This window comes from Fukomys damarensis, unplaced genomic scaffold, assembly GCF_012274545.1.
Source record: "Fukomys damarensis isolate Sample0158 unplaced genomic scaffold, DMR_v1.0_HiC HiC_scaffold_4, whole genome shotgun sequence".
Classification (NCBI taxonomy): Eukaryota; Metazoa; Chordata; class Mammalia; order Rodentia; family Bathyergidae; genus Fukomys; species Fukomys damarensis.
This window is the reverse complement of record NW_022900916.1, coordinates 11057295-11129383: the sequence shown is the minus strand read 5'-3', so window position 1 is coordinate 11129383 and position 72089 is coordinate 11057295. Positions and strand designations below refer to the sequence as shown.

Below are 72089 nucleotides of genomic sequence, written 5' to 3'. Positions count from 1 at the left end.
GCCTTTCTGTGAGCGTCCGTGGGGCAAAGTGACATTAACCAGGCTGCAAGAAACTCTGGGATAATCCTCCCAGAGTATTAAAAGAGTGTTAAACTGAAATTTAAAATCCCTAAACATTTTAAACAGTAAGAAATTCTCTTTCTCTTTTTTGGCCTCAGCTATAATCTGGAGCTGAGGTCAGATAGAAATGTATTTCTGTGAAAATGATTTTTCTGAAGAGTTTTTGTCAATTACAATTTTTAAAAATACATATATTGTAATAATTTACTTCTAAAAAAACCACATTATGTCAGTGTGAAAATGGAACCTATTTGGTCTAAGTTGGAAAATCAGCAAAGAACATACTTTTTTGCTAAAAGATTAGGAAAGACTAAAATAGTTATCTAAATAGTCAAGTCAGAAACATTTTTGTGCAATCCACAGAAGACTCATTAGCCACTAACGATGATTTTGACATTGTCTTCTCTTGGTCATCCAGATGTACTCCTATATCACCAGATGAAGAAAAGTGAAAAAATCCTTTGAAGAGAAAACCAATTTTCTTGTAAAAGGTGAGAGGTTACTTTCCAGAGCTGCAGGTTCTTGAGTTGAAGACTAAAACTCTAGAGGCCACTTCTAGTTTGTTAATTCTGACCTCTATGGGTGGAATTCTGCAAATGCATCTACTTTAACATGCAAAGGCAGGCCATGCATGATTATAAACTTGGGCTGCCACTACCACGAAGAACTTCACCGAATAGAAGCAAGAATGTGGAACCATTTATTTCCAAACTGAAGAGAAAATGCATTATTAAAAGGCAACTAAATGCAAAGGAAAGTCCATTAAAAATAATAAAATGAAAGGACTTTGTAATTTACTGGCAAATGTTTTACCCAGAAAAGAATGCATTACTGACAAAATCATAAAAGTGATATTGTTTGTTAATGTTTTTCATAAAATAAACAATTGACTGGTAAATAGCAGTACTTCCTTCATTAAATTCTTAGTAAGCATCAACTATGTGCCAGGTATGCGCAAAGGTGTTGTCCCATTGGCCCAATCAACCCAGGAAAGAATTGAGCCATTAACTCTGGAGAAACTTATACTGGCATTGGATGGAATCAGTAGAAGTAAAAATCTTGGCTTATAATTTTATTCTGAAAAGGAAAACTAAGTATGGGAATGGAAAAGTTTCAGAATATGTGACTAGTGGTGACTATTTCTTCAGGGAGCTACATTTTTAGGTTTGTGAAAATGATAGTTCAATTGCTACTGATGCTGTATTCCCCAATTTGTACCAATATCAATACCAAATGCAGACCATGTGAACCATTGCTTGGGAACATCTTCTAAAAATCCTCAAAGGATATTTTTCCCCAAAGTTCAAACATTCAGCCATTGGTGGACAGAACAGTCACAGCTGAAATACAAAATGACCCCTGATGTGATGGACACGTCTCATTTGTGCTGAGGGTAGGGACAAGGAAACTTTCTAGTCTGAATGCAACTGTGCAAACTATAAGCCTGTGAGCATTTCTGGTGAGGAATTTTCCATTTTCTGGTTTGACCCAGGAATTCAGTGGACCTCAATCAAAACTGAAGCAAAAAGTATCCTTCAGCAATGTTCTCTCAATCTTTTTTTTTTTTTTTCCAACTGAATACCTATTAAGTGTCAGGCATAGGTGGAAAGGTTGCATGGGCCCAAATCTAATGAAATGAATATTCTAGTGAAGGAATAAAATAAATGACTGTGAATTTTGGTGACCATTATGGAAGAAACAAACAAGGGAGAGAGAAAAATGGGAAATGTTTCAACTGAACTATAAAGATTAAAAGAAGCTTGAGTTGGGAAAGATCTTAGTGGGCCCAAGAATCTGAGAAAGGTGACAAGGAGAGAAAAGAAGGTGAGTTGGAAAGAGGTGGAATTGGTATCCTCCTATCTCTGGTTTCACAACCATGGCCCACGGCCCACAGCACCGTTATTCACCTCCGGATCCCGTCTGTACGCAGGCACCTGTCGAGGTGCCCAGAGTCGGGCAGGGAAGCCAGACGAACGTTCTGCTCACGTGGCCTATACTAGCACACACTAGGCCTTGGACTGGGTTGTCCCTCACAGTGCTGGACACAAAAGCTGTGTAAGTGGAGAGATGGGTGGGAGCTGGGGAAAGGAGGAAAACTAACGAGACAGGGCGATCAGGGGAGGCTCTAAGATAGGTGTTTCCTTTTTGCCTTTTTGAAGTCAAAAAGCAAAGCAAAGCAAAGCTAACCTCACAGTCTCTAAGGTGTTAGTTGCTTGGCCTAATCCCTAGGGTGCTGCTTGTCCCAGGAGCGTTTTACTGACTGCTCCATACAGCGTGCAGGGACGGTCCCCGTGACCTGCAGGTGTGGCTGGAGGGTGGACTGGGTGCATTTGTTGGAAATGAGAGGGGTGTTCATGGAGAGGCAGGCCTTGTGCTGAGCCCTGGGACAGAGAAAAGCATGACATCGTCCCAGGCTGAGGGGACTGTGTGAACAACCCCAGAGATGCTGAGGTGTGCTGTGTGCTTACCACAGACAGGTGGAGCAGACGGTCAGGCTTTTGTCACTGTAGGAAGAGAGAGCGGCACATCATTCTCAGCTTAGCCAGGAAACACACAGAACTCTAGGTATTTAGAAAAAAAATTAAAAGTTAAAAAGACAATGTGCATTGCTACTTGAAAATATATTATCAAGTTGCCTTTCAAAACCTGTGCAACCAGTCTACACTCCTACAGACACTGGATTGAACCTACAGCCTCAACAACACTGATTGTTAGCACTTAGGTGTGGTTAAATTAGTAGTGGCAGAGTAGTATTTAATTCTTACTTCAAGTATACATTTATAGCCAGGCATGGTGGTGCACATCTGTAATTGCAGCACTCTGGGAGGCTGAGGCAGCAGGAGCTCAAGTCCAAGTTCAGCTTGCACAACTGAATGCCTTAGACTCCGTCTCAAAATAAAAAAATAAAAAAGGCTGGTGATGTAGCTCAATGTGAAGGTCCTCTATTTGATCTCCAGTAAAATTTTAAAAATAATAATAAAATAAAGAGACGAAAATATATTTAGTTGGTTATAAAGAGATTATTTTTCATATATGTTACTGATTTGTGTGACCTTTGTCCATTTTTCTATTGAAAGACCAGCTCTTTCAATACTGATTTTAAAGAGCTCTCAGTGTTTTGTAAAAAATTAGTCCTTAAACTTTCGTTTGTATTGCTAACATTTCTCTAAATTTTTTAGTTGCTCCTTAATTTCATGAATCTTCTGAAATATTGGCTATGATTCTTTTTTTTTTTTTGAGACAGGGTCTCACTACATAGTTGAGACTGACCTGGAACTCACAATGTAGCCCAGGCTGGTCTCGAACTCACAGCAATCCTCCTGCCTCAGCCTCCAGAGTGCTGGGATTACAGGTGTGGGCCACCACACCTGGCAGGCTATGAATCTTTAGGTAAATAAAACTAGCATTTTTTAGTGCTAGTGTTTTTTCTTCTAAGCAAAACATCTCACAATATTTCAAAACTATTCATGCATGTTTTTCTTCTATTTCTCTCATGCTTTAGATTTAACTCTTTGACTCACCAGGATTTTATTTGATGTAAGAGATGAGTTAAAGATTCGACTTTATTTTTCCAAATGTCTCACAAGTTGCTTTTATAAGTTGTTAGTAATATTACATCTTTTCTTCATTAATCTGTAATACCACCTTTATTCATCATGTGCTGAAATCCCACATACTTGTGTCAGTTGCAGGACTGACTGTGCCTACTTCTTTCTATATGAATTCCACTTTTTTTTCTTGAATTCCACTTTTTGTTAAAGTGGACTTAACTTTTCCTTTTATATCTGATAGGGCTAGTTATTCTTTGTTCCTTTCAGTTTTTAGCTTATTGCACATATGTTATGGTACATGTATTCTCAGAGAAGTTTTTTGAAGAAGAGACAAGTACTCAAAATGATGATAGCAATGTTTTGCGGTTGTTGTTGTTGTTGCTTTGTTTTTTTTTTTTTTTTGGTACCAGGGATCGAACATGGGTCCTTGCACTTACAAGGCAGGCGGTGGAACCACTGAGCTAAATCCCCGGCCCAGCAATGTGTTTATTGTATGCTTATAAGAGCCAGTCTCTTAAGTCCTTTGCCGCTGTTACTGATTCATTTAGTCTCTGCTATATTATAAATGCTTCCATTTCTAGAACAGACATAAGAAACTGTGAGGAGCTTATTCTCTTATCTCTGCACTATTTTTCAGTTTAAATTTCCAGGACAAGGGCTCATTAAGTATCTGCATGTCAAAGGCCAATGGTTATGTCAGAACACGTCATAGGTCACCAGCTAAGCTGTGGCTTCGCCCAAATCCTGCTGTAGTCAGGTGAACAGAACACAGCTCCCTAGCCCGGACTCTGATGGTCCTGTGCCTTGGTACGTCCCTGAGATTACATCACGTAAGCGGGGCTTTCTGATTTCCTTTAATGGTTGCTCTTGGAAAAGAATCCCATATTTACTTTGGGGTTCTGAATATGAACTTCAATAAGATTTTTTTGGGCAGAATCAACCTGCCATGAGATACAGGTGAATTCATACCAGATCAGATATTTTTTAATACATATTAATACAACTAAAAATATTTAAAAAGTTGGCTAGGTTTTCTGGACAGTCAAATTTAACCTGTGAGCTTCACCTAGTTGGCCTATTAAAGACTGAACGTTCAGGTTCAGGAACTAACCAGGTCTAATACTAGGGTAAGTAGTTGAAGTAATACAGGGGAATGAGAACATATAATTGATATAAGATATGCTGAAAAGAGATGATGTTCACAGGCAAAATATTAAGAGTCTTTGCAATCATCTTCTGTCATGGCTTGTATCTAGATGTTCCCCCCAAAGTCTCATGTGGCCATAGATGAGGTGTTGTTTGAAGACGGCTGGATTAGGTTGTGTGAATGAGGATTAGGGTTGTGATACTTGAATTATGTGTAATAATGGAAGCCCCACTCCAGGTATGGGGACACTAATCAATAGGTTATAGCCTGGGTGGAATATTAAGGGATAGAAAGAAGGTAGACTTGCTGCTGCTGCTTGCTGCTTTGCTGCCTTCTACCTGCCTTGCCTGGGCAATTTCTCCCCAGTGATGTCCCTGAGCCATGACACCTTGCCTTGGAGCCAGGTGACTATGGACTGAAATCTCTACAAAGTGTGAACTGAAATAAACCTTTCCTCCTTTAACTTTGGGTTTTGGGTATTTTGTTTCAGCAGTGAGAAAAGTAACTAAGACATCTAAAAGAAAATATTTTCTGCATGCCTTGACAAAGGAACATCATTGTTTGATCTGAGAATGTTCCATTTATCTGTGGTATATGCAGAAATGGAGTTGGAGTTTTGCATTTATCTGCGAGAGTCTCCAATATTTGTGTGTGTAATGCTGGCAAATTTTAAAGTGTTGGTATTACATATGTTTTTGGAAGTGCTATATAAAGAAAAACTCCAAATGTTGAGGAACTCTAACAACATCTGGATCTTTAAGACCATAAAGAATTGTTTTCATCAGTCTTTGACTTCCTTGTTAAAGGTTCCTCTGCTTTTTTTGGCTTTCAGTGTTCTTTTAGAGGACATGATATATTGAGGAGATTCAAATGCTAAAACATTGGAGTGTTTGAATGTGGTTTTAACTGGGTGAGGTAACGGGGGGAAATGATAAAGTGAGTAGATCTCATGTGGCTGTCTTTCATTTTGCATTTTATTCAAAATCTTAGGGACTATGAAGAGTATTAAAAATGGAAGGAAAGCTTTGGGAAATCATCAAGGAAATACCAATGCTGACAGATAGTTATTGTGCCCTTTATCCCCTTCTTGGATGCTAAAATCATTGAGTATTGTATTTGAGTCATTTTCTTAATACCCACAGTACTTTATACAGTACCCAATAATCACTGTACTGAAATGGAATTTCATTTAAAGCCAAACCTTCACTATGTTAAGGAAACCATCAGCCCCAAAATACAAAAGAAGCACAGTTAAAATAGTCTGGGTGAAAGCCTATCTTATAGTGTGACAAGCTCTTATTGCATTAAAGTAGTGTATAATTATTCCATTACTCATAGTGAATCTTTCTACATCAAGGGATATCTCAGCCAGAACTTTGTAGAAGAGTTTTTTGAGACAATCTACTACTAACCTACATAACCTGAGTGCAGGCCACCTTCTAAATATGCCGGGTAGAAGAGAAAGAAACCGACACATCCCAGTTAAAAAATCACGTACCCATTCCTATCTTCCCTCTCTTCTCCCTTTCATAGTCTCTGGGAGCTGCTTTCCCCAGGAAAAGAAGTCATCTCTGTAGCCTCTTTCCTCATGTCCTCCAGTTATTTGTTTCAGACAGCTGCGGTATTTTAAAATCTTCTGATAATAGAGCAAGGAATCAGGCAGAGAACAGTTAGTAACTTCAAATTAAGGCACTTAAAAGCACTAATGGAAAGAAGGAAAGGACCTTTCTGATTTGTCAAGGCTGAAAGTAGTAATCAATATTACAACACTTTTTAAAAAAATATAATGCTATTATTGCTCTTTTCCTTCTGTGTATGATCTCATTTATCAGTTTCTCATGAAGTTGATAGGATCAGGTGATCTTGATTTAGAAATAGCAAGAGGAGAAATGAAAGCAGAGAGAAATTAACTCATTTTGTACAGTGTCACTCTTGTCTTACATTAAAATGTCAGACTTCTATTCTGTGCAATAAAGGACTAAGTTTGAGATGGAACCAGTGGAACAGAGGCACAGTATATTAATCACAGAGTCAGAGTTTATAATAGAAAGAAAGATACTCAGAAAAATAAGAAACACAGTAATTACTACATTCATCTGCTTTCCTCAAGGGCAATTAATTAATCATTAGCCTAAAATCTGACATGAGGTTGGGCAAGACTGTTGATTCTGGGAGTTGTTTTGAGTGGAAGGTTTTCCTGAAGTTCTTTTTTTTCTTTTTTTGGTACTGGGGATCAAACTCAGGTCCTTGCGCTTGCAAGGCAGGCAGCAGAACCGCTGAGCTAAATCCCCAGCTTTACTGAAGTTATTGATAGGTGTTCCTTAAACTAAAGGCCGAAAGAGTAGATTTTCATCTAGTGTTATTACCCAAAGACTATACCTAAAAGTGAGATGGGTAAATCAACTTGCAGATTAAGCATACATGATAAAAGCACTGATATTTCCTGGTATTGTCTTTTATTACTTTTTTAGAATAAAAGTTTTAAGATATAATTCACACACCATACAACTCACCCATTTAAAATGTATGGTTTTAGTATATTAACAAGGTTGGGCAACCATCACAATTTTAGTACATTTACAACAGCCCCGACCCCACATAAAACCCCACGGTTGTTAACAGTCACTCTCATTTCCTCCCAGCCACCCTTAACCTCAAGCTCATGCAACCACTAATCTCTATGGATTTTCCAGTCCTAGACATTTACCATGAATACAATCAGACAATGTGTGGTCTTTTGTGACTGTCTTCTTTTTCTAGCATATGTTTTTAAGGTTCATCCACATGGTAGCGTATATGAGTACTTCATCCTCTTTATTGTTGAGTAATACCCATTGTGTGGCTGTTCTACATATTATATGTCCATTCATCAACCGATAGCCATTTGGAATGTTTCCAGTTCTTGTCTATGTGAATAATGCTGCTGGTGGTGCAGTTGAGTTTGTGTGAACATAGGTTTTCAATTCTCTTGGTATATATATCGGAGAGTAGAATTGTGGGTCATAAGATAACTTGATGTTTAAACTTTTGAGGAATAGTTAGTTTTCCAAAACAGCTGTGCTACTTTACACTCCACCAGCAGCATGTAAGTTTTTAAATCTCTCATCAACACCTATTCTCATTTTAAGTATAGCCATATTGGTAGGTATGAAGGGTTATGTCATTGTGGATTTGAGTTACATTTTGCTGATGGCTAATTATAATGAGCAACTTTTCATGTACTTATTGATCTTTTAATACTCTCTTTGGAGAAATGCTTACTTAAATCCTTTACCCATTTAAAAATCGAATGATTTTCCTTTCTATTGTTGAATTATAAAAGATCTTTTATATTCTAGATACAAGTCCTTTATCAGATATATGCCTTGAAAAATACTTTCATTCTGTGTGTTGCCTGTGTGACAACACTGAAGCACAAAATTCTTAATTTTGAGGAAGTCCAGTTTATCTATTTTTTCTTTTGTTGCTATTTCTTTTTGTGTTATAGCTAAAAACATACAGCTTGAGTTAATGTCATGAGATTATACTTATTTTCTTCTAAGAGTTTTATGATGTTACTTCTTAGATTTCTATCTTAGTCCATCCTGATAATTTTTGTACATGGCATAATTTTGTATTTGGCATTTATATGGTATATGGTATAAGTTTTGTATATGGGAGAGGTTCAACCTAATTATTTTACATACATATATTTAGTAGTCCCAGCACAATTTATTGAAATATTCTTCTTTCTCCATGGAGTTTATCTTAACAATCTATTGAAGGTAATTTAATAATGAAGATAAGTATTTCTAAAGTCTTGAGTTCTGTCCATTGACCTATATGGCCAGATTTATTTAGCTATCACATGGTCTTGATGACTGTTAGCTATGTAGTAAATTTTGAAAGCAGGAAGTATGACTCCTCCAACTTTGTTCCTCTTTCATTGAAATTGTTTCAGTTGTTCTTGGTCCCTTGGATTTCCATATTAAGATCAGTCTGTAGATTTCTGCAACAAAGCCATTTGGGATTTTTTTGAGATTTGTATTGAATTTGTACATCAATCCAGGGACTATTGGTATGGTGCCAATAAGTCTTTGATCAGTGACTGTGGATGTCTTTTAATTTATCTGGGTCTTTTAAAATTTCCTTCAAAATATATATATTTGGTTGAAGAGTACAGTTTGGCACTTCTTTTGTTACATTTATTCCTAAGTATTTTATTCTTTTGGATGTTATAAATGGAGTTGTTTTCTTAATATTATTTTCAGATCATTTATTGCACCAAGTATATTAAAATACAATTGCTCTTTGTTACTTGATGTACTTCTGTTCTAAAGTCAGTCTTAAGCTGGTAACAGAAAACAGCTAGCCACAAGAAATACTGTTTGTTTTAAATAGATTGTGCTAATGAAATAATACATTATGTCCCAAACAGTCATTTAAGTTCATTCTCATTAAAAAGCAGATGTATAATGCAAAGATATTTAAATATACCATCTCCATCTGTAGATGGCTTTTGATGTACAGTATCCTCAGAATATTGAATAACATCATCTATTTCCATATGTACTTAATTTTCTCCAGCAATGACAAATAACTAGTGGCATACTAATTCTTTTCTTTCAGTTCTCAACTCAGAACCGAATTCCTCGGAAGGCTTTTTCTGACTCATTCACCAAAAGTTGTCCTATTCTTAATTCACACTTTCCTAGTTTATTTTCTCACACTTTTTACAATCCATAATTTTTGTTTGTCTGCTGTTTTCTCCCTCAGAGTAAAAGTTCATTGGAACAGAGACTTTCCCTACTCAGTATCATTCACTATAGAATCCCCAGTGCTGGACACATAGTGGCTACTTATAAAAACTTTTGGTGTACAAGTGAATAAATGGACTTTTCCAACTACAGAAAACATATAGAAAAATACTCAAAATGGCAAAGCAATAAGCAAATGACAATGACATCACCCTTCTGTCTGCTTTTCAACTAGCAATAATCACTCTTCGGGTAAACCTCATTGCCTATGATACTGCTACTGCATAAAGCTTGTGTCTTCTTTTGATGGGGAAACTTACATCAAGATTTATGGGTTTTCCAGAAGATGTTTTGTAATTGTGTCTGGAGAAGCCAATTGTGTTTAAAAAGAAATCGAAACTATCTGGTTATCACATTCTAAATCTTCATATTACTTGAGTCATTCAGCATTGTATGAAGCAATCTGTCAGCATTTCACAGAGTAATAATGAGAGGCTTCTAAAAGGAACTTCAAGTTTCTGAATTCAAGGAGTAGAGAGATCCGTGGTAAGTGTGGATATAAATAGTAGAAATTGACTAGGGCCATGGACTTGCCCACATCACATAACTGAGCCAGTGCTAAATTTAATTTAACATCTGTATGTATAATTTTACCCAAGAATCATCACTACCTAAGTCTTCTTAATTTTGAGCTCCCTCACTTTAAACGGCTACAGTATTTGTTATTATTTAGATGGCCATTTTTTAATTAAACAAATCTTTATTTTTAGAAATTCACTTCGTGTGCAGTGATGCAAACCCAAAAGAATAGTAGAAATAAGAATATTGTGGGTCAGAAAGATTCCTTTATTAGCTAAATGCCTCAACCCTCACATCAGCCTCCAAGTCTGGATTCAAAGTTGGCTTCCTACAAAAAGTGATGAGTTAATACTCATCACAGAGCCGTTGCTCTTCTATAATTGGACTCTTGGACATGAGACTGGTGAGGTGTCCATGGTGTAATTTGTGCCTGTCTTGGGAGGTTAAAGGAAGGATTTTTAAAATTTGCATATATTTAAGCCCCAGTAATTCTAGGTGTCAGAATAATGCTCTACATTTGATTATTTTGCCTAATTAATTAGACATTTCCAAATCTTTCATTCTATTCTGTGGTTTTTACATCCAGATTTAGGTAGCTTTAAAATATCCTCTAGTCAATTACATACTTAGTGAAGATAAAATAGTCCAACTATTCGAAATATGTCCTACTTAGAGTGCAAGCTAAATGTAAGATTTTAAGAGAGTTCCGGGAATTTTGTGAAAAAGAATACAATTTTTTTGCTGTGAACTAGGGCATATTTTATTTATGATTTGTAGAAACAGAGGATTGAATTTGGAGGACAGGGCCACCGACAGGATGATGAACCTTTCCTGGGCTGTGCAGGAGGCTGAGGACAGTTCTTGTTCAAACAAATGCTACGTTTGGATAGCTGGCTCCATTTCAGTGCCATGAAGGGCAAAGGCAAGAAGACTAAGAATCACTATTCAGTGATAAACAGTTGAGGAACTTGAGATTGTTGTGTTTTAGAAAAATCTGGTAAGCCAAAGTGGATTTGAGAGTTATTTCTATTAATATTTATCCAGGTTAATTAGGGACTACTGTTGACTTTTCCTTACAAGTGAACCTGGAAAAGATACAGGCAGGAGACCTTAAATTATCCTTCTCTGAAAAAATTGTGTTAATTCTGAATTCTGGAAAATATTTCACACAGTTCCTGGCACAGAAACATTTGCTAATCATATTTAGAGATGGGAGCTTATTTGGACAGCATTGGAAATTTTCAGGGGCGGCTTTCTGGACTTTTCAGAGTTGAGGGTGGTTTTAGCTGAAAAGGAAGGCACTAGTTTGGAGGTCTTGATTAGTGAGGGAATCTGGGCTATGAGCTCCTTGGATAACACTTCTTTTCCCTGCCTATCCTAGACTTGCCAGTGTTACAGCTGCACTGCCTGACCTGATTTATTTAGTAGCATCGTGCATTTTCTTTCGCATCTCAGATGATGCTCCCTTTCCTACATGATTTACTTGATTTTCATGTGCTCTACCCATGTTGGCAGGGCAGAGATCTTGGTGCCAAGGTATCAAACGGATGCCAGGGTTTCCAAGGAAGAACATGTTCTTCCCAAAATAAGGACAGTTAGAGGCAAAAACACAGAGGCTATCTGACTTCTTCCTGATAAAACCCTGGTTGTTATGCAGTCGGGAGGGGGAAGGTATTGGGAAGAGAATCGTGAAATGTTTTAGTGAAAGAAAGGGTTACTGATTGCTGTTGTCTGAATGTTTATCACCTCCCCAAATTCACATGTGGAAACCCTAATCCCTGGTGGTATTTGGAGCTGAGGCCTTGGAGGATGATTAGGCCATATGGGTAGAGCCCTCACGAATGGGATTAATGCCTTTATAAAAAAGGGCCTGACAAGACTCTTCATTTTCCCTGATATGTGAGGGACAGTGAGAAGGCATCATCTATGAATCAGGAAGTGAGCCCTCACTAGGTACCTTAATGGTGGACTTCACAGTCTCCAAAACTATAAGAAATAAATTTGTGTTGTTTATAAGCTACCTGGGCTATGATATTTTATTGTAGCAGCCTGAATGGACTGAGGCACTTACGTAATACACCTCTCTAAGCCGGGTAAGAATGATTCTCCCCTTGATAGAGTCCTCTTGGCACTTTGGGAATCAAGGAATCAATAAATAATCTCCTAAATACTACAAGCCCCTTTGTTCTTTGTCCCTGTCTTGTCTCTTTCCAGCCTTACCCAGGAATCCTGTAAGATCATAGACATTGAAAAAGGTCCTGTGACTGATATTATACGCATGGAGTGACCTTTCCAGGTCATTTTTATTCTAATCTGCAAGGTAGTCTGAACATGACTGCATTGAGATTCAAATAATTTATAATAATCAGTGAGCTATCTCTTCTTTTTCCCCTGAGAAATCCCCATCACCCCTTCTGATATTCATAATAGGGCTTCCTCCACTTTTCTTTGATTATGTCAGAACTTGCAAATGATTCCAAAGATGCCAGAAGGAACCTGAGCACAATTTTCTCATCAACCCAGCTGATAGATATTAAATAACCTTAAGCAAACAAAACATACCCAATCACTGCTTCCGGAGCTACTGCGGAGGAGCCTTGGCCTTGACCCTTTAATGAATGGCCTAGGACAGGGAACAGTCCCCAGGCGGTGGCACCTGCTTCTTGAGAAGATGCATGTGCAAGCCCTTCTGAAAAGGTTTCCAGGGAAACCATGAAACTTTTATTCCTTTTTTCTGAAATTTATTAAGCACTAAACGTGCTTGCTAGTGCCTGCGGTTCTCATTTGAAATCAGAAGCTGCTGAAGAAAAGTGTTTGCTTCAAACACACCCACATACCCAGAAATCATTTTTATGCTTCCCTCGCTGAATGTCAGCTGCATACACTCAGCTGGGGAGAACTAAATGACCTGGGTTCATTTGTGGGGTGACAGAGAGGATTAACTCCTGGTGGGTGAAATGCTTTTCTTCCTGTCTTTGTGATGGCTACTAATGAATGATAGTCATGTTCAGACTGGGCAATTGTGTCTTCTCAGTTAGATCCTAGGTACATGAAACCAGGTGGCAAGGCAAATGCCAGAATGTCTTTATGGACATTTGTTAATATGCACAGAAGTACTTGAGCAAGAAAAATCACAGAAAATTGTCCAAGATATTCCCATTTGTCTCCACTGACGGTGAAAGATTTTTTGAGAGTCTTGGTCTTTTCCCTGCCCTTGTTTCCTTTGTGGTTGGGGTAGAACCTGGAAGCCATGTAAGCCCACATCAGCAATCAAAATAGATTGGCCTGGAGGCAGACTCCTGACCGAGCTGAACTAGTGCAATTTAATTGGAATGCAAAGGTGATGGAAGTTTAAAGTAGACAAGGAAACCAGAGGAGAGGCTCCCTGCTCCACCCAAAGGAAAAGAGCTAGTGTTAAGGAAGACCCCGAAGAACAAGTAGAGAAAAATAAGGTAGAGAGGGAAGGAAGAAAAGACAGAGAGGGGAAAGACTTTTTTTTTTTATCCTGGGGATCAAACATGGAACCTAGAGGTTGCAAGGCAGGCAGCGAAACCACTGAGCTAAATCACCAAACCTAGGGGAAAGACTTTTGATGGCTGTGGGGAGAGCTGGGTACAGTTTTTAATCCAAGTTTTGTGAGACAGATTTATATCTTCAAAACAAATCCCACTTTGTATTTCAGTGAGAGTGATTTTGTGTTATTCCAATCAAGAGGTCCTCATAAATCACTTCTAGAATCAGCTTTTAATCCATTTCTTTCCAAATGGCTGGCCCTGTGGGTTGTTGTGCTTTCCATTTCTGGTGTAAGCTGGTGCTCTGGTAGATGTTTACTCTTATGGCACTGCAAAGATGCTGTCTTCCTGCATTGGCTGTGGTCACACTCTTCACACTGGGTGTGAACTACACACTAGGTGACCTACACAGGAATGCTACTCCCTAGGCATGGGGTGGTTTCTGATGGGCCTGTTGAAAGAAAATGAGCCAAAACAGGAGCACCCAAGGCAAGACTTTACTGTGGGGGAGGAGCTGCTGGGGCTGCTTCAAACAATGGCAAGAGAAGGCAAAACTAACTGGGGTGAGGTTTATATGGGGTGGTGTAGTGGAGAGAATATCCTGAGAGTTGAGAATTGGTTGGGTTGTTGGGCAGGCAATGGGACACTGGGTGATTGGAAGGGGAGGATAACTTGCAGATAGCAGAGAGGAGCAACAAGCTAGGTTTTGCTTCTCCAGAAGGGATAGGTTTGACTTTTCCCAAGTGGCTCATTTCCATAAGAGGAAATCATTTTAGAAATGGGAGCCATTTTACAATGTAGGACTGTTGGAGCCATTTTGTCTGGTAGAGAACTCTTATCATTTGTCAATGGGACTTTTCATAGAATTGACACAGAGCAGGATACAGACAGGGAAACAAACAAAGAGATTCAAAGTTTTTTCAGGAAGGGAGACTCTCAGGTACTGGGAACTAGGTTACCATCTCCAGGTCAGTGTTATCTGGCTATGGGTGGAATGCTGACAACCCAGCCCTCCTGAGGCAAGATAGCATCTGCTGAGAGCAGTTGTCAATATACAGCTGTGCCATGAAACACATTCTACTCTTCCCCCTGTGCTCACTGGCTAAAAAGTGGGTCAACTGTGGAGTCTTATTCAAGTCTGTCCACTAGAGGTAGGTCTCCTCTTGGTCCTCTCTTTGTATCTTGAAAATTGTCATCTCTTTCTTTTATTCCTCATCATTTTCCCAAAAAGATAGCTGAGGGTCTGATCATCCCTCAGTACCCAGGCTTGGGGAGACTTTGGGGTAGATATGGAAAGAAACTTACACGGAGATCAGCTCCATCACTTCTTTATTCAAATAAAAGTCATGAAGCCCAGGGAGGCAGACATAGCTTGCCTTCAGATGAAGCCTGACTCCTTTCTTCCTGAGTACTTTCCCCAACCCTGTTCTGCTTTTAGTGCTTTTTTAATGAAAACAGAGTTTAGGTTCCTGAGTTCTTTCCTTCTGGGCTATGTTTGTAGTAGATAAAATATTCATTGGCTATGGTTGTGAAAAATCAGTATATGTATTCATAAAATTGAATCATTTATTTTTAAAGCAAATTGAAGAAAACATGAATGTACAGGTAATATGAATGAGTTTTTTTCTTTCTAAGCCTGTATGTGTGGTTTAGATAAACCTGTATGTATCTATTTGTCTAATTTCAACCCAAGCTATCTTAGGCTGTGCTGGTTCTGATATTGTGTAAGACATCACATACCAAGGTCACTTGAACTTAGTTAACATGGATAAGAGCACGATATACAAGATTAATCTAAGTTTTGTCTCTGTACCACATACCCTCTAATTCATATTCATTACCCAGATGATTCCCAGTGTTTCTTAGAATTTCTCTCTTGACCCCTGGAATATTGTGTGACTCTGCACACCGACTTTATCTAAGCTGTACCCTTGATACTGTCCTGGTCCACTGCATTTTCTCTCTTGCCCAGTCTATTGTAGAGTCTTTCCTTGTCTTGCCTCTGGTCCTCTTCCCTTCATATTCTCCATGAAACCATCCCTACAATTATTTTTTTGTGTTGTAATAGAGAGGGGTTTTTGGCAGATATATTAGTCACCTTCCTATCACAGGGACAAAATATCTGACACCTTCAACATAAAAGAGTATAAGGTTACTCTTGTCACAGATTTCAGTTGGTTCACTCCATGGTCAATTGGCTCCAAGGCAGAAATGGCATAGCAGGAGGGATAACAGGAAAGCTGCTCACCTCATGGCAGAGAGAAAAGAGAGGAGTCAAGGATAAGAACACACCCTTCTAGTCATGTCCCCAGTGACGCCCTCCATCTAGGCCCTACCTCCTGATAGCAGCCAACTATTGAACTTATCTATGTAATCCACTGATGAGTATGGTGCCCTGTGATCCAGTCACTTCCCAAATACATGAAACACTGTAGGGGACATTTTAGATCTAAACCAGAATAGGAGGGGTCGATTTTGCACCCACTTCTCCTTTTTTGAAAATAGCACTTGGATTTTCATCTGAGTACCTCTCAAAGGAAAAGACATTTGGGTGGTGCCAACTCTCCCTTCTGTGTCCAAGGGTGGGGATTGTCTTCCTCTGGCCAGTGTATTTGCCTCCACGACGGGTGACCAGAGCTTTCATTGAGAATCAACCCTGGACTCTTGAAGGAATTACTGGGGAGCAAGTAATCTCTTCTCTCTGTGGAGTCCAAGCTACTGGGATTCATCTTCGCCCCATCTCTGGGAAGAACAACCTTGAGAAAGAAAGGGAAAGCAGAGCTGAGAGATGACTTCATTTATTCCTTGGCATCAGCTGGGCCAGTTGCCAGTTTCATTTCTGAACTTCCCAGTGAAATGAACCAACACATTCTGTTTTTTGCTAGGTCATTTTGAATTGGGTTTTTGTCACTATCAATCTGAAGTGTATTGATACATGACCATATCACGGTTGGCCTTAAAAGTTACATATCCCTTTCTACTTCATGCAGAATAAATCCAACCCCTGTTGCTCAGCTTCAGGGCCCTTTAGATTTTGCCCATTTTATCCTTTGCTTCCACTCTTTTGCCACTCAGCAGATATTCCTGCCATTGTATTTCCTGACTCACTTTGTATTTTTACTCAGTGTTGCCTTTGTCTTAACCATGTCCACCCTCACCCCATCTGGAATGCTCAGACTACGTGTTGAAATCTTATTCATACATCAAGAACTAACTCAAATGTTACCTTCTCTAGGTGCTTTTCATGGTTCATTAGAACAAACTCTTGCTGCCTTATATTTTCTTGGCTCTTTGTGTAAATTCCTATTATAATGCATACCATCCTGTCTTGTCTTCTTAGTCACCAGCTGGTCTATATCTCTGGTCCCACCTCCCATGCAGGCATCAGTAGGTGATGATTTGGCCGGCTTTTCCTTCAGTAGAGTCAGGTGTGAGTGTACCTGATCCCTCCACCAGACTGTGCTTGACTAGTGTGGATATTTCCATGGTCACTGGCACAGCCGAGTGTCTTACACATAGTAACACTGAACAAAGGGTTGCTGAATAGAGAGGGTTTGGTCTCAGGGGTTTCCATGCTTATTTTCATATGGGTTTCGATTACCAATTTCAATGCTCACATCTGTGACTTTTCACCCTTCACTACCACCTCTTAGCTCCCATCCAGTTCCAGATGCCTTTGAGTGACCTGTGGGGCATTGGCTGAAATCTAAATGCAGGCTAGAGTGAAAGCACGGCCTGTAGCTCTGCAGGCAGGAGAGGAGTTTGAATGTTGCTCATCGTCTTTTTCTCGTTAAGAGTGGCAGCTCCGAGTTGGGGACTGGTTTCTGGTTCCTGATGGCTTCCATTAGATTTGACACCTGCCACTGAACTTGCACCTTTGGAAAAACTAGAAAGAAGAAGAGGGGAGTAAGAAAAAGTGGGGTCACCATTTTATAAAACAGGGCTCAGTGGGAGCTCCTTTTCTCCCATCATCACCACCACCACCACCACCATCATCATCCAAGTGCCTGCTGGGTACACGGTCCAGCTCTAAAATCTAGGAAAAACAATCTTACAAAAGTGAGGTTGTATGGAATATAGTTAGACAAAAGTGAGATTGTCTACATGTCTACAAATAGACTTTTAATTGTCTTTGTGCTTCTGTGTATAAGTCAGGCCTTTTGACCTGAAGATTTTTCAACAAGCCGAAACTAGCAGAGTTTATGTACATGGATTATTCCTAGGTTACTGTTTATAAATCCTGATGATGGTTGTGACTGTGGTGTTTTTAGAGTGACTGATATTTCCAAGCAACTACTCTCTTCTGGGCACTGTGCTAAGTTCTTTTGCATACATCAATTACTCTGTCTTCTTTAATTTTCAAAACAACTCTTGCTACCTAACAAATTACCTCCAAACTTAGTGGTGCCAAACTACCGTATTTATTATCCCATCATTTCCAGGGATCAGGAATACAGGCATGGCTTGCTTGGGTCCTCTGGTTCAGGATCTTTCACAAGGCTCCTCCTGAAAGACACAGGTCCCCGTGCACTGATATGTTGCTGGCTTTTGTGTAGATGCCAGAAGACTTCTCTGGCCCACAGGTTCCTCCATAGATGTTGCAGTTAATAACAGTGGCACAGTGCAGCAGATGAAAGAATACTTGGAGTCAGGGTCCAATCCAAGTTCCAAGGGGACCCAGAGGGGCTGCCTTTAATGGAGATGCCTCAGTGTGCTCAAGTCTCATAAAGACAGCAGCACACTGAAGACTCTAAGAATTTTTACTGATAGAACCAGGAAGCCGTGGTAAAAGAAAACGGGAGGGCATCTGGGCAATAACTTACTAGGGGAAAGGGAAGGACAAGGGATGGTCAGGGTCTGCTAAGTGACGGACCTTGGGACCAATCAATTGTTACATTGGACTACGGGGGGGACAAAGGTCAGCGCACTCAGTCTTGAAGGCAGTGATCATGGGGGACCGTAGGAGAGATCTACCTGCTACAGAGATGGATACTGTAATTCTCACTTGGCGTATAAAACCAGAGATGATAGATGAAGCAGGTGTATATGTACCTCATCACAGAAGATGAAAATTCACGTGCCTAGCAGCGTTTCTCAAGCACAGGCCGGGGTGTTCTGAGCCTCCTTGTTTGTATGACCTTCCTCACTCACGATAACATCTGCTCTCTGTCCCATGGAGCCTGGAACCGGTAGCCTTGGCTTCACCTAGGAGGTTGTTGGAAATCAGACTTTCCGGCCTCATCCCAGACCCACAGAGCCGAGTCTGCATCCCTGGGGGTCACGTGCACATTAACATTTGAGAAACATTGCTCCAGACGATCTCTTTAGGGCTCTCTGCTGATGTCAACTGTCCCCGAGCCCTTGCCTCTGCTGGCCCTGCACTATTTCAAAACCAGAGGAAAGGAAAGTTCTTATCACCTTGTATAAACAGCAACGAAATAAGAGTAATAAAGGCGTCACTACTGATAAGATAAAGCAGGAGCCATTGCATAGATTGCCACAGAGAGCAGACAGTAAGACCTAAAGTCTCACTTCCACTCCGAGGAGCGTGAACAGCCGAAAGGACCTTCACAATGCTGAGTCCTTTAGCCATCGCATGCAAGACCCAGGGCCTTACTTCCGGGAGCCTTGAACAGCCCAGAGGGCCCCAAGATGCTGGGATCTATAGCTCAGCGAGGCTCCGGGAGCTCGATGGAGGAACGAGAGTCATCCAGGAAGGAACACGCCAGGCTTGTTGGTAAACAGACCTTTATTAGTCTGGCCAGACGGCACTCCCGGAGCCAAGTAGCTCAGAGAGGTGCCAGCTCAGGGGTTTGCGCACCTTTTAAGGGCAAGGGGGAGAGGATGGCGCGCACAGCCAGTGGGCCAGGGGTCAGTTTTCTGCTATCTATCTCAGGGGGTCGGGTGTAGGGCACAACTGGTCTCTTACGTTGATCATCTCTAGACCTCGGGGTGTTCTGTTCTGGCGAGGCCTTGAGTCACTGTCTTGTTTACCTGTACCAGGCTCCCACACACTGTTTTGCATTGCTATATGCTGACTAACTAGGGGCTACACAGAGGTCAGGGTCCCACAAGACAATTAAGAATAAAAGTTGGTATTTGATTCTAGAGTGAACAGCAGCTAAGCTGTCTTCCTAAATTATATTTTATTTAGGCAACATGGATGAGTTGCAAAAGCATTATGCTATGTGAAAGAAGCCAAGCCTAAAGGGTAATGTGCTGCATGAGTCCACTGAAATGAAATTCTACAAAAAGGTAAAACTCTACTGATAGCATTTCAGTGGTTTATATAGGGGTTAAGAGAGGTGGGAGAGAATTTACCACAAATAGGCATAGGAGAACCTTCTGAGTGATGGAATTGTTATCATGATTATAGTAATAAATACATGGGCATATGCATCTATTAAAACTCAAAATTGCACATACATTTACAAATTGGCAAAGTTTATAGAAATTGACCTTCAATAAAGGTGCTTTGAAAAAAAAAGCAGCTGGGCATGGTGGCTCTCACCTGTAATCCTAGCACTCAGGAGGCTGAGGCAGGAGGATTGCCATGAGTTCAAGGCCATCCTGGGCTACATATTGAGTTTGAGGCCAGCCTGAACTACATAGTGAGACCTGGTCTCAGAAAACAAAACAAAAGAAACAAACAAAAGATTTTAAAAAGCAAACCAGAGGGCTGGGAATTTAGCTCAGTGGTGCTGTGCCTGCCTTGTAAGCGCAAGGTTCTGAGTTCGATCCCAGGTACTGCCCCAGCAAAAAAAGCACAAATCAGAGTTAGTATTATCAATTCATTCTAGATTTTCTGATTTTCTTCAGTCCCAGAACCTAGGAGCTAATTTATATTGATTATAATAGCTCATCAAAGAAGAGTACTATTTAGAAGATTTCTCTTATCAGATGTTGACAGAAAATGGAAATTGTTTTTCCTTTGAAATCCTACTGGGATGATGATACCATACTAGGAAATCATTAAGATTTCCTTACTTTAAAGTGCTCCTAAAAGTCACACTCCAGTGAGGCAGCCATTGAACTTTTGATTTCCTTGCAAAGGAAAAAAATAATTGAGCACTAACTTTAGGCCAGACACTGGGCCTACTTAATGTTTCACTTTTATTATTTCATTTAATCTGCACAGCAATTCTATAAAGTAGGTACTGCTGTCCTCTCTAGTTTACAGAGGAAAGAACTGAAGCACAGCAAAATTAAACAACTTATTTAGGTGATTATTAGCACTTGGATTTGGGGTGTCATTTAACCGCCCTTGATTCTAAACTGCTCTGATGTCATCTTTCTCAGATTCTAAAATGCATTGTCTCCCAGTTGCTGGCTGAAGGTCCATCCGTGTGCACAGCCATATGTGTTTACTCTGCATTTCTTCCAAGATTTTGTAAGTCTCTGAGGTAGGAGTCAAGACAACCAACCCACGTTCTGAATACAGATGTCCTTTGAGCAATTAAAATCCGAGCAAGGAGTTGCTTCAGAGCAGAGGAATTGTCTTCTCTGCTTTCTTAAAGCAAGGACTGAACCGAGTAGAGGCAGGGAGAAGTCAGGGGTTTGGCAGTGGTCTGTGGCCAGGGGATTTTCTCAGGAGAAACCCTCAGGAGTCACAGGGTGGTGGTTTTGTAAAACGGAGACTTAGTGATTATGTAAAGGAAAGGTGCAGTGTGTGTGTGTGTGTGTGTGTGTGTGTGTGTGTGTGTGTGTGTGTGTGCTGGGAGAAGGGGTACTGGGGCTCAGTACAGCTTTGGCCACCATACACATTTGTATATGGTGATAGAAGGCACTGTTCAGCCATAACTGTAAATAGTGGGGGTAACGGTGGATGGAACTCTTCAGACAGTAGGAACCTATTTGAACCTTTAAGTATAATGGAAAGACTCTGTTGAAGTCTCGGAAGACTGCTCATCTGCTGGGAGAGGCACAGACTTGCAGCGGTGGTGCTGCAAATGGACTCTGCATTCTTTTGGATGTCCCTGTCAGTACTACATCTTCCAAGCCAGAGGGCCAAGGGCAAGTGGAAAGCTCAGGACTCACTCCTAGAAGGGGCATTCTCATCAAAGCAGCAGAGAGGCTCACTTGCTCCAGCTAATGAGTGAACGCTTAGAAAAGGCTGACATTCCCGAGAGAGACAGGCTTTTTTGCACTTCCCAGGGGGGACCTCAAATGTGAGCTGAGAGCTCATTATGGCCACAGGGCTGCAGGAAGTTTGCAGAGCCCAGGAAAACAGGTAGCAGCCCCAGAGCCCCGTCTCGTGAAGGAGTCGAGGCTTCCCACTGAGGGAGATCACAGTGTGGTGGGGTCTGGTGCTGAAGGAAATTTCAACACAGTTATTTTTATGCCCCGAAGTTCCCACAATAGCTTTGATACCACTGTCTGATCATTATTGAGTTCACAGTCTTTTTATTTTCCTTTTGAGAAACAAATATCTCTGAGCTTTTAATGAGGAATGATGATGTAAACTAAAGGATATGACTAACAGGAAGACTACATTTCCCCCCCCAAATAAAAATACTTACATTTTACCTCATTAAAAAATTCAAATCATGAAAATCAAGTTCCCTCAAACCCAAGACAAAGATAAAAACATATCACTATTAATAGGATGACGTGAATACATCCTCGAAGCCATTTTTTTGGATGATGCCGGGGTTTGACCCCAGCGGTGCCTAACCACTGAGCTCCATCCTCAGGCCTTTTTCATTTTTCATTTTGAGACAAGGTCTTTCTAAGCTGCCCAGATTGGCCTCAGCCTCCCAGCTTTTTAGGGTATATACAAGCCTACCTTTTAACTCGAATATGATTGTACTGCAACACTGTGCTGTGACCACCTTGTTCGTCCCTCAGTGGATTACAGATCTACGTTTTGTTCGGGTTTGTCTTTTCAGGGCCTTCATTACAGTCCACTGCATGAATGTGATTTAACTGACAACGCCCCTTTGAAGGTCTTTTAGGCTGTTTCTGACTATTATCACCTGGAATGCTGGTAACTAGTTCTCACCATAAGTGATTGCACATTTGTGCAATAATTTCTGAAGGATAAGTTCTTCAGAATGGATGTGGATTTTATATAGATGTGGACTTGTTTGGTTAAAGTGGAGGCCTTCCAAATTTGATAAATGTTGTCCAACTGCCATGCATTGATTTATCAATTTTCGCCAAAGCTTTCAGTGTGCGACACAGTGCCCTTTCTTTCACATTAGTGCCAGGGCTGGGTAGTACAGGTCTTTGCTAATATGGCAGGAGAATGAACTTAAGTTATTTTAATTTGCACTTGTTTTGTTAATAGTAACTTGGGGTGCAGAATTATGGATTGGATGAAACTGAAAAATAAATCAAAAGAACGCTAACAGAACCTGTAAGAAATCCCAACTTATTTTGTTTTCTCTGTATTGTTAAATATAAGTACTAATTTATTACATGATCATGAAAAGCAAACCCAGCACACCAAAGATAAGAATTTGCTCCAGAAACTTTTCTAAAATTTTTGAGTTTATTTCGAAAAATAATTCATTTTCATTATTACAGAACCAACAGCTTCCAAATCAGGTTATACAGTTCCTGTATCTAATGTTATTTTTAAAAATCATCTGAAAAAGATGTATTTATCACAGTTAATCTTTGTAGAAATCAAAAGTTTTCTTTGGTTGACATATTTTATCTACAGCAGGCTCTTCCTTTTCCCCCAAGTATCATTAAAGCCAGACAAATGAAGTTCTACGGGACTAGGTCTAGAACATCTACTTTCCCCCCTTTCATTGCCTGTAGTTCCACTCCAAGAGCAGTGTTGTAGGCCCCAGCGTCCAGTCACACAGATGAGGTATTTCAGTTCCACCTGAAGCAACATTCTGAACCGGGGACTTTATCCATTCTCATGCAGACACGCTTCTGGGTGCAAAACTTGGCACCAAAGCCATTTTCCAGACACACATAGAACTGGTTGCACAAACCTGTGTGCAGCTGCATAGTCACTCACACTGTGGGCCCCAACCGAGATGGGCACTGGACCCAGTTTAACGCCCTGCTGTCACCAGATCAAGTTTCTCAGTCATTTTTGAACAATGGGCTCCCATTTTCATCTTTCACTGAACACCGTATAATGTGGCCAGTCCTGGATACACATAAAAGTTGCTTCACCCTGATTTATTTGACTTGTGATCTGTGTTTTCATTTGGCATTGAAAAAAGAGTTGTGGGCAGTTCCCCAGCAGCAGACTAACCCTAGTTCTAAAACACTTCCAGAATATATAAAGTGTAGATCATAAAATTCATTGGGAATAGTAAAGGGGGGGAAGACACAAAGGTGATTTTTTTGTTTATCTGTAAGTGTGTAAATTGAAATTGCATTCTCATTGGAATATAGAAGAATAAAGCTCAATGCAAGATTGTATATCTCTACCTCTCTGCATATTTCAGCTTCATGAAAGAATTGGTTCATTTGAAGAACAAATATGAATGCATATACACCAATAAGATAAATATAAATACAGTCCTGTGTGATTCTTTTATCATCAAGATGATCACTTCAGCAATTCAAATGAAAAGCAGAATCTGTGAAAGATCTGAGTTTAGCTATTCTTTTGGGGAGCCCTTTTTTGGGGGGACTGGGGATTGAACTCAGGGCCTTCACATTGAGCTACATCCTCAACCTTTTAAATTAAAAAAAAAATTATTTTGAGACAGGGTCTTGCTAAGTTGCCCAGGTTGGGTTGGAATCTGCAATCCTCCTGCCTCAGCCTCCCAGAGTGCTGGAATTACAGGCATACACCTCAGTGCTTGGCTTGGCTATTCTTTAAAGCATCCCCTTTGAATTAAAGTCATCCTACAACAGTGACACATGCATACCTGTGTGTTAGCCACACAACTCACAATAGTTAAATCATGGTAGGGGCTTGTATGCCCAAAACAGATGTGTGGATAAAGAATATATAGCATAGGTACACAATGGAGTACTATTCAGTCACAAAGAAGGATAAATTTGAGCCATTTATAAGAAAATAGATGGATCTTGAGACTGTAATGCTAAGTAAAATAAGTCAGAAAAGGTTAAATATCATACTGTATCTCTAATATGAGAGACCCAAAATATAAACAGTTTAAAGAGCAAAATAAAGTCATCTTAAGAAATAGAGGGTTGTCCCAGTAGAGGAGAGGAGAGGGGAGCAGAGGGGTAAAAAAAATGCAATATGTATCAAACCCTCAAGTTGAACCTACTAAACAAGTCACACAGTTAAAAAAAAAGTATCCTCTTCTGAATTAGCATAATTCTTTCTGTTTTTCTTTAAAAGAATGGTAGGAAATTATAGACTAGAAATGTCATAAAATGTCTAAGCTCTATTTATGGAAAGAAAGAAAATTTTACTACATGGCGTAGTCAGTCCCCTGTACAGGAGGCAGAGTTGCCCAGGAAGAGTAATTCTCTGCGGAGGGAGAGCTGCCTGCCACACAGGGCTTCTTCCCTGGCCGTGTTAGAGTCCCTCAGAGTCCTTAGAGAAGTACTGGTGTCTAAGCCTCTTCTCCCAAGAGGTACAATCTCTGCTCGGAGCTCAGGCAAGGGTATTTTTAAGAGGTGTCCCTGGTAATTGTTTCGAGCCAGGGTTAAATGCACTTGACTTTGGCGTACCCCAAAAGAAAGGCTTGGGCTACATTAGCAGACCAACAGGTATCTCAGCCAAATATTTTACATCAGATTATACTTAAACACAGACACCGTGAAGACAGTCACTTCTATGTAACTTCTTACCAGTAGGTAGAGATAGCAGATAGTTTAATGATCTCCCTAAGGTAGCTCAACACTTCCAATAAGAGACAGGATATTTACTCGATGAAGATATTTTCGAAAGAAAGATCTACAACAGTTTTTAGGAAATCTGGAAAGTGTCAAAGTTTAAAAGTCCCTTTAACTGAGACATGGATTGGGCATGTAGTATTCTTCCGAACTGGGGACAGATTTTAGGCAACAGCATTTTTCATTAAAAAGGAGAGAAAGACCTGTTCAGATTAAAAATTTCTAATTAAGGCATTTGGAAGCTAATTCATTTTTTCTAGACTGTCCCCTTTAATAATAGACTTAAGAAAATCCATTAAATGTCTTTATAACTATGTACCTACGATTCTATTCATCCTAGAGTAGAGACTTTCAACTAAGTTTTTGAGTTCTAGGATAAAGATGTCCTTGAAGAGTCCCCAAGTCCATACAGGGTTGTGGGAGAGTGGCAACTGAGGAAGAAGGAAGGAGGGAGAAGGAGAGAAAATACACAGGCATGGAAGAGACCCTTTATTACTTCCTGTTCCTGTTGGGGGTGGGGATGGAGGAGGAGAGGGTTACAGGAATTACACTGGATAATTCACTCTCTGGGCAGAGCTGAGATAAAAGGCCTCATCTCTGTGTTGTATATTTGTTGTAGTCATTTATTTGTTTGTTTGGTACCAGGGTTCGAATTTGGAACCTTGCTCTTATGAGGCAGGCGGCGGAACCACTGAGCTACAACCCCGGCCCTGTGTTGTATATTTGTAACGCTATGCAAAATCCCAAGTATCCTGTGTGTGTATGTAAAGGTCAACTCCAATATACACTGAAAAGACTAACTTGGTAACCTGCAGGCACAGGGTAGGAGTAGGGAATTTGGAAGCATCATTTAAGGAATAAGACAGAAGTTACAGTGATTGCATCTTTTTCTGCAAAGATTGTATATTTGTAACGCTATGCAAAATCCCAAGTATCCTGTGTGTGTATGTAAAGGTCAACTCCAGTATACACTGAAAAGACTAACTTGGTAACCTGCAGGCATAGGGTAGGAGTAGGGAATTTGGAAGCATCATTTAAGGAATAAGACAGAAGTTACAGTGATTACATCTTTTTTTCTGCAAAGAGTTTTGTTATGGCTGTGTCTAGATGGTCCCCAAAGCCTCATGCAGTCATGGTGCGGCTTTTTCAAAGGTGGCTGGATTTAGAGTGTGTGATCCTAGAATTGATTCACGGCACAATGCTAGGATGAAGGACACTAGGACTAAGGGTGTGAGTGCTGCCTGCCCTAAGTAGTCTGGATGAGAAATAAGAGAAAGAGCTGTGTTCATCCCCTGTTGCTTTGTTACCTTCTGACTGCCATGAACCGTTTCTTTTCTGTGACGCCACCCTGTCATGGAGCCAGCTGATTATGAACTGAAACCTCTGCAAACAGTGACTTAAACAGACCTTTTGCCTTTAACTTTGGGTGTCAGGTATTCTGTCTGAGCAACGAGAGAAAAGTAAGACAAGTTTAAAGAACACAAAGATAATCAAAATTGAGAGTGAACCCAGAAGAAAACAAGCGTCATCAATTATTCTAAAGAACATCTGAATTTCAGCACTCAATAATAAGACAGTCAAAGGGTCAGGTGCTAAAAGAAGTTATCGGTGCATTTAAACTTAGAATATTCTCCAACATCACTGAAGTAAATGGAAAGAAACAGACTTGCAAGTAGACCCAGTCCTGATATTCACCAAACAACCAGCAATGCCGGCTTCTTTTCTTCACTGAAGAGCTCACCGAGGGAAAGAGCTATATTTCCCAAGTGCCAGCTTCCACTTTTTCCTGTTGCATTTTAATTCTAACTTTGGTGCCTGGCATGCTGATTGAAAAGCCGTTTTCATTCTAGTCCAAAGTTATTAGGCTGAGTGTTTCTCTCCTTGTTTGATGCCAAGAACAAGATGCAGGAACCAATTAAACTGCACAGTCCATCCTTTGTCTCTACAAACTTCAATCTGATCCAGAAAATACTTTTTAGCCTCCTCCTCACTTTTCCCAACTGTTAGGGCATCCCGGATATATTCGATATCTTCTTTACTTGTTAACTGGGGCATCCCTGTCATCAGCATCATGGAGAACAGGATGATCAGGAGATTTGTGTGATGGCGGAGGGCCAGATAAGCCTTCACACAGACATCCTAGACAGAAGAGAGGAAAACACCATCACTGTTGTTGCAGGCTGAAAGAACTGGTTCATCTGAAGAGCAAACAGGTATACAATACACCAATAAGCTGAAGATCAGTACATTCCTTCGTAACTTTTATCAACAAGATGCTTATTTCATCTTACTGTACTGGAACGTACATGACGTTACTGCTCACAAGAAGAAACCATCACAAGCCAGGCAGATCTTTACCACAGATGAAAAACTTGATGACAACAAACCCTATTTTTATAATCTCTTAAACACATCAGTGTAGTTGTATAGATCCAGGCTGGGCTCCAGCCCAAGTGGATGATTCACTTAAGTTTCATCTTATTTCTTAGCCTACCTTTTGCATTTATTTCTTAGGAAACAGGGTAGAACTATCTGTAGGCTCTGGAGAGGAATAAGTCACTTTTGAACACCATCCTAGAATTAATACATTTGATGTAAGCAAAAATGATTGCCAAGAGCTAACGAAGTCCAAAGTGAGGATGGAAATATAGCATCTGAGATTTAAGTTTTCATCTTTATTTTACACTTAGTTCTCATCTAAGAAAACAGCTGAATTAGGGTTTCTCTGAGTCTCAAAATTATTGATCTTTGACATCTCAATACAAATTCTGAACACTGCATGAAAGAGAGAGAGCTTTAAAAAAATACCATAGCTGATGCTTCCTTAAAAGGCTCTGGAGCAGTTATTGTATTAACATTCATGTCTGATTTTTTAAAAAAGTAACATGTAAATTAATATGAAACTGAAATGTAACAATGTGAAGAATTATATTATCAAAATAATTCTGAATAATGAAATACCAGAAAAGACATGAAATATAAAAATCAGAAATGTGAAGATAAAATTACTATTTACAAATGACATATGTGATTTTTTTTTAGGGCCCCGAGGGAAAGAAAATTTAAATAGTGTAACTGGTTTTGAATAAACTACCTTTTAATAAAAATTAGTAAATAAAATGAAGTAAATAGGAGCCATCAATTGGAGAGTATAATGTGAAAACAGGAGCTGTGATAATGGTGACAAGAACATAATACCTAGAATTAACACAAACAAAAAATACACAGAACCTATTTTATAACGAACTGTAAGACTTCACAAAATCACATATAAGAAAACTTCACTGCAGGGAGTGACATGGCATGTTATTCGGAGATAACTGCTTGTTTTCAAAATACGAATTATTTTTGGATTATTATTATAAACAAAAATTCAATAAAATTCTTACTGGCTATTTAAACTCAGAACTCAGATGTGGTTATTAGTTTATCCAGAATAATTAAGGCCTGAGAGGATATTTTGAGAAAGAATGATAGTGAAAAGCAGTATCTGCCACAGCAAGCATGGAAAGATTTTACAGAACTGCAATACTAAAGAACAGTATAAAGTAGTATTTATTCTTTTCCAAAAGGACAAGAAAATTTGTGGAACAGAACAAAAAGTACAAGAGCACATGGAAATCTGATATAAAGATGGTTTCTCAAATTGGTGGGGAAAGATTTATTATTTGTTAAGTGAAGCCAAACTGGCTCATCGTTTGGGAGAGGAATAAAAGTTAAAGTTTTACTCTATGTGAAATACCAAAATAAATTTCAGATGAATCAAAGACTTACGTGTAAAAAGGGAAAATATTTAAATATCTGGGTTAGGAAAGCAATCCAAGGTGGATTTCTTTGTACAAAGAATTTCAAGGTGGAAAACATGTAGAGGTTACAAAAACTTCAACATTTTTGGGGGAAAAAAAAGCTATAAACAATTATTAAAGTGACAAAATATATATTGTGACATGATATAATACTCTCCCACTCCCAACCCCTCAAATAGTTCTTATAAATCTGTAAGAGGGAGACAAATAGTCAGTCAAAACTAAAGGCCAAGGACATGTATGAGAATTCACACAGTAAAACATAAAAACAGATAGCAAACCTGTGAAAAACACCCAACATCATTAGTAATCAAATAAACAAAACAATGGGTCCAGGGATTTAGCTCAGTGGTGCTCTTGTCAGCCTTGCAAGCGTAAGGTCCTGAGTTCAATTCCCAGTACCAAAAAAAAAAAAGACAAATAAATGAAACAAGCTACGGTGTAAATATTCACCTACAAATTGGATTTTTTTGGGGGGACTTTGGGGGGTTCTTTTTAAAGGTAATGCCCAATGTCCACCTTTAATAGGTTCATGGTAGATAGGGACAGATCTAACTTTGGCAGATCATCTGCTAATAATCTTTCCAACGATAATAAATATTATTGAACTGAACTGTGGTGGTGGAGACAGAACTGATGGCATTTGTTAACATTCACAGAACCGAACACTTGAGACAGTTGAGTTCAGCCTCAAAAAATGTGACTTTAAAACTATCTAAGTCTGGTGTGGTGGTGCACACCTGCCATCCCAGCACCCCGGAATGCTGAGTCCAGTGGACTGCAAGTCTGAGGCTAGTGCAGGAGTCTCAGTGACTCAGCGAGTGCCTGCCTCAGGGTTTCAAAGAAAGGCTGGAGGCGGGGCTCAGTGTGAAGGTCCAGGTTCAATGCCCAGTACTGCAGGAACACAGACACAAACACATCAATGTCCTTTAACCCAGCAAATTCCATGCTAGGAATTTATGTTTTTGAAAGACTGGATAACTTTTCAGCAGTCTATCTATAAGAAAGTTTACCAGAACATCTTTTATAAATGCGGAAACTGGAAGACAACCTAAAGGCCCACAACAGGAGACAGATAAGAAAAAGATTTATGAATTGCACGTATGCCTGCATACTCTGCAGCTGTAAGAATGATACTATAGAAGAATATTTTCAAAGCATGTAAATGTGTTTATGTTAAAAAATAAGAATAAAACAACACACGTTATCATTCCACGTTGGTCAATTAGTCCAAAATATTTAAATGGAAAAAAAGAACAAAAGTTGGCAGGTCAAAATGTTCATAGTGATTTTTCCTTTTGCTTTTAGTTCATCTTTAATCTGTTTTACTTGTGTGTGGCAAAGCAACTACAGTAGTGACAGAGGTCAGTCCTGTGTCATTCTGTGTGTCAGGGCTGGCCTCTGGACGCAACGCCCTGTCCAAAAAAAAGCCAAAAACAAACCAAACAAACCATGGGCTAGATAGATAGGTAGATCGGTAGAGAGACAGATAGGTAGATAGGTGGATAGATTGATAGTGCCTGGCACAGAAGCCAGCCTGTAGCAAGAGCTCAGGACTTGTCAGTCCCCTTCTTACCTCCAACTCATCTCTTTTCTGCTTACCATGAAGCAGGAGACCATTTGAGCTGTTCCTGCTGCAGCTCAGACCTCAACTGTCCCCGGCTGCTGCCCCAGTGCATTAGTGCTCTTGCATTCTTAACGACTCCACAGATGTCCGGGAATCATTTTCTTTTGCTTATGTCTAGGACCCACTGAGGTCTCTCATTTCTTGGTAATCACAGAGCATAAGTGCACCCTGCACCTCAGGCTACAATCTCATTAATTCACACAGGCTTCAGGGGAAAGGGGCACCTTTGGATTTTGAATTCAAGTGCATTTTGATTTTTAATTATTTTCTAACCTTCTGCACACTGGGGGCAGCCTGCTGGGGGAGCTCACTGTGTGGTCAATCTCTTTTTAACAGAACGTTTTCAAGGAGGGAAATTAACCTGAGGCCATTATTGCTACACCAATCCATAGGTGCTCAGTAAATACCTTTTAGGAGGTGATATGCAGATTCAACCACCCTGGTACCCAAACAAATGCATTAAGGGAGCGGAGTTGTCCTGCTTCTCTTGAAGTTCATCTCAGTATAATTTTTTTCCTGGTGCTGTGGATTGAACTCAGAGCCTCACACATGCCAGGCAGGTACTCTAACACAGAAGCCACACCTCAGTCCGGATGAATGATTTTTTTCATTGGTGCTAATTTATTCAGCGAGTTCTGATGTTCATACACCAGGATCTCTTCCAGGAGAAATGTCTTCCCTGAATTTAACTGCATGCCTCATAGTTTCAGACACAATGTTCAAATCCTACCTGGCCGCACAGAATTACAGACTTGGTGTTGATGAACAGTACTTTGCATTAAGTGTTGTGTATGCATTCAACTTTGGGATAACTGAAAAACTGTCACCAAAGGAGTCACCTATTTCTCTGGACCTCAGATTCCTCATGTGTAGAACAAGAATAGTAATATTAACACCCATTTCAGATGGTAGTGGTGAGATTATGTGTTTTGTAACTGGTTGGCTATTGTTAATCTTACACAGCATTGTACTGTATTGTTGAACATACACACTTCGCAGTGCTAGAGGTCATTTTCTCATCTGGACCATCTGTCCAAGATGTCTCCTCACCTAGTAAAGATCTAGGGGTGGTGGGATGGATTGGGGGACAGCGTGGCTCTGCTTGTGTTGAGGGGGAGTGCTGTCTTCACCCTGGGGCCCCTTGGGGGCAGGAACACAGGCAGCTCTCTTGCTTTGAGGGGTGGAGTTGTCCACTTGCTCCGCCCACTCAAGCCCCAGAAGTTTTGTTTCTGTCCTGTCCACTCAGATACAAAGAAGTGTTCTGACTGTGGTGCTGGGCTCAGGGTGGTTTGAGGGACCATGAGGATGTGGCTTGGGAGCTCAGGGGAAAACCCAGAACACAGAAGTCACTGACTCTAGAACAGAATTTCCCCTTTGGTCAGGACTGCCTGTTGTTGACCTCAAACATTTTTCTCAACTGCCTGTTGGAAGTTTTGCATTGTTGAACAGAGCAGTTTCAGATGTAAGAGAAGAATGTGATTTTGGGGCTTGGTCTAATGTACATGTTAATGAGTTAGATGTGGAAAACATTCCGTTCCGTTAATGTCATTAGCTGATGCACTCTCCATTAGTAGCTAATAAATAGGTTGAGCCTACATAGCACAGCTGCTCTTGATTTCATTGTTGTTTTAAATGCCTTAATTATAGCATGGAGATACTAAAAGAAAGGATTGCTTTTATAAAGCTACCACCTCCATGAGTCTTGGAAACAAAAGAATTCATTACAATTTCAGGGCCCAAACTTTGGCTTGATTTGCAAACTGTCCCAAGGATCAGTTCACTAAACAGAAAACAACATCTATACATAATTGTCTGATTTCTCACTGATGAGCTGTGACTTTAGACTGTCAAGGACACTGGAAATACTTTTTCTTATGTCAACATCCTCCATTCTTATCTAGAAATGAGTGGAAGTGAAGTATTACCATACATATTCACAAAGCAGAAGTAACATTAGGACCATAGAACAGAAACTCCAGGGAAAGAGTCTGAGGCAGAGGGGGAGAGAGAAGAAAAACTCATAAATATTCATCAGTGAAAAAATATGTTTCCACCCACTTACTTTTCCCAAACAATAATGTTACCTCTGTCTGCTAAAGGAAGGATATAGTAGAGAAAAAACATTTCCAGACCAAGACAAAGGATTATATTTTGCTTTTTAAAAAAAACTAAATGCATTGGTTAGCCAGTGTCCTTAGGAGTTATTTTGGAAAACCAAGGAAGGTCATTAATAGTAGACTGAGTAACATGGGAAGAAGCACTCTGGTAAATTTCAGAAGGGGGGTAGATCCAATACTGGCTATGCACTTGTGAAATGTGTGTTAGGAGTCTTATTTCATTAACTCAGAAATTACTCTTAGACTCGTCGTTTGCCAGGGAAACGGCTTTCTTCTCAAACATTTAAGAAACTCACTAGAAGCTGAAGGTCACAGATTAAACTGTTTTACGTTAGTCAATATTCTGAATATCCTACAGGAAGGGTCTCTATAAATTTATCTCGCAGCCTTGCTCTAAAAGAGATCTAAAGTGATCTTGGATAAATAAAAGTCAAAATAACACTAGAGGTGGATGGAGAAAGGAAAGAGAATAACAGTGGAATGATTCACAGTGGGCTGGAGAAAGAAACTATTTTAAACTGTACATCACAAATCCTTGTAGCTGCTATGAATGTCCTTCAAATGTATCTCTAGCCAAAAGGAAACTCTAATATATTTCTCCCTCCAGTGCTTAGATTTCTAAAAACCTATTTGTCAAGGAGAAGCACTGCCTTCTTAGAAACAAAGACCAACAGAAAATTCACAACATAATCTTTATAAAGAGCACATTTTGTAACATGGTGAACATTGACTTAGGGAGTATTTTTACGGTGGGCAAAATAAATTCTCTGAAAGAAACTAACCATTGAGAGGATGACCCTGGCGGAAAGGTTATTCTGGCTTAGTGTTGACAGTGGCAGGGTCTAATATCTAAGGCACTGAAGGGTGTTGCACACTCGCTGGCGGATTGACCCCCAAACCCCACGCAAAGCCATCCCTCCAGTCTGGGATTCATCTATTATCCACAAGGATGAGTCCTGAAAACAAGCTCAGCCGAGTCCTAGCAACGTGGCAGCCCCACATGAGCCTGCAGCTGAGGGAGACACAGCACTAGCACACTCCCGCTCCTGCCACGGCTGATGCCACACCTCCTCCGAGGGCATCTGGTGATGGATGGCACGGAGAGTGGCGAGGTCCAGACAGTGCTCACACTGGGGTGGCTGGAGACCGAGCCTGCCCGACCCACTTAATGGGCCAGGGTGCAAAGCCCACGAGGGAATCCTTTGTTGGCTCACACGTGGTGTGTAACGAGACACATGAGCTTGGTCCATAATAGACCTTAATGAGATTCATTCCTGGTTAAACTAAGCTCCACACGACTTCCTTGATTTGCTCTGCTCCTCCTCCCGGTCCAAGGTGCGCACTATTTCCAGTTGGACCCTGATTTCCTTCCTTGACTCCCATTCTACTACATACTCCATAGACAACGATGTTCCATCCTTAATTAGCAATTGTACATTCTGTTCCCAAACAGTCGTGTGTACTTTTCTAACTTCAGCTGTGTGCTCACGCTGTTCTTTCTACCTGGCCATTCCTTCCTCACCCTGTATCTGCCTGGCAAAATAAAACGGAATGTAGCCCTAAAGGTCTAATAAAAACACTTCTTTTTCTGAATGGCCCTGTTCTCTTCTCCATGGTGGGATTAATTGCTGCCTCTGCAAAGCGCGCTCAGCACAAAGTATTCCTTGGCACAAACCTGCGCCTGTCTCTCACGTCACGTCTGCTCTGTATGGCCTGCGCCTAGCGTGCCATAAATAATCTGGGGATGGATGCTTCGTGTGCGGAAGCCAAGTTCAGTCTTGGGCGAGATTCACCACTTTAAAATCAGGAGGATTTGGAGAACAATTATATTTGAAGGAGATTAAACTGGAAAGTTCTCTCACTTTCTCAAGGGTGATACTTGATGCTTATTAAGCAATAGGCATTTAATATGTTCATATTCAGCGCATGTCCTATTTTGGATGTGGTGAACAGGGCTTGGGGACTCCCAACAAAATGGAGCAGGAAGCTGAGAAAGTCTAAGCACACAGATGCCGGGATGGGGAAACAGAATTGTCACAGGGGTCAATGGAGCGTTGGCCGCAATCCTCAGGGTTGGGGGTGAGGTCCGAGGTCCCTGAGGCTGGACTAAGGAGAGGATCCCTAGGGCCGGGACAGGGAGGGGTGGGCCCAGCACAAAGAAAAGGCAGATCACAGGAAACAGGGAGCTAGAGCTTTTGCAGCTGGAAAAGGGACCAAGAAGGAGGAAGAGAGGAGAGGAAGGGGAAAAATGAGAAGAGCTGAGATGTGTTAGTACCTGTACCGACTCCTCACGAGAAATGTCATCACTACATGCTGCAAACGTGCACTGATAAAAGTAAAGAGAAAAACAGAAGGGGACCTCTGAAGACCACTTTGGGGAATGACACCGAAGCCGACCTAAGGGACAGCCGTGGCCTTCTGGTCCCCGGAGTGGAAGGGCTTCGTGGAGACAGCAGGGGCGATGGGAAGCACCGAACCTTCCACGGGCTCAGTGCTGAGTAGCTAGGCGGCTGCGGCACGGGGCCGACTCACTCAGAGTTTGTGCAAAGTGATGAAGTCATCATTGCACGGAACTCAGTGAGCTTTACCCTGTTTGAAGCAAGGGACCAACAACATACTATCTATTTCTTAAGTTTGGTTGTTAAACAAATTCTGATTAATCTATAACCTTTTAAAAAGCTGAGTACTACTTAACGGAATGGAGGTAGACGCTGATAGGTTGATAGCATTACCTTTGGAGGGCAGGGCAGTACGTTTCTGATATCTTACTGATGTCTCAGAATATTTTACTCTCTTTTGTTTCTCATAAAAAGCATTTACTACTTTGAAACTGAGAAAGCCAATATATTTGTACATAAAACTAAAAGGAGAGGCCAAATTTCATTTGCCGTTGATACAAATGTAGTTGTGTTATGTCTGATCTATAACTGTTCTTTGAAATTTACAATAAAGTGGTCTAAAACAAATTGCCAGTGGGTTAAACACTATTTTTAAAATATCTTCAGTAAGGGGGAGATTTTCCCTGAGAATTCAGGTATCAAAATTGTGATCATTAAAATACGTAAAATTAAGATTAACTGTGATAAATATATCTTTTTCAGATGATTTTTAAAAAATAACATTAGATACGGGAACTGTAACATACTGTATGTTAAATACTGCTCCTCCACATGACAATATTCATCAGTTCAAATCATAGCCTCGGTTTTGTGTTTGCTGAATTATAGTTCATTCCTGAACTCTCCCCTCTTCTAGGCCTTATTTGAGGATATGGCCAGGCTGACGTAGCTACCCTGAGAAGGACAGAGCCTGATGAAGCACAGTGTTCCTCTCTGTTTCCTGACTTCCATCCCTGCACAACTAGGCAATGTGCATTTCAATTCTTCATGGGGAGTGTTCACCTCGCCTTAGCAGAAGTCAACTTTTCTCCACCTTTCCTCCCAAACATATGTTCAAATACATGGCACGTATTAATTACTCTTATCAGGTCAAAATTAGCAATTCATTAGAAAGGAGGACATCTTTCATTCAAAATGTAAATATATACATTTCCCAGCTTGCCTGGGCATGGAAGCTTGATTGTGCAAGATTCTGAGACACTGTTCAGAGAAGTTAGAGATGTGCTCCCTGTGCTTGAAGAACTTTAGGAAGGAAACAGAATTTACACACAAAAAAATCTTCGGCTAGCAGAATGTAAAGAAATATAGTTCATTCCTGAACTCTCCCCTCTTCTAGGCCTTATTTGAGGATATGGCCAGGCTGACGTAGCTACCCTGAGAAGGACAGAGCCTGATGAAGCACAGTGTTCCTCTCTGTTTCCTGACTTCCATCCCTGCACAACTAGGCAATGTGCATTTCAATTCTTCATGGGGAGTGTTCACCTCGCCTTAGCAGAAGTCAACTTTTCTCCACCTTTCCTCCCAAACATATGTTCAAATACATGGCACGTATTAATTACTCTTATCAGGTCAAAATTAGCAATTCATTAGAAAGGAGGACATCTTTCATTCAAAATGTAAATATATACATTTCCCAGCTTGCCTGGGCATGGAAGCTTGATTGTGCAAGATTCTGAGACACTGTTCAGAGAAGTTAGAGATGTGCTCCCTGTGCTTGAAGAACTTTAGGAACGAAACAGAATTTACACACAAAAAAATCTTCGGCTAGCAGAATGTAAAGAAACAAAAAAAGGAAAAAAGAAAAAAACTTGTCTAAGGTCAAAGTCAAATCATGAAGAAACTCTGGAAATTCTGCGTGTGCAGAAATTAACACCGTGGCATTCAGCTTTTCCTCATGAGGGAGGCGGGTGGGGGAGAAGGGATGCGAGGGCTGGAGGGCAGAGACAGGGAAGGTGGCAGAAGCCCACAGCCAGAGCTGAGGTCCCACCCGCCCTCTAACTGGAACATGCTGCTTTGGCCTGTTTAGCGGATCTCCTGAGACCTTGCTCCCAAAGTGGTTTCTCAAAAGTTTTCATACTTTGGAGCTCGGCTGCTCTGCTGTGGCCTAGGCACTGGGCTAAGCATTCTGCATATTTCACATAAACAGTCCCCAGCACTGGCTCCTCACTGAGATGAAGCAGGCTGTGCTGCGACAGGTGCTTCCTGCCAGTGCCCTGGGTGCCCTCACTAGAGGCCCAGAGCCATGGGGCTGCCTGACCTTGGATGAATATAAATATGAATAAGCAATAAATGAGTGATACCTAGAAAGACCACACAAGGTGGGTCTAATTCCCTCTGTACGGATGAAGGAAGAGAGGTTATAAAGGGATAAGAAGTTCTCATTATGTGCACAGCTTTTAAGCAGCAGGGCCAGGATTCAAAGATAAGTATGTGTGTTCCAAAGGCTGTCTTTTCAACGACCATGCCATGCTCTGTCTGTGCTTAAGGCTCCGTGCAGGCAAATTCACAGGCACTGAAAATGCAGGCAGGTCCTCCAAGATGCAGATACATGTGTTGTGATCTAACATATGGTGAATGCTTAAAAAACTATTACAGTTAGAATTTGTTACTGTGAAAGACATATTGCCACTATCACCTTTAACATATTTAAGTTACTCACCCTCGCTTAAAAAACGCACAACCCTTTGTTCTTGGCGGTGTGTCTTTTACTATAGGAGTTGTTTTAATCGTCTTTGTAATTTTTGATAACCGACTGTATGCAAGTATGACAGGCTGCGCGAAGGTGTACGTTTCGGGTGGTACACAACGCCTGGGAGTTGCGCTAGTGAAAGAGGTTTCAGAGGCCAGAGAGAAAAGCTTTGCTCCCAAATGATGGAGAAATGTTGCTGTCAGAGTGAGAGGACAGAATTGCAAAAGGCTCCCTGAAGACGGGTTGTTTTGGGTGGGCACTATCAGGAGGACAGCGAACCTCTCCTGGGCCTCCCCAAACCGAAGACCTTTGCGTTAATGAATGTTTGAAGCTGAAAAAATAATAATACTGCAGCAGAAGCACAGACAGTGGAAATAAAGTGGTGTTAGGGTCTTACAGGGTGATGTGAGCAGTGCCGGGGTCTCTGAGGACATCCACAGCGACAGAACAGACAGGCAGTGTCCTCCGGAACAACACAGGCAAAGGGGAGAGAGCGCATCCACAGGAGGAAAGCACCAGGCAGGGAGGCCAATCCCTGCCTTTCCGTCTTTGAATCTTAGCATATTGCTGCCGTTTGTCTGAGCTTGTCAGATGAACCCCACTTCCAGGCGAGTAGAACTGAGTGTTTCCCCTCTTTGAATGGCAAAATCCTTCCAAGTTCTTTTTTTAGACTGCTTTTCTCTTCCAGGAAGTTGTCAAAATTTTTAACTTTTAAGAAAAACAGGACTGAAATGTGTCAAGTCCCTGGAAATAGTCTGAAACCCAAGTGAGTTGATGCAGAAACACACACACACACACACACTAAAAACCCTAAGACCATCTGGCCGCAGAGCTTTCAGTTTCTCTGACAACACCACTGGGACTGTAGGAGGATGAGTCTCGTAATTGCCAAGTCCAAAACCAGCCAGGGGAACAAATGACACACTGGTTACAAAACGGTCAGTCTGAGTGCTTGTTCTACTGAAGTTAAAGACCCAGGCCATCTCCCAAGGGTCATACTGGACTCAAGAGGAGACTTAGGAAAAAGACTTGTCCCTGAGATATGGATGCAAACCAAGCCATGTTTAAGACACACTAAGGCAGGTGGTTATATAAAGGGAACCCCAGGCAAATGGGCATGTAAGTAATTACTATTCCTATCTGTCTTGTGTTTATATTGCTACAAAATAGGCGTAGTTACAACTTTTCTGAATTGTGTTCATTAACAGTTATTAAATTTGCAGGTGTAAAATGTTCTCATCTTTTTGAGACATTTGATAGTCAAAATTGAATATAGACCAGGCAGGAATGAAAATGTAAGTCAAATCTGAACATCAAGGGAAATGGTAGACTCACATGGGATCATATTTATAGGTAAGAAAGATAGAGGGCTGCCCTCTTTTGGTGTGTAGTAGTGGAGATTGAACCCAGGGCCTTCACACTGAGCTACATCCCCATCCCTTTTTATTTTTTTGAGACAGGGTCTCACTAAGTCACAAAGTCACTGAGGCTGGGCTTGAAGTTGGGGATCCTCCTGCCTCAGCCTCCCAGAGTGCTGAGATTACTGGCATGCACCACTATGCCCAGCTCAAACCAGAGTTCTTTGTAAAATCTGTGGTCAAGCTGAGAAGATTGCCTGCGAGAGGGACTATCCTTTACCAAAACAAGCCAATCCCATGATGGTGTAGCAAAGATTCCCGCTGTTAACAAAACAATAAACACATGCAAATAGCAAAAGCCACGTGAGGCTCAAAATTGTGTGAGAGCCCTGAAAAATACGTGTGACATTTGGGTCTTCTAGTCAACATATTGCACAGATGACTGTGCACCAGTGGCCACGTTCTCACCAGGTGCCCTTCCTCAGAGACCTCTCTTCGGTACCAGAATTGTCCTGGTCTGCGTACGCCAGCCCCTTGGCTTGCGGAGTGCGTTCTTGCTGTTTGGTCTTAGGTGGGAGGACTTCCGAGAAGCGTCATTTACATTTGGGGCATGAACAGAGGCAACAGGGACCAGGTGAGGCTGGTCATGCCAGGAAGGGTCAGGGCGGAGGCTGGACCCGCCACCAAGTGGAGGAGAGATGGTGATACCCACACCACAGGCGGCGCGGGTATTCTCGGGGGCCAGGAAGAGGAGGGGACGTACCTGAAATTTCTGGAAGTGCGGACTTGTCTTCTTCCCAGAAGTTCCCATCACAAACAAGAAGTCTGGTGTCAGCACAAACGGCACTCTCTCTTTATTAATGCCCAGGAAGCTTTTGTAGTTCCCAAGAATGTGCCCGAAGTCAATGTGGAACAGGTTACCTGCAGAGAAGAAAACACCTCACGCGATCACACCAGGCACGTGCGCTCGTCATAACACTTTATTTCTTGAAGGAACTCCTAAGTTGCCTGAAGATGAGCTACCTTGGGTAAGAGCATTTTTTACGCTGTTGGTTAACTTGCAGTATTTTCCATCTCAGCAGGTATGGGAAAGCAGTAGCCACAAAGCATTGAAGTAAGTATGTTTTTGGTAGCCTTCCGGTGTTCTTTAGGTGACAGCCAAAACTTTTAAAGAATTCTGACCTTAAAATTACTCTCAGAAGCATAAATGAAAACTCTCTGGCCAATATGTCAGCCTTATGCCTCAGACTCTCTTATGGCCTCGGAGAAATCCAGATCAGACTCATGTTGCCTTCTGCCTGGGCCTTTTACTCTCAAGTTGTGCAAAAAAAATAAATAAATCATTCTGACTTCTCCTTTGGGTCAATTTCTGCCGCCACCACCACCACCACATCATTTCTTCTCTCTTCTTAGCTATTTATCACCTCAACACCATGCTCCATACACGCATTGTCTCTTTTATACTATTCCTGTTCTTGAAGGGACTAAGCAGTTTGCCTCACTCTGCAGTGTTTTTCAGCCTCTACTCTAAAACTGGTCCAAATTTCATGTAGAAAATTCTCATGGTGTGGTGGCCACCACTGGCCATGTGAAGCCAGGAGATGAGGGGGGCAAAACATTGCAGATTTAAGGGGATCTCTGGGCTTTTCCACATCATCTGACATTATTAATCACTCCTACCTTCACCAGCTTCTGGGATATGCCCAGCCCTAGTTTTCTAGCTCTCTCTGACTTTCCTTTCTTAAAAATCATTTTCTATCTCTTCTTCCCTTACACACCTCTCATCTCTCAAGGCACTTTCTAGAGTGATCACAGCATTAGTGTCCTTAGATAATAATGGCTTCTAAATTTGTGCTCAGGACCTTGCAGTCCTCTTGGAAGTCACTGTGTGCTGGGAGGATGGGGGATGATGGGAAATGCTTAATGTTGTGGATGCAGACCGAGTGTTTCAGAGGGGGAAGATGGATGCGTAGTTGCATGGATGGTGGTGATGCTGCCCAAGGCGAATGCACCGAATGTGAAAGAACTGCATACTTCAAGATGGTTAAGCTAGAAAATTTTTGTTTTATGTGTATTTTACCACAATAAACACCTTACCAGCTGCAGATAAACTCACCTGTCTCTGAGATCATAATATTGTCGTTGTGCCTGTCACCAATTCCAAGAACAAAGGTTGCCACACAGTAGCCTGCACAGGAATAAACAAATCTCTCCACTGCTGCCTGAAACTAATTAAAATGCATCTGAATATTAATTGTTTTCTAACTACACAGAGCAGCATGAATTTATTACAAATGACTTCCAGAAAGAAAGAAACAAACAAACAAACAAAAAACAACTGTTTTCAGACAGCAAGTGAGTTGTGCTTGATTTCACAAGTGTTGAACCTTTAAGTGCCAGCTTTCACTTTGCTGTGGTTATATTTAGGTGAAGAGTCAATGCATCATAATAGCATAGACGTAAAAGTCAAAGGGCAGCGGTAAATTAATCCCAGGCTTCAATTCCTCTCCATGCATCCTTGCCCACCACTATACGGAACCCACAACAATTTCTCCTTCATTGCTGAACATGTTTTGCTTGTGACCAGTTAGGAGTATGCCTGGGTTTACAAGTGCACGTATTTAACTGAGCAATAACTGCTGTTAATTATATTTCCCGTTCGAAAGGCTGCTGACCTCGCAAATGCGAAGTGCTAATCCTGTGCACTGGAAATGTAAACGACAGCCAGACAGCCTAACCTCACAGCTGCTGAGGGATTCGGCGTATGCACTTCGGAGGCGGACATTTTCAGCATCCATAATTTACCATCCAGATTAGAGCACGGTGGTAAATTAGAAATTACTCTGTTGAGTTTGTGGTATTTCCCAAGTAGGGAAGAATTTATACACAGTGACTAAAATCTTTGTGCTGAGCAACAAAAATAGATGGCCATAAAAAGTGCTAAGAGAGGATTTTACAGAGCCAAATTCTATGCAAAGCATGCCTGCTAATCAAAGGAGAAGCAAATCCTAGTGGAGGCTGGCATGGGGCCCCTGTGGTACACACAGACGCTGTGTCACTGTGGGAAAGCCCAAAAAGTCCCCACTCCCTCCCGAGTAAAGGGCTTCACTGCACTATGGGGAGGCAAGATGTTGGAGGTCCAATGAAAACCCCGGTGCTACTGCTATGTGCAGGGTGACTTGCAGGGGACTCTGGGCGTGTGGGAAAGTGCAAGCTCACCTTTTCTTCAATAGGGCATTTTTCTTTGAGCCAGTGATTCAGGACTTCGTCTTTGAATGCACCAGTGTTACCCACCGTGCTTTGCTGAATTTTGGCAATAGTGGTGGCGTCTTTCACGATCTCTATCATTCCTACATGAGGATGCCAAGAATTTCAAGGGGACTTTAGATGGGGCAGACACAGAGGGGAATCGCTATGCCTTTGAGTGGAATGCAGATTTTTAAAAAGTTTTTGTTTTAAACCAGAGGTTGTTTTTCCAGATCTGCACTGCTATTGTGTTGTGTTTGTTTGTTTGTTTTGGTGGAAGAGAAAGAACAGGAGGGTCTTAAGAATGTTGTAAGGGACATTCTCCCAATAACCCTGAATAAGAAGAAAGGTTGCTTTGAGTAGTGACAAGTGAAAGTATGTGCTGCTCACAGCCTTGCTTACTTGGTGATTTATCCCTTTCCTTTTATAAACTATAGGGTCAAAGAAAATGCTTTTGTACAGTTCTCACATCAGAAACCTGAACAAAAATATGTTTGATTGAAACTGAAATGTTAAATGTCTATAAAAGTACCTAGGAGTATAATGTGTAATAGCTTTGATAATGTGACTTCTGGAATTTAAAAAGAAGTGACAGATCTGTCTAATTTTAAATGTTATTTGTAAGAGAAAAGTTTAACGTATAATGAAATGGGTTTAGAAGTGGATAAAGAAGAAGAATAACTTCTTACTAAAATTATTTCCGTGCCCAGTCATAAGGATTTGAATCATGTATGCATGTATTTTCTATGCATCCATATTAAATCGAGAGTTGCATTCACCAGTCTGGGAACATTTTCTTCATTTTGATATGGATTACAGTTGTAAGTTTTCAGTTATTAAATGCCCACACCAAAGGAATTATGATCTTTGAAAACTAGCTGAGTGGTACATTATCTCTTGAGGTAACCACATACCTATTTTGTCCCCAGTTGAAATGCAACCATACGGCAAGAGGCACAAATCCAAAGATTCAGTCTCCCAAATGGACTCCATGATTCGTAGAATCTGAGCATCACAACACAGAAACAATTCTATTATGAATATATATTTATTTAATGTATTTTTCTTCAATCTTAAAAATAAGATTCTTATGTGGTAACACAAAATACATGAATAATTGTAAAACACGATGACAACAACTAAACTTTTATTAATCATTTTGGTATTCTAAAGTTTCTCATCATTGCAAACCTGTTAATTTCAGTCCCTGAAATGGACTTTGGGGAAGAGGATAAATGGGTTTCTTTTGAGGTAGATTTTAAACATGTTTAATTACCTATTTGTTCAAAATATTCCATACCATTATGTGTATTTTCCCACAATAACTCTAACATCTTTTCACGTTACTACTCTAGAGTCTATAAGACACTTTCAGGCTACAACAAAAGCAGCAATAACTACAGTGATGATAATAATAGCTTACATTTAGTGAGTGTTCTTTTATATGTGATCTTTGCATTTGATTTATACCAGGAATATGATTACTATTCATGTTCTTCAGATAAAGGAATAAAAGCTTAGAGAGTTTATATAACTCACCCTTAGTTTCAAACTAAGAGTCTGAACAATAAAGCAAATTACATAAAGGAAAGTGCAAACTTTCCCTCAAATCAAGAGGAATAACAGAATGACTTCTGTGTTTTTGAAGTCCTCATCTTTGAACAATTCAAAGATTTTACAGATTTGTTTGAAATTGAATAAAACTAACAAAAGATTGAAGATTTTCTTTTCTTTTGAAAAATAATTCTTGGACAATACACATACTATTCTTGAAAAGAAAGCTGCACAAGGGTATCATTGTTTCCATATTAGAAGTAAGTAAAGACAGAATCTTAGAGAGAATTGAAAACACAACCAGTTTTTAAATAGCCTTTTAGGTCACTATAGTTTGTCGTTTAAATTAACCACATTAAGGTTAAAGAACTGTTACCTCCACGATGTTGAGAAATCAGAATCTGGAGAATAATGCTTTACATATTTGTGAATTTAAAGTTTATACACATTAAATTTTTTAAAATCTATTTATTTTTCTTCCTTTTTTCTCTCATTTTTTTTCTTTCCCTTCTTTACACGAAAGAGAAAAGCAGAAACAAAGTCTTTCGTAAATTGGGAGGGGTGGAAGGGTGGGAAGGGGTGCAGGGGAATGGGGAAAAAAAAGAACCGAGATATACCATGCACAGGCACAAATTCCCAGTGATGAAGGCGATCATAATGTGTACTTAAAATGTACCAATGAACTTAATAAGTAAAAAAGTTTATGTACAGATGTTAGAAACTATGAAAATGATTAGCACTGGTACCTTTGTTGTCCATCTTCTACCCTAGTAACACATTCACACTCATCAATTAGCTACACAATTGCTCCAGTGATCTTCATGCCCGGCTTTTCTCTCCTTTGCATCTAATCATGGGCTTGAGTTTGCACGCGAGCGTGTGTGTGTGTGTGTGTGTGTGTGTGTGTGTGTATCAGAGGACGTGTCTAGGGAAAATAGCTGTGGGTGAGTAGATGTCTACTAACAGGAATAAATAGGATTGCAGATGTAAATATAGCTGCAGTCTATGTTACCAAGCTCAGAATGAGGTGTATAAAAAGACATTAGGCTAGGGAATGGATTCGATTACTTGGAAATGCTGGATGTGCATCTTTGATGGATGAACAGAACTGTGATGTGGGTTAGACTGCACATCTATAATCCACAGCCATAAATGAAAACTCGGTATTAGGTAATGTATGATTACTTTATTATGTTTTATCAGACAAAAGAAGAAAACAGGAATACAATTGGTGGGAAACATGTTTTAGATCTAATATAGAATTCTTTTTTCAGAAAATCCCCACAGCACATCTCACAGAATTAGAACAAAAAAAACCCCTGAAATTCATTTAGAACCAAAGGAGACCTAGAATAGCAAAGGCAATTCTGGGCAACAGAGGCAAAAGCAGGGGTATCAAAATCCCTGACTTTAAATTATACTACAAAGCTGCAGTGATTAAAAATAGCATGGTACTGGCAAAAGAACAGATCTGAGGATCAATGGAACAGACTAGATGATGCAGAAACAACTCCAGGCATACACAACCACCTCGTCTTTGACAAAGGAGTCAGAACCATCACTGGAAGAAAGACAGCCTCTTTAACAAATGGTGCTGGAAAAACTGGCTTTCTACATGCTGGAGATTGAAACCAGACCCATATCTTTCACCAGGCACTAACCTAAAATCAAAATGGATCAAAGATCTAAATATTAAAACAGAAACACTAAATCTGCTGGAAGAGAGAATAGGTAGAATGTATGAGGACAGAGGAAGGAGTAGGCAAAGATTTCATGAACATAACCCAGACTGCATGAGAAATACTGCAAAGACGCAACAGCTGGGACCTCATCTTATTAAAAAGATTGTGCATAGTAAGAGAAATCACCAACAGAGCAAAGAGACAACACACAGAATGGGAATAAAATTTTACCAACTATTCAGTAAAATGACTATTATCTAGAATATATAAAGAACTCCAAAAGTTTAAACCCCTCAGATTTAAAGAACCAACGCAAAAAATGGGCATCTGAAATAAAAAGACACTTCTCAGATAAAGAATTAGAAATGGCAGGGCTGGGGATTTAGCTCAGTGGTGCTGCTGCCTGCTTCGCAAATGTAAGGTCCTAAGTTTGATTCTCAGTACTTAAAGAAAAGAAAAGAAATGGCAAATAAATATATGAAAAATGTCAACATCACCAGTCATTTGAGAGCTGCAAATTAAAACAACACTGAGAAAGAATGGCTGCTAACAAGAAATCAACCAATAACAAATGCTGGAGGGAGTGTAGACTGGTGCAACCACTGTGGAAATCAGTGTGGAGATTCCTAAAAAAACTAAAACTAGAGGTTCCTTTTGACCCTGCAACACTTCTTCTCGGTATCTTCCTGAAAGAAGTGACATCATACAACAACCATATATGCACACCCATGTTTATAGCAGCACAGTTTGTAATAATAGCTAAATCTTGGAAAGAGCCCAAATATCCAAAGAGCCCAACGGATGAGTGGATAAAGATGTGACTTCTTATACAATGGAGTACCTCTCTGCCATAAAGAAGAATGAGCTCCAGATACTTATAGCTAAATGGATGGACCTTGAGACCATATTCCTAAGTGAAATAAATCAGTTTAAATACTGCATTGTTTCTCTTTGTGAGAAACTGAATGTGGAAATAAAGACTGAAATGTATAACGGATGTTGGAAGGGGGAAGAAAATGTTCAAATGGGAAGGGGAACAAGGGAAGAGGGAGGGAGAAAGGAAGGAAGGGACAAAAAAATGAAAATAGAACAAAAAAAGATGGAAACAAAGCTTTTGTACATAGGGAGGGGAGGGGGCTTGAGGGGGGAATGGGATAGAATAAAATATATTTATTTTTTTCAATTCCAAAAAAAAAGAATTCTTTTTTCAGAAAATTGAAACAGTTCCTTCACATCAGCATACCTGTAAGATAAGCATGTCTTGTCGCAGATCGTCTCCGTGCTTAAAGATAATTCCAATTGTTTCATTGGATAGAGCTGTGGGGTCAGCACATTTAAATTCCAGCCACAGGGGCTTTTTCTTAGAGGCCATCACTTTACACTTTTCAATCTGTAAGGAAATGGGTACAAGTTGCCTATAGCCAGTGAATACACATCGTGGAGACACAAATTCTCTTGTGAAGCATCATTACAACGAGGACAAAGAGTCCTAGATGGAAAAAGATTTTTCATATTTGGATAAAGACATAGAAGGTGTTCTCACTAAATCCAGAAATGCTATGTGATGGCAAATTCCCAACTCTTCAACCAGTGGTTCTCAAACTGTACTCCAAGGAACCCTAAGGGTATATGGAGATGCCCAAAGGTGTGGGAGATCTCACCCTGGCCACGCCCACCACCAAAGAACCCTGGTATATCCCCATCCCCTCTAATTCAGAGCACCTTTGCGGATGTCTATTGAGATATTTAGCCTCCCCCTAAAATTTTACTTGAAAAAAGAGTTATGGTGCTACCATGGTATCTAAGAATCAATCATTGCAAAATTAAACACAATTGGCCAAACCAAGAAAGATGGAATTTAACATAAACAAATGGAAAATGTGGCACTCAAGTACAACAATCTCCCTAAAGCCCTCTCCCATACATTTAGAAAATTTAAGATAGGGGAAATGTGGTTTAGTAGTCACTCAAAACCTGAGATTTTAGCCAAAGGTGAATTCACTATAAGTTGAAAATGTGATGTCTTTAAACACAGCACACACAATTTGAAAGCTGTATTGATGTGTCATAAGTCCTACTAATCTAAATAAAGGACAGTGCATAACATGCTTTTGCTATAAAGCCCTTATATCGGTAATTGTATATTAAATTAAACATGAAAGGAGAAGCTTTCCTTTCTTTCCATGAGCTTTAAGTGCTTAAGAGCTATGACTGCCACAAACAGAACTAGGCAACAAAGCAACCCTCTTCAGACTCTGGGCAACAGACAGGCAGTGGAGTTCTGTGGCTCTGGGAGAAGGGGACCAACTGCGTGAATCCTGGGATTGCTTCAGTTTACTCTAGGGTTGTCTCTAGGCTGGAGGACAGAAAAGGGAGACCTAGACTGAGCCCATGGTCCCACAGTCAGAAATGCAGTAACTGATGGCATCTCAGAAAGAGGAGAGGGAAAAGAAGACAGAAAAATGTTGGTGAACAATTTCCAAAGATGATAGACTATAAATCTGTAAGTCCAAGACGCTCCATAGATCTTGGCAGAAAAAAACAAAACAAAAGCCCATCACAATCAATTTGCTAAAAACCAGAGATAAAAGAAACTCATAGAAGTAGCCTAGAGAAAAATGACACATTATGTAGAAAGAATCAAAGATAAAAAGGGCAGAGGCTTAGCCTCAGAAAATATACAGGCCAGAAGAGGATGCTACTGACAACAAAACAAAATAACAAAACTAATCAATCTAGAAGTCTATGATTAGTGAAAACATTTTTCAAAAAAGGAAGGTGTAATTAAAAGTTTTAAGATTAAACAAGTGCTGAAATCATTTATTGTCAGGAGACTTGCAATATAAAATGTTAAAAGTCAAAGGAAAGCAATGCCAGAAACCTGGGCCTGTACAAAGCAATGAAGAATACCAAAAATGGCAAGTATGGGGGTAAATATTTTAAAATGGCTCCATCTATTAATTCTGTTAAATGTATCTTTATTTAAAGCAAAAATATTAACAGTATGTTGTGGGGTTTATACATATAAAAGTCTGCCAGAAACAGTACAAAGGACCAGAGGGGCTTCATGGATCTGTTGCAAGATTCTTAAGTGTACACACAGTGGCTTGTTATATGAATGCAATCAAGTGTGTGGGGGCTGGGGATTTAGCTCAGTGGTTCCACCACCTGCCTCACAAGCACAAGGACCCAAGTTCGATCACCAGAAAGAAAAAAAAAAGTGTGTGGGGTTGGATACAGACATTTGGACCAGGGAACAGAATAGAGACCCACACGTAATGTAGTCAGTTGCTATGTGCCCCAAGAGGCCTTCTTTTGGCAACACTTCGATAGAAATGTTCTGTACCTTGAGGGTTATAAGGCAGCATACATTTGTCAAAACTTAGTGACTTGTATATCTGAAATGGCCAAAGTGCAGAATATGTCAGTAAGCTGATTTAAACAAAATAGAATGGAAATTACTTGAAGTGGAGGCTTTCAGGACTGGTGATTAGAGGAAGGCTTGACAGAACCAGTCCAGGGACTGCCTTTTCTGAGTTTCTGTCACTATTCCTCTGGAGCCTGGGGCTCAGGAGAGCAGGCTAGACCCTTGCAATACATAAAGACCACATGGAGACACCAGAATGATACCTACCACCAGGGTTCCTGCTTTCAGCCCAGGATCATATGGCACTCTGAAGCTCTTTGGGAGATTAGAATTCTGAAGGTTTTCAAGCTTTTGCTTAAGTTGCAAAATAACTGCAATTGTCAAAAGCACAAAATTTGGTCAGTTCAAGAAATTACCAACACTATCTGCAATGTGTCCTGAGTCTAGACTCATTTGCATTCAACATACTTGATCTGGGGTGGAGCAGCAAAAAGGGGAAACTAGCATTTTGAAATGGCAAGAGGAATCTGGCTTACTATAAGCAACATAACAGTGTACACGACCCTCAACAGGGGATAAAAAGATGTGATGACATCTCCTCGATGAGATGACAAGCAGATACCATACCACACAGCCAGAGAAAGAGGATGATTGGAAGTTAATGCTAAGGAATTAATCACTGTAATTTTGACCCCAACATGTGAAACTCTGAACTGCCACCTGATTTAAAACCAAAATTGAATAAAGGTTGGTTAGGGTTCTATAAATTTCTTTCAAAAGAGGAAGTTACAATGTGTACAGAAGGTGTAACATCCTTACAATTCCAAGGGCAAAATACATAGATTAAGAATTACTCTTTCACTAACACAGTGGAGGTCAGTATAAATGTAAAATAACTGCTATTATTATTTTTAGGAGACAGCATTATTTATGTACTAGAGAAAAATTGAAGGGGAAAAGTAGAAATTTAAAATAGTCAGAAGTTTAAAACCCTGGCTGGGCACATTGGCAAGTGCTGATTTTGAGCCACCGTAGTAGGTACAGGTGTGTGAAAAGGAGTAAGAAATATTCCCTCACTTCAAGTTCATACAGTTTGTTAGGCCAGAAAGATGTGCTAATGACTATAATGTAATGTGGTATCAATTTAAACTATGGCACTACAAAAGGAGAGATTAACTTTCCTAGGACAGGGACAAGATGATGATAATGAGGAGGAACATCTGTGAGGGTGTGTGTGTGTCCTGTGTGTGTGAAAGTAATATGTGCACATATATATTGCTTTGGGATATAGCTGTATGTGAAGAGATGTAGAAAAATTTAACATAGACTCTCAATAATTTACTTTAAAAGACTGAAAATTTGAAAACTATATGCACATATTCACAGATGGGAAGAAAAAGGAACAGATTTGGAAATCACTGTTCTCTGTGTGTGAAGCTGTTCTTCAAGATGGCATCTAAAAATCTATATAATGGTTTTTAATTTTTCAAAGAGCTTAATATTTATGATCATACTTCATTATTAAGCATATATAATTCTACAAAAATCATTAACTTGCAAAAGGAGAACTGTAAATCTGCTCGCTCCATGCTGATAAGAGAGTAAAACGTGTTCTTGGCTGTCTTTAGGAAGGTACAACCTGGCTTCCCAAAGGAAGAGTCATAACACCAATGGCATTTGGAAAGGGGACCAAGGAAATGTAGCCACTGTACCCTGGGCACTGACGTCGTACTTCTCAGCGGAGAGGGATTTGATGTCAATGGTGACCCTCTGCAGCATCTCAATGACGTGGACCTGCTGGGCCAAGTCCTGCAGCATGGCGGTGCCACAGCCCCTCAGATAGGCTTCCAGGATGACCGCGAACCTCTGCTGATAGTGTCTGGACTGGGCTATCTCACTTCTCAAGAACCAAAACAAGAAGTGACCAATTCTTTTATTCTGAGGTGGGTACAAGAAGGTTGAAAATATTATGACAAAAGTCGTGGTGGGTCTCTCAGACAGTTCCCGGTGACCTCAAATGTCATGCTATTATCAAAACAGAAGTACTTACTCTTAAGCCGCGCTTCAGGAGAAACCTGGCCAGGGCACTGTCATGGTATGGTTCAAATTTCACAGCCTAAGGAAAAACACAAGGCATTGTGGGCCTGCCATCTCTGTTGGCGAGTCAGGAAGAAGGGCTTGGAGAACTGGTGCTCTGCTTGCATGGGTCCTAATGGCTCCTGTGATGAGACTCTTAGCAGTCACTTACACTGTACCTTTTCTCTCACAATGCACTGAGGGCCAGAGCAAAGCACTTGCTTAGGGTCACAGAGTAGCTGATGACAGAACCGCGATTTTAGAGGCCAGAGCTCTAGGTTCACAGTCCTGTGCTGTTGGCAACTTTAGACATGCAGAGGGGAGGGAATTTTCTCCTCGTAAGAACTGATTTTGATTGGAAGAGTAAGGGGAATAGTATGCGATGACTATAACAGATCCATAAAGTGGGAGGTCAGAAAGGTGTTACAAAGAAAATAGACAGTAGACATCTAGAAACAGAGCTAAAAAATAAATAAATAAATGTGGAGGACAGGTGTCATGTATAAACTTGAAGAGTGGCTTAAAATCAAATCTCTTAGAATCTTCCTTTTATAAATAGAAAGAGTTTCTCCAGTTTTCTCAAGAACAGGAGACATTTCCCTCCTAGTTTATATTTTGGGATTTGAAGTATTTTTGGTATGATTTGCAGTACTTACTTTGGTTTTCCAGCTTGGAAATGAACACTGACTTCTTAATGTTTCAATTATACCCACGCTATTAAGCATGTTTTTCATGGGCGTGGTCACATAGGTGCCATTTATAGCTGTATGTAAGGCCTTAATTCTGAGAATGTGGTTATTTGGTCACCGATACTCACTGGAAATATGTTTTAAGTTTTTAACCCAAATGTGAATCTTTCTGACCTCCTTCATGTTTCACTTCTGTAAAGACAATGCAGAATTCAACTGGGCGACCATTTTCAACAAGCATGAGTCATTTAGTAATATCTGAAAATGTCTCAAATCATTTTATAAATGACTACTCTGCTTCAGATTTGAGACCACAGTTCACTGTTAATATAACTTATTGACCTCTTTCATTTAAAACATGTCCAAGAAGAACACTATTTATCTTCTAATTTTGTAAAGTTTACTTGTGAAAATGACAATGAGAAATAATTTATCGTCATCTTGGGATCTAAAACAGAGCTGATGCAAATTTGCTTTATGTTGGTTTTGTTATAGAGAGCTAGAAAATTGCAGATCCTTTAATTATTCTGAACATTTTTAATGTTAAACTGGTATTTGAATGAGTGGGCAGGAAACAATATTGGACATATTTCATAATAAAACTGAAAGCTAGATTTAATATTTCAAGTATCTAACTAATGGGAAGGCAACGATTCAAAGTTAGTATCCAAAATGCTTATTAGAAAACTGCAGGGACCTCCTATAAATATAATTTTGCTTCTAAAATTTAGCCTGGTTAATTCTAAAAACCCCAAGCCAAACATCACCTACTCAGAACTATCTCTGAATCCCTCAATTAAAATTAAGTGTCCCTGGCCCCATTTTCTCATAATACTCTACAGTTTTCCCTGAAACTCTTGTCACAATTTGTTATTAAATGTTTGTGTGTGTACTCATTTAACGTCAGTCTTTTCAGTACATGTGAATGACTAAACGATCAGGTCTGTGCTGTAAAATCACATTGTTATTCTAATTCTTTACTTCCTTCTCCTTGTCAAGCAATACAGTATCATTTGAGGACTACACTAGGGTATAGGAGAACTGCTACTTCTTGGTTCCTTACATTCCTAGCTAACCCTCAGGCATCACTTAGCATCCTGGGACCCCAGGGAGTATCATGGAACCCTAGTAGAAATACAGCTCTTTTCCTTTGTGAAGCGAGAAGTTTTCAAAATTCCAAGTGGACACGAGACGCTACTCTATAAACTGTAATAGATACAGGCATAAAGTAAGTAAACCCACACTATCCTGACCCCAGATTATTGTAGGATATCTGGGGGCAGGTAAAGGGCCAGACCTGGAGTCAAATCTCCTATGTTTGCATGCTTATCTGCTTCTTTCAAAGTGTGTGGCCCTGAACACATGACTTAGCTTTTTTTATGCCTCAGGTTCCTTATATACAATATGGAAATGCTAATTTAATGGCTGGGACAGTTAAATGAGATAATAGACAAAAACCATGTAAATCACTTGGAACCCTGGCACATGGGAGCATTCGATCAACTGACTCTAACACTGAAATAACGAGAACAAAGTATTCTCTCAGAGACGATTCTCTTAAAAAGCAAAATAGAGCACTGATGCCTTTAAAATTCTTGTCAGCAAACCCTCACAGAAGAAAGTAAATGGAAGAGTTTACTATGTTTTTGGGTGGCATCATCAGATCTATTCTGACTATGCAGGAAGCAGAGAAGAAAGAGTATCTGATGAGGAACTGAACGGGTGCCTGTGCGCATGCAAATACATTCCTTTAAATAAATAAGGGACGGTTCGGTCTCTGGCACCATCCCTTACCTGCACCAGCTGCAGAAGGTAATGCAAAACATCATCGTCCTCCAAGCTCTCCAGCTTCTGAACTGCAATGGCTCTGACGTTTTCATCGGAAAAGTTGCAGTCCAGAAGCTGCATCGTTAACCCAACATCCAAAGCACTCTGATCCCAGATCTCCCTTCTGGCTAACAGCTGGTATGTTTTGGCCACCGTTTCTTGCTCTCCCCACTTCACTGAACTGAACAGCTTAGGATAGGCTTTCGGGTGCTTCAGGCTCTCGTATCTAAAGTGCCAGAGCAGTTCTTTGTCCTCTGCTGTGAGAGGATTGAGTGGATCTGTAGCTATGATCGCTTCCAGTTGCTTGCGAAGCTGGTTGGGCATTTCGGCTCGCACTCGGTCCCCTTCAGGGTCAGGGGTGGGCTGATGCTTAGGCAGTGCTATTGGGTGACAATAATTGTCCAGAAGGATGGAGATGGACATAGAGTTCTCCTTATCTGGGTTGGTGGCAGAGGTGAGCTTGTCTGCGTTGAAGCTCCCTTGGTCTTCTCCCTTTCCGGATATCTGCCACATGTGCAGCACGTACTCCCCATGGCGCAGGAGGAAGCGGTGGTCTATCAGCAGCAGGTTCACGTAGTAGAGAAGCTGAGCTTTGCCCCTGGACTCGCAGCCAGGGGTGCCCGACAGCCCCGGGGCTTTGCCGCAGTAGATCTGGAGGTTCAGCAGAGCCCCCTTGGGCAAGTCCTTGATTTTGATGCTGAACTCAAGCCACACGTTCCAGAGCACCTCCTCCGTGAAGGGTTTGGCGCTGGTTCGCCGTTGGCAAAGGACCTGCTGCCCGTGCTGGATGTTGGCTTCCACAAAAACTGTGAGGTCCGCGTTCCGGGGCAGGACGGGGATGTCGATGCCTCTGATCTTGACCCTGAACTTCCGGTCACAGTCCCACAGAGACACGGTGAACACGCTCTCATGGTCCTTGCCGTGGATGGTCAGCTGCTCGTGGTAGCCGGTGACTCCGGTGCAGTCATCCACGAGAGGCCACTCCTCTTTCCTCACGTGGTCCAAGGCTGGGTCCGGGGGCGTGTCCAGCACCAGGTGGATCTCTTCTCCATTCTTGAGGCAGTGCCTCACCCACTGGAAGTTTTTGATGGGCGTGTCCCCCACCAGGTATTCATCCCGGCCGCAGACGCGCAGCACGAAGTCCTGCTCGCTCTGGCTCTCGGGGATGTCCATCAGCGACTTCTTCTTGGCCATCTTGGTGAAGAAGCTCTGGAGGATGGCGGTGGGGGTGTCGTCAGCCGAGACCTTGATGGTCTGGCTGGTCGTGCTGCGGTGGATGACGATGAAGATGCAGTTGTTGGAGATCTTCTTGGACAGGTACTCCGGGAGGGGCTTGGACGTCACCCAGGGGTGCATAGCGTAGAGCTTGGCGTCTCGGCCGGCCAGCTCCGCCATGCGCGGCTAGCCGGCGGCGCGTGGACTCCAGCTCGTCGTCGTGCACGTTGCTGACGTCCGTGACGTCGTAGCCAATGAGCGCCGTGAGCTGCCGCTGGAAGGCGAGCGTCTCCTCAGAGGGCGCGCGCCGCTGCACCAGGTGGATCTGGCCGGGGCTCCGGTGCAGCACCTTCCAGTAATGCAGGCAGTCCAGGGTCTGCACCACCTGGTACTTGTCGTAGATCTCGTACCACTGCCCCTTCTTCTGGTACAGCAGGAGGAAGTGCTCCGGGCCCAGGCGGTGGTAGAAGTCGGCTGCTGCGCTGGTCTCCAGCGCGCGAAGCCACACCTGCGCTTTCATCTGCTCCACGTTGCAGTGGCCCGCCACATGCAGCAGCACAGTTTCGGGGGTCTTGCTGTGGCGCTGGCTGGTGGGCAGCACGAACTCGACGGGCAGGAGCTCTGTGGAGGACAGGCTAGAGGCCGCGCTGCGCGGCTTCATCCTCCGGCGCCGGCGGAGGTTGTCCTCCCTCAGGACCACAGGCGGCTCAGAGTTCTCCAGCTCCATGCCCTAGGGGACCTGGCAGCGGAGAAGCAGAAGGCTTTGTCACAGAAAGGCCTTTCCCTTTGTGTCTTCCTACAAGATGGCGGAAGAGAAGGGGTCCTAGACTGACCTGCACTTGAGGACCCAGGGGGACCCAGTGCTTGGAGCTGACACGCGACAGCAGGTAGGAGTCGGGCTTTGGAGTCAAGGCACATGCACCTTGGCCCATCGGTTACTATCTATCTCGGTGACTTAGGCTGTTTGATCCCTGATCCTGTTTCCTATCTGTCAGACTGGTTGATAATACGTCGGAGGGTGGAGGTAGAAGTTTAAAAGGCAGTATACCAGCTTTCATGGGCAGTGGGTTTATGGGGTCATTGTTGATTTCACTTTTGTATGTGCTTGAAATAACAATAATAATATAAAAAGAAGCTGGGCATGGTGGTACTTGCCTGTTTTCCAGCACTTTGGGAGCCTGAGGCAGAAAGACTGAAAGAGCACACCTTGGGCGATTTAGTAACTTGGCAAGATTTTGTCTCAGAATAAGAAATGGGCTGGGGATGAGCTCAGTGTGAAGGCCCTGGGTTCAATCCCCAGTATGGGGGTGGGTGGGTAAGGGATCTGCTTGGACAGGTAAGACACACCTAGCATTGTGCTTGACGTGGCCCAAAATGGTAACTGTTCTCAAGCATGTACTGAGCCAATAGATAAGTACAGTTAAGGATCAAGTCCTAGTTTAGAAGATGTAACAGGAAAAGCATCTCACTTTGAAAACAAGCCTTAATTTATTTCCTTTGCTCAGTCTCACACTTCTTCTCTAACAGACACTTTACCCAACCTCGCTTCACGTTCTCTATTTTCCAACTGTCTGGATCTACTCCCTAGTCAACTTCCTGTCTTTTTTTTTCTTTTCATTTTTTTTCTACTTAAGAAAGCTAGTTGTTTCATTCATAAAACTCAAAAAATACCAGAACTGATACATTTGCAGATAAGACTATTTGAAGATATGTAAAATTTTGAATTGTGCAATGTGTAAGCATTCTAGCTGTCATTGCTATGTAGGGCAGTACCTAAAACATTCAAAACTGTCCTCTCCTAAAATAAGCATCTAGCTAATTTTAACTTTAACCAGTTCATTTAAATCTGCATTTAAATATATACCTGGCACACTTCAAATTATGATTGAAATGCAAAACATTAAAATTGGAAGATGAATAATAAGATTTTAATTTTAATATTTAGTATCACCACATTGTAATATATTCTAAATGACTCAACTGTTGAAACAAAGTTAATGTTTCCGAAAATATCATTTATTTTCTTAAATAACTAATGTTAATGACACTCATCATTATTTATTCTCCTAAGAAATAGTGGAACATTTGCTAGATACCAAAAAGCAGGGTTGCATTAAACTCTAAGAAAGACAAGTTTCATTAGGTCTAAACTTACGTTTAAATCTTGACTTAACTTCTTTTTAAGGTCAACATTCCTTCTCTTAAAACAATGAAGTTATACTTAGTAAGTAAATGAAACCAACTGTCCCAAACAACTGTCTCTAGCAACTTAAAACATTCACTTCGCTCTTTTACTACATTATAGGATAACTAACAGAGAAGTGAACTCTAAGATATATTGATACTAACACTGAGTTGAAATAAACTATGTTCAAAGTGAGGCAACATACATATGTACAAGGATTTCTGTCTCCTTGGCACCAGACACTCACGTAAGAAGGTACGAGATGCAGAAGAAAACAGGCTGAGCAAATACTCACTGGTTTCCTTCGTGTTCGACTATGCTGCTTTCTCCTTTTATGAAAAGACGTTAGAACCACCCTAAGTATAGTAATTTCTAAGCATGCACTTAAAAGACTACGAAGCCTGGCTCTAGGCCCTCCCTCTTCCTCCCAAACAAAAACAAAAAAGAACTGATGCACCTGCAAACTATTGCCGGAACACCATGGACAGTCACAGTCTTGGCTGGAATAGACAAGGAAACACAGACATTCCGTGGTCGGACTGTAGTGAGAACCAGCAGCAGTTGGAGACAAAATTATGCTAGCTGAGAAGGAAGTGTTGCTATTCCGAGTCAGACCCAAGAAAGGGCAGAAATAGGAGGAGGCAATACCTGATAGAGCAGCAGAGGCGATGATGCTGAAGGATCATTTGTTTAACTTCTGAAAACAAAACAAATTCAAATCTACCCAGGGTGCCTCTCAGTGCTTCCGCTTTTCTGGGGCTCCCTTCATATCCAGATGCAGAGGAAGTATTGCGCTTACCAGGAAGGAAGTTTTAACCAAGTTGATTATACGTGTGATTGCTCATTTAAAAAGTGTCAGAAATGCATTTCCTGCTATAGTACAGAGACCGAGAGCTGGAGGGTGGGCTGTGTTTGCCCCCCGTCCACTCTGAATTAATTTTCCAAAAATTGTCAAGAGACTGAGACAAATGAAAATTATAAAGATCCACATCAAAATGTAGGAGAAATAAACAAGTGGAATATTTTTGTGACTGGTTAAAGGAGAAGAAAAAGCCTCAGAGTCACAATATTAGACATCTTAGTAGGAGGAGTTTCAAGAGCTAAACTAAGCCTCATGGGACTCCAGATACACTCTGGTTCATATGATATGGAGGAGGGATGGGGGAAGAGAAACTAAATGATCTAGAGGACTGAGTAAGTGAGTTAGATGCTTTCAAAGGCGGTATCTGGGAGCGTACTTCCTTAACTCGGTGAGATTTCTCTGTTTTTTTGTTTTTTTTCAGGGCTTAAAATATCACAAGTTCATATTGCAAGTCCTGCCACGTGTGTGTGTGTTGGTGTATGTTGAGGGAGGAGGCTAACTGTGAGCAATGATGAATTTAGTGCAGACAGAAGAGAAGGTTGCTGGTATCCTGGGGAGACTGAGGGGCCGAGTACTGTCACGGTATTACACAGAGAGCCCCTGGGGGATGAGAATCGACTCACGCAGGAGTAGAGAACACACTGGGAAAGCCGTCTGTGGCCATTTTTATAGCAGTTCTGTATGTTCCAGGTAACCTCAGTTCCTTCTAGAACTTCCCAACACACTCAGATCCCCGGCCACTGCTCCCTTCCTTCCAGTCCAAGCCTCTCTGAACCAGAGTTCATCTTCCACTCTGGGTTACGTGGGCTCTAGCAGCGCTCCAGGGGAAAGCAGAAGGATGCTGTTGGCCTTACAAGTCTGCTGGCGTCCATATCAAGCTAAATGATGGTTTCATCTCCCTTCACATAGATTCTTACAGACTTCACTTTTTCACAGTACCCCGATAGTCGCCATCAGCAGGAAAAATCATTCGATTCAAAGGCTACCTTCCAAATATTTGGAGGGTTTTTTTTTTTCAGCTTTCCAGAATACGTTCCTATGTAACAATATTTCCTTGGAGGCTAGCAGCTTTAGAAGCCTTCAGGCTGGCCTTCTTAGTTGGTCTGCAGGGAAGACCACCCCATGGTGACCACCAAGTCACGATGTAGGCGTTCGCCAAGCTGGGTTTTGAGATGAGTGTGTGGAAGGGTTCAAGTGGTAGACTGTGGTGGGAGGGGTGACCTCCGAGGAGCCGGAAGCTTGGCCAGTCCTGCTCCCCAGACCATTCAGTAAATTCCTCAGATTCCTTCTCTGGCTGGCAATGCGTGTGTACACACACAGACCACATACACACATGCACACACACACATACACACACACACTTGTTATTCCAAAGTGCTACACTCAGGCTCTTGGGTCTCCCTGTTTCCATAGGAATTGTGTAGGCGTTATGCAGGAACTGTCTATTTTCTGAATAAACTTGCAGGTACTTCAGGCTCTATGGGTGATTTGAAGTTAAAAGTACCCAGATATCCCCCAAACCTAATATAGTGGTTAAAATTTGACTGTGTGTAATGAGCGTTCCCAGAGAGAATGAATGGTAAGCATCTCCTTCCTCTGTGTGGTTACTTCCTCCATGCAAGCCTGTCTTTACTCTAAGAATTTTCCCCCACTATTTATAGGTTAGAAGATTGTAAGGCCTCCTCGTTATTCTGTTTTTTAATGTTTCCTAATTTTTTTTCTCTTCTGTGGATTTCCATATCTGTAGCACCGTGTTTTATATAGAGTAGACACACAAATCATTTTGGATGAAAAAATAGACTGACTTTCTGTATTACATCTAACTGTCACAGAAATGACGAGGTGGAAAATATTAGAAAGCAAAAGCACATTAGGACATGTCACTGATCAAGAAGCAGTTAAGAATAGGTTATTTGCTACAAGGAAGCTTTTTGCAAGGGCCATCAGAAAGGTTATGTCTAGTTGGAGAGGCAGCGTATCATGCAGATGCATTTTTTAAATCATTCAGATGAAAAACTATGAGCAATGTGATCATCACATAATCCTAGTGGTTTAACTGTATTATAAAATTTGGAAAGGCATTTTAATCCAACATAACTATTTAGTTCACCTTCATAATCTTCCCTTGTTTCTGGGCAAACAAGCAAATCTTTATGAAGGTAGGTCCAATACTTTTTGGTCTGTGCTTGGTAAGATTAAAGAGATGCATCCTGGTATTATAGAAACACTATTATTTATAATAACCAGGTGTCTTCCTGCTCTTTGTTTTGGCCAGTGAATCTCTCTCAGCTTCCTAATCTATAAAAAGGATGGCAGCCACCCTATTTATCCTTAAGAAGTTGCTATAAATCTTCAGTTTTCAACAGAAAAAAAACTCTTATAACCACGTAAGGCATTGTGTTGGATGCTGTTGAGAAAACATAAGTCCAGGTGTCACACACCAACAGCACAGCATGTGGGGGTTTCTTTTTCTGTGAGAGAAAAACTTTCCCAGAAGCCTCTTGGGTTCACATGTCTTGACCCAGAACTGTGGCACGTGTTCATCCTACCTCAGCCAATCAATAGGAAAAGGGGTAGAATTGCACAAGTGTTGTAAGCTCATCAGATTTACCATAACCCTGAGTTCCCAGCTGACCAGGGAATGGTGTCCACCAGAATTAAAGGTCTGGGCTCAGATAGGAAGGACACAGTGGGACTGAGGAGGCCTGTAGGAGACTCTGCCATAGCCTGAAATGCCACCAAAGAGGCAGGTTGTCATCACATCATTTGGGTAGAGGGGAAGCAGTGTAAATTCTGAGAAAAGAAACTAGGAAATCAGTCCTTGTCAGTGCAAACCTAGGCTCTGTTGTTAGGTCCATTTCTTTCTCCCTTCTTCTTAGAACTTGGTTATCAAGTGTATTTTTCTTGATTTCCTTGTTCATTTGCCAGCACAAGAAATACTGCAGAAATTTCTAGAAACAATTTTTTTCTGTAAATTGATTTTCAGATGTCCAGATTCCCTAGCATGCTACATTAGAATTCTTCTTATCTGTCCTTAACTCTTGCGTTGTCTTCCAAATCACCTCCGCAATGGTCTGGAGCTGATCTCTGCTCCCACGCTGGCCGGGCCCCCCACTCTTGTGCCTCTGTGTCCTGTTCCCTCGTCCCATTCTTTCTGTTTCCCTTCCTTCCCCATCCCTTCAGCCAGCTGTTGGTACACAGGTAGAGTAGCGTCCTCTGGGAGGGCTTTCTGGTTTAGGAAGGATGGAGTTAGGGAGGATTTTCCCACTGGTGACCACCCCAATAACAGTAACATCACCACCGCACAAATGCAGTCTTCTGTAGCTCTTTGTTCCTTGCATGCTTCAAAGTCCGTAATCGTGTTCATTCATTTAATCCTCACATCATCCTCAGGAGAGGCCCACCGTGATGATCTTCACACACAGGTGAGGAAAGCAAGGCTCAGCGAGTTTAAATGGCTGCCTTGGGCCACACAGCTGGCCAGCAGCAGTCGTGGTAACACCTCTCCTGGGGGACAGCTGTTTACTCAGCTGCACCCTCCTCAGATGCTTGAGCTCTTTGAGACGTCCTCGACTGACTGCTCTGCTGATTGCTGCTCCCCAGGGCTTGGCACAGATGAAGCTGGGGGCTCAGTAAATTCTTACAGAACCATTGGTGCAGGGTGTTTCTTTCTGAAAACCATTAGACTCTTGAATTTGAAGTACTACTGAGTGGTGTTCCCAAAGCTGTTCAGACCAAGCAAAACCCAGGCCATCTCTCCCTCCCATTAGACTACTTGACTGAAAACTCTGCAATCCACCTCCCTTTCAAATGTCAGGATGTGGAACTTGGGAGGACAATGGTGTGCAGAGTGTGGAATGGAAAAAGGAACTGAGCCAGACACAATGCTCTAGAAAATGCCCCTTGACAGCCCTTCTTTGGGTGCCTTTGCTAATATTGACTGAACTGTAAGATCAAAGACGGTCTGTACCAGGTCTCAGTAAGCAAGGTCTCCTCGCATATAAAGGCTTCCTCGGATCCCCGCTGTGAGGTGGGTTATTAGGGTGGGATGTGTCAGAAGTCATAGTAACTCACAGCTAAATGGTTAAGTGAGATGTTTTGTTAAAAAAAAAGAGAGAAGACATGCACAGAACCGGGGACCCAAAATGACTCCAGGCTTAGACTCCTGAGCACTGTTCCTAATCCTTCATTTGAATGTGGCACTGTTTAAAGAACGCTTGGAAGACACAGCTCCTAATCCTTCACTTACATATGTGCAAGACCAATCAAACAACACTGCTCCTGATTCTTTAGTTACATTTGTGGAGAGGACAGACTGATAGGACTTATAGGGTGAGTTTTTGTTAGGATGGTCGTCTCTCTTATGCCGTATCTACATGAGATGGGGGCCCGTTCAGGTGTTCTACACACTTAAAGGTACCTTTCCCTCTATTCTCAAGCTGATGAGCCTCCTTCACCCTCCTGCTCTCTCTCTGTGGAGTAAACCTTTTCCAACCTTCAGTACATCCACACGCTCAGTGCTTTTTGTGTGTCTTGTCCAGTTCTTTGTTAAGGACACCAAGGACCTAGAAAGAAGTCCAGGTAACATCTGGATTGTGTTTTCAGAATTAATTTGCAGACAGCCGAGAAATTTGAATCCATCTGCTGATACCTATCTAATCACCTTACCTATCTCTACTTCTACCTTAGTCACTTTCTCGTTGCTGGGACAAATACTTGACACCCACAAATGAAAGGAGGAGGAGTTTATTTTGCTCACATTTCAGACCATAGTGTGCTGGCCCCAAGGCAGGGCAGCATGACAGAGGGGCCTGGCAAAGGGGAACTGCTCACCTCCTGGTGGCCAGGAAGCAAATAGAGAAGGGAGGATCTGGGGAGGGAGATGCACCCTACCAGGTCAGGTCCCAGGGACTTGCCTTTTCCGACCACACCCCACTTCCTAACAGCCAGTCATCCATAAAACCCCAGTAGCCCATCCACTTTCCAAAAGCCCTGAATCTGAGCACAGAAGGCTTTGCGGGGCTTAGGTGTAATCCTAATGGAGACCAAGCTGTAGTAAGAGTAAGGTCTCCAGCCAACTGTGGTTCTTCATCCTTGGAATTTTTCCTGTCCAAGAGCCTTGCTGTGGATTCCAGCAGAGTGAAAGGCAGCAGACCAGCTAGGATGAAACCTGCTGTCAGAGCCCTGGTGCTGAGGCTGCAGGAGACATTATCACCAGAGCTGCTGCACAGGCCTCCCTCAGAAACACATTTCCTTCCAAGCCTGGGTTCTCATCAGAGTCTGGCAGCAGGCACATCCTGCTGGAAGGAAGCCAAGAGGAGGTTCAGAGAAAGGGTGCAGCATGCAGGCAGGGGCTGGGAGTGGGGCTGGAGGGGACGCTGACAGGGGGCCTCTGTGAACCAAGGGCCTGTGAGGGACCTTGGGGCTCGGCTGCAAAGGAGATCTGTTGGACACCAGGAGAGCAGTCCAGGAAGGACGGGGCCTCTGTCTACCTGCCTTGATCTGTACCATACCTGGGAGGAGCCCTCTTTACCTCTAAAGCTGCTGTGCTGTCTGGAATGACCCTGTGTGCGGCTGTGTCATCACGTGGGAAGGTTCTGCTGATGGGGAATACCCTGCTGAGTGTGTCACAGGGAGAGCTGGAGAGTCTGTCCCCCCCTCTCCCTCTCTCCCAAACAGATGCCAGGGCAGTCTGCCTTCCCAGTGTCCCTCTCCTCCCCACCTTCCTTCCTTTTCTTTTAAAATAGCATTCCCTGACCTGGAGGGGAGAGGCTACCGGCTCACTTGTCCTGTGGTCTCCATGGGATGCTGTCTTCACTGTGATCAATTTATAAAGTTGTCAAATTGCACAGTGATGGTCACTTTTCTGTGTGTGTGTGTTACATGTCAATAAAAGTTTGAAAATTAGTATTTATGATATTACTTATAAATGCCTAAAAGTTAAGCCACTTTCCATGTATTCTTAAATAATTATGAGTGTTTCTGTCCCCCATTCCCACTCTGGTCTTGGTGACTCCTGTCCGTGTGGATCTTAATGTTTCTGGGTGATACCAGTTCTGGACAGACCTGTCTCCTCTCATGAGCTCTGACCACTGTCTCGTCCCTCAGTCTTTATGTTAGTGGGAGGAACGTGGTACGGAGCACAGTGTCATGAAAGGAATATGGTCACTTGTGGACTCTGGGAGAAAGAGATCTCCCATCCAGGCTAGAAGTCTGGAGCAGTACGCTGTCCTTTCCAGCTGACCCTCCCAGCTGCCACTCTTTATAGCAGTGGCAGAGAAAACAGAGAGGATTCCAGTAGACAGAGGGCATAGGAAAGAGAGTTTTTACAGAGGGAATTGTAAGCCAAAGCTTAAAAGGAGATACACATTAAGATGTCCCATATCTAGGCCTGGTTCAGGGAGGGTGGCCTGTGTCCAAGTCTTGGGGCTCCTGACAGGAGCATGGCAAGAGCGTGGCCTTTATGGTGCAGGAGGTGGTAACTAGGAAGGAATGAATTAGGAGGGTGGGAGTGGAGGGGGATCAACCTCTGTTTTCTTTCTAGATTAACACTTTATTACGACGTATTTAGCACACTGTCTCCTCCAGTTTTATCCATTCACATAGTTCTCTGAGACAAATACAGGAGTCCTAATGTACTCATTAGGGTACACCCGGTGGCAATGGCTGTGACACTCAAGTGCTGTATTTCTTTCTCCTGTGTGGTCTCATGCAGGTCAGGTAAAGGAGGTGCTGGTCTAAGACTCAGTCAGGTTCTTCTGTTTTCCTCTTCAGCCTCAGGTGCTCCGCAGAGTCTTTTGATGGCTCACACACATTGCGTGCCCACTTTCCACTGCCTGGAACTCAGTCACATGACTCACCTAACCATAGGAATGATGGGAAATATGACCTATCTGTGTACCCAAGTGGAAAAAACTATATTAGGCAAACGCATAGCATTGTGTTTGCCATGATGTTTTGTAGATAACACAATTTTAATAAGTGTGATAAAAATCTAAGTATTATCTATACCTAATGTCATGCACCATGGATTATTTCTATCACAAGGCACTTAGAATATGGCCCTCCCATCATTATGCAGTCATTGCTGTTGTGATTGTATCTAGTCTCTAAATTGAGTTGTGGGGAGAAGCAAAGGCTTTGTAAAGACAGCAACTGGCAGTCTGCAACAATTCTTCTATGACAACGGATCTCTTCCTTCACTTGCCAGGAAATTCTGTCCTAATCAGGCAATGCCAGTCATCCAGAGAATATATATAAGAAAATGAAGAGAGAATTGTAGATAACTTGTCATTGTAAAGGCCAACCCCAGATTTTTTTTTTAACGTGCACACTCTCACAGTGTTTTATCATTTTCTGACCTATTAAAGTTTATTTATTGTAATGAAAGTTTATTTTTATGAACTTTAAAAATAAAACTTTTTAAAATTAAAAGCTTGCATTTGTTGTCAGCAGGGTATGACATTTTGGAAATCTGGGTCATGTAGTCATTTGGAGGGCAGGCTGACAGAACTGTGCCACCCTCAAAATACGGTTTTCAAGTTGCCTCTCCTGGGCATCCATCCATAGGGTGATCATGGAGGCCAGGAGAGGAGGTTTTAAGGGCAAGAGTCGTAGTGATACTCTCTTCTCTACTTCATTAATCAGAAATCAGTCATTTGTCTATACCTACTGAAAGGCGGGGGGTTTGAGAAATGGAGCCCCTTTGGCAACTCTGCAATGACCATGTAAAGATGGGTGTGTGTGGGGGCGCTCACCAGGCTCTGGTGGATAGCTAGACATCTGTGCCACCGCTGACCGCCAACTTGCCCTTTTCCGTAACCCTGTGGCAGTGCTGACTCTGCCCAATGAGATGTACGATAGAGACGGTAATTTTAAGAAAACAGAAGGAGCGCTTGCTTTAATATAATGGTTCTAAAACAATTAAGTGTTTCATTGTTGGTGGGTTAATAACATAAATTTGTTGAATCGATAATATGAGTGCCAGACTGGGATTATTATCTGGTGCCAAGGTTAATAGAAGACAAAAAGCAAAGACAAGGGAAGAAAGTAGTCAGTAGGGTTGGTCACAAATACTTTAATTCTTCTCCCATGAGCCGGATCTAAGACCACATTTCTATACTCTCTTTAAAGTTGGGGATAATAATATGCTTGCTTTGACTAATGAAATAGCAAAATTTGTCATAATGTGCCATGTTTCCTTCTTTTTGTTTGTGGATAACTTAAAAGCATGTGTTGTGATAGAACCTTGTCAGCAGGACTCCTGAAAGATGAGGACCAACAGAATTCCTCAGCTGACTCGCACTGGGTATTTCTGTGATCAGGAAATACACCTTTGGTGGGTCAAATTGCTGAAATCTTGAGTTGCTTTATAGCCATAATCCAATTTAACATGTAATAACAGGTTAAATTTCTTCTTCAACAAAATAGGCTGACCTATTATGTTTGATCAGATTTTATGAGGTTCATTTTCACTGAATGCAATTTAAAGTCTTTTCAGTGGAGATTTTGCTGAAATCAACTTTTTTCTTCTTTCTTTTTTGGTACTGGGGATTGAACTCAGGACCTTGTGTTTGCAAGACAGGAATGGGGCCACTGAGCTAAATCCCTGATCCCTTGAAATCAACTTTAAGTGTTATAAAATGTCTATTTGCCAAATAAAGTACTTACTTAAAAATTATTTGAAAGTAGTACTATAAACTTTATTATATAAATGTCAAAGAAATAGCAACTGTGTCAGCCTGTATATCTTCATTTTAAAAATTAGCAGGTTTCTTTTACCAGCAGCAGCAGCTTTTAAATGAGATATAATGTTCAGGCTTTTGAAATAGTTTTTAAGTAAAAGTAAATTATATCTTTTTGTCTTCATGCAGTTTTCCTCCTTCTCCACAGGGGTTCTGTGTGGCTTTTCTTAGAAACTCTTCCTTCCTGATGCTATTGAAATGATGAGAATTAATACCAAAGGGACTTTTACATCTTTTGTCTCCTCAGTTGTGCTTTGAAAACGATACAATGACCATGTATGACTGTCTTATTTTCTTGTCACTGAGAAACAGTACACAGCACCCAAAACTTAAAGCAGGAAAGGTTTATTTGGCTTACAGTTTGTACAGGTTTCAGTCCATAGTGGTCTGGCTCCAAGGCAGGGGGTGTGGCAGAGGAGCATCGCAGAGGAGATGGGCAAGAAGCAGAGAGAAGACTGAGGAGGAGGAGGAGGAGGGAGAGGGCGGCAGACCCTCCCAGGGACCACCTCATCCCCCCAGGCCTCACCTCCCCACGTCACATTCAGCCATAAACTCGTCACTAACTGACCCATGCTGAGAATCACACCCCTGTGAACCAGTCCCCCACAGCCCCACCTATGAGTGCGCGAGGCTATGAGGATCATCTAGATACAAACTCTACCAGGTAATGGTGATTGTCAGTTCGGCCGATGTGAGAAACACCTGGCAGATTAGTAAAGCACACTTCTGGTGTGTCTGTGGCGCTGTTGTCAGAGACAGGTGGCATGCAGGCCAGCAGACCGAGGGGGAAGCCCATCTGACTATGGCTGGCACCTTCCGCTAGTCTTGCAGCCTGGGTGAAATGAAAGGGAGTTGGCCTGGATTTGCAAAGTTCCATTCTGCTCGAGCAGTGCATCTTTTGCATTGTCATTGCATATGGACATCAGACTGCAGCTTCTTCAGGCTTTCAATGTGCACTCAGCCAGTGACTCTCCAGGGAGCTTCCAGGCCTTCAGGTTATGGACTGGTGATTTGATTCCTTTTGCTTTGTGGTTTCCAGCTTCTTGGACTGAGCAGCTATTGGATTCTTTGGCTTTCCAGTGTGCAGATGGCTGTTGTGGACTGTCCTGCCTCTGATCCTAATAAGCTTATCCAGTAAATCCCTTGCATAATTTTGTCTATGTCTGTGTCCCTGTTCATGTCTACGTCTTTATCTATCTATCCATATATCTGTCATCTATCTTATCTGTACCTCTAGAGAACTCTAACCAATACAACTACATTTGAATGGGAGTATCAGAGGCAGGTCGAAATGGCCAAGGTCCTCCAGTGATCCTCTTCCCAGGGGCATAACGAGCTGAACATCTATTTACACATCAGTCTCCCTCCACAAGAGCGAAGGAAATAAGGCCAGAGACCCATACCATCTGCTTTTAGTATAACAAAATGAAAAGACACACGGAAGAAGTCAGGAAGGAATGAGTTGCCACGGTCAACCCTTCCCCACCTCCAAGCAGCCCAGTGCGGAGATGTTGAAGATGTCTACTCTTCCACTGGACCTGTGGTATCAGTAGGAAGGGTGTAGGCAGAGACAGAGAGTCCCTCAGGTTCCAAGCTTGTGGACCAAGGGAGTAATGACACTTTCGGTAGAAAAGGGAAAGCTGGGAGAGGAGTCCAGTTGGACTCTTTATTGCATCTTGGGCTCAAGAGTTTAGAAATATATTTATTATTTTTAAACTGCTCTTGACTGACTTCATTTTCTGTTTCTCCAAACACATCAATATTTTATTTTAATGCCACAGATTTGCTGACAGCAGATGTCAGGATAAACCTAGTACATGAAAGAAATGATTGCAAATTTGGTAATTTTGTGAACAGATAATTTTAACATACTTTAGATTCTGAAAGATTTATGCCAAAGCTTTAGAATCTTAAGGATTGTAAACAGAAGATATACTTTAAGCATGTAACAAAACAAACATGTCATGGTAGATTAATTAAATTCTCATTAAAAGAAAATGTGTGAAACACATAATGAAATTTTAGCCTCAGTAATGAATTCACGAGAAAGAGCATTAATTGGCTTCAATACAGCTACCTTTTAAAATGTTTGTAAATTATCATCTAGCAAAATGCCCTAAAATTAGCTATTTATTTTAATGTAATTTTCCTTCTGAGTTAATATTTTCTTAACTGAACTAGTTTAGAAATGCCCTCAGTATGAATTAAGGTCTGCTCAATCCCACCTATACATAAACCTCAAATATTATATATATTCATATACACACAGTGTGTGTGTGTGAGTGCATGTGCCTACATTGATTCAAAATCAGAGCATCGTCTTTAGCTCTCATATAAAATAATCTTCTGGGCTGGGGATTTAGATCAGTGGCACTGTGCCTGCCTCCAAGCAAAAGGTCCTGAGTTCGATCTCTGGTACCAGGAAAAAAAAAAAAAAGAATCTTCTAAGCTTATCACTCACTTCAATGGGCCACATCTTTACTAGTACATTATATATAATATTTTGCATATAATTATCCATGCTAGTGTTTTATGCAGCAACATTCAAAGAAGGTGTAAATTATAAGATCAATTAAGAAACTTTAGAAAGAAAAGTAGAAGAGATAAGAATGTATCCTGAAGAAATACTGAAGAGTGAATTTTAGGAATCGCTACTGTTAGGGGTATGGAGAAGAAAAATCTAGCTATTTAAGGAAATAAAGAAATATATAAAGAATCAGAAGAATCTTATTGTCTTAATCCATTTTGGGCCACTACACAACAGAATACCATAAGCTGAACAGCTTTCAATAACAGAAATTTACTTCTTGTGGTTACAGAGGTTGCACAGTCCAGGATCAAAGCATTGGTAGATTTGGTGCCTGAGAGGCTGAAGAGTGTGGCTTTCAGATGAGTTGATGTTATCCTCTCTCTGTGCCCTCACAGAGGGTGAGGAGAGGTCTTCGCGGCTTCTCTTATGAGGGTATTGACTCGATTCGTGAGAGTTCTTCTCCCATGACCTAATCATTTCCCAAAGGCCCTACCTCCTAATACCTGGGGTTATTACTTCAACAGAAGAATTTTGGAGGGAAGGACACAGACATGCAGACCATAATACTGGTATCAGAGAAACCAGAGATGAGCTTTCTGAGAGACAGTGAAGGTGGATGGTGGGCAGTCAGGTCGGAGGTAGCAATGAGAATGTGGAACAGGTCACTGACCTCCAGCAGCAAGTGTTGGGTCCTGATGTGCAGAGAGCATTTTCCGGGGAATGGATATCCTCGGGAGGAGAGTGTGGATATGCGAGAACAGAGGAAAGGGAGTAAAGACAGCCTGCAATTTAAAAATCACCTTTAGCCAAGACCTCACATCTGACTTGAGATGCCTCATTTACTTCAATTAATGATGAACAACTTTGTGTCTGCAAAGCATACTCCAAACAATGACTTCATATTGTTTCCATTAATTACCCAAGGCAGGAGCTCATTAGCTAATGATCAGCCCAGGTAGTTGCAATTATGGGGTTATTAAAATGACTTGGAACCAATATCCTCGTTAGCAGGGTGTTTATCTGTTCATGGAGACAGCAGAGGCTCTCAACTATGGAAACATAATTTTTGTCTCAAGTTCTAAGAATCTTATTACTCTAAGGCTGGCAGAAAATTTTAAAGGAGAGAAGTCATAGAGTCACAGCAGTTCTCTAAATTGTATATAGTGCTAAACAGTAAGAGTCTCCATGGGACTAGTTTAGAAATTATCTTTGGGAGTCCCTCATTGGTTCTTCCATTACAGCTTTCTGGTGCATCTGAAGTTGTTGGCATTTTCTCAGTTGTCAAACATACGCTCTTGTCTTACCTGATACTCATTTTTCTCTGGTTCTCTTCATTTCCGACTGTCCCTGACAAGTCCCCTTCCTTGGTTCCTTTTCTCTTCTAGCCCCTTACATAGTGCTTCTTCTCTACTGGTGCTGTCACAGCTTTCTTCTTTTTTATGCGTTAAGTTTATTGGTGTTTTAGGGATACAGTATGATGACATTCATCATTGGGCATCTGTACCAGCTTTCTTCTTACTTTTTGCCTCTTCCTGGAAAATTGCATGGATTTCCCTGCCATCCAAACTCAGGAGATCTCTCTGTGCTCAGTTCCTCTCTCCTTAACTTTGTGTCCATATTCCCAGCTGCCACAGAACACTTCCTCTGGGAAGTTTGCTGGGCAACTTGAATTCATTAAGTCCAAAGCAAAACTCAGTCTTTCCACCGATGCCCCATTTCCCCCCGTGTATGTTCTACTTCTCTCGGTCAGTGGCTTCAACAGCATCCTGAGCAACCCAGTTAGAAACTTTGAATTGATCCTTGGTGCTTTCTCTTTCTTATTTCTCACATCCAGTTTATCTCTGAATTGCAGCCACTGTCCTCTTTGACATTTTTCTGTATCCATTCATCCACCCCTGCACCTGATCTTTGTAATCTATTCATTCACCTGATAAGTCTGTTGTGTGCTAGGCACTGGATTGACAGCAACAGACAAAACAGGTGAAGCAGATACTCTTGGAATTTACATCCTGTGGAGAGAGACAGGCAATAGAAGTGTTTGTAGAGGTGACCTGTATACTTCTACTCTGACAATTGTTGGTTGACCAAATCATCTTAGGAAGGTTTGCAACATTGAAATATGACATTGCTGCCCTATATTAGCATGATAGAAATATTTTTCAGGTTATACTGTCTCAATTTTAGGAAAAACGTAATTATGTTAGGATACGTGTCTACCCAGGGACAATTGCTGTTGATGTAGCAGACAGCACACTGTGAGGAGTTTTATAGTCAGCATTAAGCTACATCTTATCCCTGATTTCCTTTACATAAGCACAAGCTAGACTGGGTTTAGAATTATGGATGGAGCGAGGTTGGTTGATTAATGAACAATGGCAAAGAAATACCTCATGAGGGACATGAATAGCATAATAAATCCATGAGTTCTGCTATGATGTAGCATGGAATAATCACTTACAAACCCTTGAATGCTATTTTGTTTCACTGTACGTGTTACGGAAAGACACATATTTTGACTTGGGCACGATAGTAGATGTGGAATTTGCATTTAACTTTCCAGGAGTGTGATTTGTTTGAGAGCAGTGTAAGAGTGGTGCAGAGTTGTTGATGGCCCCCAGCCACTCTGTGCTACAGGTTTAGTGCCACTCTCATGTACTTAATCACCAACAGTCAGCCCTTTTTCCAGAGGTCTCCCTGGCCGCTAAGAACAAAGAGCTGCACAGTTTTCCCCTGCTCTCACACTG

The 72089-nt window shown here is 41.4% G+C and overlaps 1 protein-coding gene and 1 long non-coding RNA gene across 2 annotated transcripts; one reads left to right on the top strand and one right to left on the bottom strand.

The window, feature by feature from the left end:
• Window positions 1-19100: 19100 nt before the first annotated feature.
• On the top strand, window positions 19101-21247 carry LOC104869040. Its single transcript, XR_782174.1, has 3 exons — window positions 19101-19322; window positions 19740-19840; window positions 20885-21247. It is a non-coding gene; the product is annotated as an uncharacterized LOC104869040 (long non-coding RNA).
• Window positions 21248-26277: 5030 nt separating this feature from the next.
• Pik3cg (phosphatidylinositol-4,5-bisphosphate 3-kinase catalytic subunit gamma) lies at window positions 26278-57730 on the bottom strand. Its single transcript, XM_019208928.2, is given in 12 exon segments — window positions 26278-27511; window positions 40132-40289; window positions 41485-41596; window positions 42588-42718; window positions 43529-43619; window positions 47094-47240; window positions 49485-49588; window positions 50930-51155; window positions 51268-51333; window positions 53777-55211; window positions 55213-55763; window positions 57667-57730. Coding segments are annotated over 11 exon segments (3288 nt in total). The 5' UTR covers window positions 55752-55763; window positions 57667-57730; the 3' UTR covers window positions 26278-27232.
• Window positions 57731-72089: the final 14359 nt, after the last annotated feature.